This window comes from Silene latifolia, chromosome 9 (assembly GCF_048544455.1).
Source record: "Silene latifolia isolate original U9 population chromosome 9, ASM4854445v1, whole genome shotgun sequence".
Lineage (NCBI taxonomy): Eukaryota > Viridiplantae > Streptophyta > Magnoliopsida > Caryophyllales > Caryophyllaceae > Silene > Silene latifolia.
In genome coordinates, this window is record NC_133534.1 from 8,170,430 (window position 1) to 8,242,213 (window position 71,784).

The 71,784-nt window shown below is 39.2% G+C and overlaps 5 protein-coding genes, 1 long non-coding RNA gene and 1 other non-coding gene across 12 annotated transcripts; 3 read left to right on the forward strand and 4 right to left on the reverse strand.

Annotated features, from left to right (window-relative positions):
* The first annotated feature begins 5,587 nt into the window (after positions 1–5,587).
* On the forward strand, positions 5,588–15,173 carry LOC141598977 (vacuolar-sorting protein BRO1-like). Of its 6 annotated transcripts, none has more exons than XR_012523691.1 (9): positions 5,588–6,353; positions 8,375–9,325; positions 10,232–10,321; positions 11,344–11,412; positions 11,922–12,062; positions 12,473–12,542; positions 13,033–13,081; positions 13,712–13,819; positions 14,442–15,173. XR_012523691.1 is itself a non-coding variant. In XM_074418826.1 (9 exons), exons 1-8 carry the CDS (start codon positions 5,667–5,669, stop codon positions 14,375–14,377), a joined length of 2,163 nt encoding a protein of 720 aa, XP_074274927.1. In that variant the 5' UTR covers positions 5,588–5,666; the 3' UTR covers positions 14,378–14,398; positions 14,492–14,571. The 6 variants fall into 6 exon arrangements, 5 of the variants coding, with proteins under 5 accessions (XP_074274927.1, XP_074274928.1, XP_074274926.1 ...); XM_074418826.1 differs by lacking the exon at positions 12,473–12,542 and adding an exon at positions 14,310–14,398 and having other exon boundaries at positions 14,492–14,571; XM_074418828.1 differs by lacking the exon at positions 12,473–12,542 and adding an exon at positions 6,664–6,700 and having other exon boundaries at positions 5,589–6,353; positions 14,492–15,173.
* A 1,547-nt stretch (positions 15,174–16,720) lies between these two features.
* LOC141602396 (uncharacterized) lies at positions 16,721–18,672 on the reverse strand. The gene is made up of 2 exons (XR_012524427.1): positions 18,209–18,672; positions 16,721–17,117 (listed from the first exon to the last, which is right to left on the reverse strand). It is a non-coding gene; the product is annotated as an uncharacterized LOC141602396 (long non-coding RNA).
* Positions 18,673–18,839: 167 nt separating this feature from the next.
* LOC141602397 (uncharacterized) lies at positions 18,840–20,857 on the reverse strand. The gene has a single exon (XM_074422693.1). It carries the CDS (start codon positions 20,785–20,787, stop codon positions 19,252–19,254), a length of 1,536 nt encoding a protein of 511 aa, XP_074278794.1. The 5' UTR covers positions 20,788–20,857; the 3' UTR covers positions 18,840–19,251.
* A 17,728-nt stretch (positions 20,858–38,585) lies between these two features.
* LOC141598978 (uncharacterized) lies at positions 38,586–40,447 on the reverse strand. Its single transcript, XM_074418830.1, has one exon. The coding sequence runs from the start codon at positions 40,333–40,335 to the stop codon at positions 38,779–38,781; it is 1,557 nt and encodes a 518-aa protein (XP_074274931.1). The 5' UTR covers positions 40,336–40,447; the 3' UTR covers positions 38,586–38,778.
* Positions 40,448–42,739: 2,292 nt separating this feature from the next.
* LOC141602398 (beta-glucuronosyltransferase GlcAT14A-like) lies at positions 42,740–46,258 on the reverse strand. The gene is made up of 4 exons (XM_074422694.1): positions 45,612–46,258; positions 44,162–44,237; positions 43,888–44,003; positions 42,740–43,215 (listed from the first exon to the last, which is right to left on the reverse strand). Exons 1-4 carry the CDS (start codon positions 46,111–46,113, stop codon positions 42,740–42,742), a joined length of 1,170 nt encoding a protein of 389 aa, XP_074278795.1. The 5' UTR covers positions 46,114–46,258.
* Positions 46,259–51,639: 5,381 nt separating this feature from the next.
* On the forward strand, positions 51,640–53,043 carry LOC141600553 (aspartic proteinase nepenthesin-1-like). Its single transcript, XM_074420797.1, has one exon. The coding sequence runs from the start codon at positions 51,640–51,642 to the stop codon at positions 53,041–53,043; it is 1,404 nt and encodes a 467-aa protein (XP_074276898.1).
* A 9,937-nt stretch (positions 53,044–62,980) lies between these two features.
* On the forward strand, positions 62,981–63,087 carry LOC141602978 (small nucleolar RNA R71). Its single transcript, XR_012524880.1, has one exon. It is a non-coding gene; the product is annotated as a small nucleolar RNA R71 (small nucleolar RNA).
* The last annotated feature ends 8,697 nt before the right edge of the window (positions 63,088–71,784 follow it).

Sequence of the window (71,784 nt, forward strand, 5' to 3'; positions counted from 1 at the left end):
TACTTTCAATTTTAGGCTTTTTCCGGGGGTTTTTCCAATCGACGATTTGATCTTTCTCCTGCTCTCAATTGGTATCTTTTATTTTAGTTAGACGCTGCTCATTCCCTTCCTCCTTGAATACTTGCTTCAGTCTTATGCGATTTTTGTTCTTTGGTTTGTTCGGTCTTCAATCTGTTCGGAATTCCGTCTTGCTTCTTGTTTTCTCCCTGTTTTCTGTCTGAGTTGCGATGGATTTTGCGTCTTTCCTTCTCAAACTTTGTGAGTTGTTTGTTCTGGATGAGAACGATGAGGAAGATGATGCCCTTCTTCAGTGGGTTATAGATATGGGTGAACCATCAATTTGCAGTATACAGATGATGAAAGATAGAGGAAACTTGCTTTTTTTAAAATGGTAATCTATCTTTAGCTACTGCTAGCCTATATAAGCAAGCTCTTACTTTTTTCTGCTTCCTTGGCCTTCCTTCCGCTCACCGCCAGCCAGCTTCCTCTTCCCTACACTACAACAAATAAGGTAATTGGCGACCATATAAGGCGACTGAGAACAGTCGCCATTTAGAATAAAGCGACTAAGACCCGTCGCCCGCACTTCGTAGCTGGGTTTGGTCGCTTTTGGCGACAGCGTTAAATCGCCAATTTTGGCGATCGAATTTTTTAAAGCGGGCGACCGAAATTCGTCGCCAAAATTGGCGACTGTCATTAGTCGCCAATTTAGCGACTGCTATTTGTCGCCTTTTAAAAAAACACGTCATCTCCATATCCTCCAAAATGGCGACGGGTAATGGTCGCCATTTTGGCGACAGAACTTGGTCGCCATTTTGGCGACTGATATCCGTCGCCAATGGCCTTGTTTTCCGCCGCCAACGTCCTAAAATTAATTCATGATCAGAGACTTAGCGACGGAATGCCGTCGCCAAATGCCCAGTGTCCGTCGCCAAAATTACATGTTTTTTTGCCTAAAAATCGTTTTTGACCTAGCCAAATACGTAAAACCTGCAAAAAAGCAATGGTTATCTCATCCTCCATTTTATGCTAATTTCAAGATTTCAATTGGGTCCTTATCACTCCAACCTAAACCCATCAATGTACGTTTCAAGTCACTAGCAAACACACATTTGTGAATTATTAATGAGAAAAAATTTAAGCGACAATTCCCCTTAGTTCTCCAAATACACAATGTGGAAAAGATACATATTCCACATATGTATTCAGAGAACATTGGAGAAATTTGCAACCAAATTCTTTTCTCATTAATAAAATCACAACTATGTGTTTACTACCTAAGTGACTTGAACGTACAAAGACGATCCCAAAATGGGGACTATTCAAGAATTGCTCCTAATGAGTAATTCTTGAACGAGTACTAGGTCATTATATATTAAACAAGTTGTCAAAATTATAAGGCAAATTTATACAATCCCCTAATCAAATGACATTACTAATTTAGCAAATTTATACATCATGCTCATTGTATTCAAGAAAAATGCTAATTAATTAACAAAGCCACGGGTAATTAAATTATTCTAACTTAATTAATTTGGTTAATTATACAAGTTGTCAAAAATGCTAATTTCTAACCCTAACTCAAATTAATTAACAAAAATGCTAATTAAATCATTCTAACTTAATTTGGTTAATTATAAGGCAAATTTATACAATCCTAACATTATACTACCTTCATAAAACTATACTACCTTCAACAATACTACTTCAATATTACTAATTTAACTAAAACTAAGCATCACTAATCAAATCACATTACTAATTTAACAAAAACCCCAATTTCTACCTTCATAAAACTATACTACCTTATACAATCCCCTAATCAAATCACATTACTAATTTAACAAAAACCCCAATTTCTAACCCTAACTCAAATTAATTAACAAAAATGCTAATTAAATTACAACTACATACAATAATAAGCATCACTAATGTATAAATTACAACTAGATACTAAATAAGGATCACAACTTAAACAAAATATGAAGGATTGAAGTAATTAAATCGATTTGAGTCGAAAACAAACCTTTATTATAAACAAAGGGTCGGTAGGGATGTAGTGTGCGGATGGCGGCGGCGAGTGGTGGCGTCCGGTGGTCGTTGTAGTTGGTGGTGGCGTCGGAACTCTTGGCGATTTTTTTTTTGTTTTGTTGATAGATAGAATGAATGAGGGACGGGGGAGAAGAATCTGTCAAAAAAAAGAAACAGGCTTTTGGCGACCGTTTTTGGTCGCCAAAATGGCGACGGGTAATGGTCGCCAATTTGGCGACTGATTTCGGTCGCCAAATTGGATAATATTTCGTCGCCCGTGGATTTCATACGGATTTTGGATAAAAAGTTATAGTCGCCAAATTGGCGACGGATAGTGGTCGCCCGTTTTTTTTTCCCTGTCGCCAATTTGGCGACTGTAGTATGTCTGTCGCCTTTTTCGTGTTTTCTTGTAGTGCTAGCCCTATCCCTTGTGCTCAATTTAGTAGCTTGTGAGTTGAAACTCTCCCATTATAATCAAGCATGGTGTCTTTGTAATCTGGTCTTAGATTTTGAGCCCTCCAATGTGAAAGCTATATATCGTAGAGGCTTAGCCTTATAGAAATTGAATTTCTTTTTGGAGGCTCTCGACGACTTTGAACATGCCTTGAAGCTTGAACCGAATAATAAGGATGTTAGTCGTGAACTCAATTCTGTTGCTGACTGCCTTGCTCTGAAACCCAATGGAAAATGGGTTGCTTATCATTTTGACCCCTTGGGCACTGAGAGGAAAGGTAAAAAACCACTTCTTAAGGATGTTAGTTATGAACTCAATCCTGTTGCTGACTGCCTTGCTCTGAAACCCAATGGAAAACGGGTTGCTTATCATTTTGATCCCTTGGGCATTGATAGGAAAGGTAAAAAACCACTTCTTAATGTTGATGCGGATGCCAAGTTACAGAACTTTGAAGCCTCTTGCAGTAGAGTGCATATGTTAAATAATGAGATGGACTATGATAATGACACAAGTCACACAAGCCCTGCCGTGATTTTGGATTCCTGCTCCAATGCCGAAACTTACCCTCCCTTACCACGTCAGTGCGACATTAATCCTTCCGTCACCAAATCTTCCAATTACAGTTTCTCCAACAAAAACCAATCCCACAAAAAATTGTACCTCTCTTCGAAAGACTACGAGAATTTGATGTCCGGAAGTAATCTGCAATTTTATCATCAAAAGCCTGGGGCCTATATGAAGATTCGTCCCCTCACCTCTCAATCTTCTATCTTGACGGGAACTTCTCATGAAAAATTTTTATGGGAAGCAAAAGTTCCCTCCTTTTCTCCTTTGGCTGTGAAGCCTTTGCCGATTACGGACTTTAGGTCTTCTTTAGCTTTGGGAAATTCTGATGACGAGACAGTTTATCATCTTAATGTTAAGAGACAATGTTTGTCCCTAAATGAGAGTTCAAGAAACAACGATGTGGTTTGTGAAGTTGCAGCAATTGACAACCCTCTTTCTGAGGTCGCTGATTCCTATCCTTTTCCAAGTCAGACTCATTTTGCCTTTTCAGCCTTGAAGAAGTTTTCAGGTAGCAGATGCATCCGTTCTAGCCGTTCCAGCCGATCTTGCCGTTCTATCCGATCTGTAAAACATCTAGATGCCAGCCACCGTTTGGGTTGAGATCGATCTAAGGTTAAGGGTAAGTCCTTGTTGGAGAAACGATTTGATTTTTGCAGGTTTAAAAATACAAGGACTTTGGAGATGGTCGTGTACGCTATAAAAGAAAAGAAGAATGTTCATTTCACTTTGACGAACTCTACCATTCCCCGGTTAAGAAACATCGACTTTGTGTTGCTGAGTCAGTTTGTACTGTTAGTTATGTTTGTTCTAAAATAGCAGGTATCATGTAAATCGACTTTGGTTTTTAATATAATAGTACACCGTTGTCTAAAAAAAAAGACACTTTGACATTAAAGTAGGGATTATTGAATGAAAATATACCTTCTCCCTTCCAAATTAGACGTAATACTTAATTTTTGGCACTATTCATAATTATAGGGAATTTTGATATTATTTTTAATCTATAAAATAAAATATAGTCATGTGAGATCTTGTTTGATTTACGGTAATAAATGCTATAAGAATATCAATTTTTTATAATTTTTAATAATGTGTAACTAAAAATATTCACGTTGCAAAACGCGCATCGACAAGTGTGATAAAGCAATTGTTACCTTTAGTTTGAATGTAAAAGAGTATAATTTAAGAATAATGTTTCGAATTAATAAATGAGTTTTTCTATCATGTGCCCAATGGACACATGATAAGGAGTCGTTTAAGGAAAGAATTACACCATTAATCCTCTAAATGTGGTAATTATCACATCATAATTCAAAAACTCTTAATAAATTAAGAAACATTGTTTATATAAGATGGAACACAAATTCTCACTTTAGACAAAAACTATCTGTTTAAAACTGTAGACGGATATTGTCTCTCTCGCAAATGAAAGTGGGTAGTGCAAGTGGGTGGGAAATGGATACCACACTTGCCCTCCCACTAGCATTTTGTGAGAGGGTCATTATCTCATCTACACCTTTAGACAGATAGTGTCCATCTACAATTAAACGGATTGAAAATGAAAAATATTACAAATCAACCTCATAAATTTGTTACTTTAAATACAATCATACTCTTTTAACTTTTATAAGTTGAGTTTATTAGAGTGATATTCATAAACAATGTTATCGAACCGGACGGTCTAATTTAGAACTTTAGATTTGTAAACGGGTCGGTCGGCTCGAGTTCGGTCATTTTCAGGTTTAACCGAACGGGACAGGTCGAATAGGGTGGCTACAAATTATTTTCGGGTTAGTTATTTTCAAGTTAGTTAGGAATTCGATCCGTGGGCAACCATAACCATTTTGGTCATAATGTCATGCATATGATTTTAATCGGGTCAATTCAGATTACGGGTCAATATCAGACACTCAGTTCAGGTGTTGGGTGGAGTTGTCCGGGTCAGGCCAATTCTGGTAGGTTTAGTCTAGTCTATCATCAAGTACATAATAGATCACCGGGTGAAACATTGATGTGATCTCCTCCCAAAAGACAACAAGCGAATTTGGACATGTCTACTTTAGTTAGAGACATGACCTTGAGGTTGATGAGGACCGTGAGGGAAACAGTTTGGTGAGTTAGCTCAGGCAGACTGCATGAGGCGCCTAGCCGTTTGCCGACCCGTATCTAACTTTAGCCGATCCATTTTTTTCTTCGTTTTTCGGTAGGGGTACAAATCATGGACCCCGAAAGCTCCGATGAAGGAGGCGGATCGAAGCATGCTTATATATAGCACCCCAACCCAAACAAATGGACTAAAAAAGATCACTCGGGATAGCTCGTTGGACCGAGTACTTGACCCACATTCAACACGAGTCTTTATGGTGCATTTTAGGCCACTCATGTGCAAATTTCAGGGTTAAAAATATTTTCAATTAACATACTGAAGATCTGTGTGTGACTCAATGGGTCAAATTCTCTCCATTTCCTAAATAGAGTCCTATCACTCCATGAGTCCATCACAGTATAAAATATAAAAAATAAAGCCACGTCGCCTACCAGCTAAGCATCCGGTCCACATCAGTAAAACATACCTTCATGAACCTGTCTCTCTTCTCCATCCTCTCAACAACAAATGGCGTCTTCCACGTCATCAACATCGCCATTAACGCAAAACATAATGCTCGCAATTCACGAGAAAAAAACCACCGCCATCGACCTCCACCGTCCTCTCCGTCAATACATCCTCCACCATTACTCCCAACTCCACGCCGCCGACGTCGATGACGACCTCGCCGCCGTCAATAACCTACGCGCTGCCGCCACAACCACTGCCATCTCCGACGCGCCACCGTCCAAGCGCGACGCGCTCATCGCATACCTCAAAGCGCTCCGCCTCCTGGAAACGCGGTTTCCAATCTCCTCTGACAAGAATCACGTGAATTCCGTGCAATTCACATGGTTCGACGCGTTTAAGCCGAAGATTAAGTCGGCGCAGGTGAATGTGGACCTTGAGAAGGCGGCAGTGTTGTTTAATTTAGGTGCGGTGCTTAGTCAGTTAGGGTTAGGGTTTGATCGAGGGAGTGTGGAAGGGAGGAAAAGTGCGGTGCATTGTTTTGCCTTGGCGGCCGGAGTTTTTGGTTATCTGAGGAATAATGTGGCGGTTAAGGCTGCTGGTGATGCTGGTGGTACTGTTGATGTTTCAGTTGAGTGTTGTGGAATGTTGAAGAGCTTGATGCTTGCTCAGGCGCAAGAATGTTATTTCGAGACGACTATTGCTCGTGGAAGTAGTCCTGGTGTTTGTTCTAAGATTTCTCAGCAGGTAGTTTGACAGTTACTTGATAGTCTATATCATTATAATCACATTCTATGTTACTCGGACTTGGTTAGAATTATACGACATTGTGTGTGTCTCTGCTTAATTTGGGTTTAATGAGGTATCTAAGTCACCTATGTCCGAGTGTCTGAGGTTATGCGAGGAAATAAGAACAGACGGTGTAAGGTAGATTGCATATCACTTTACATTTCGGAAATTGATTTTGTAGTTGTATAGGATAAGTTGATTCTGGTTGATGTTGAATTCTAGTGTGTGTGATTAATATCTGTGCACGTTTGTATGTGTTTTGAAACAGGTGGAAAGAAAGGAATTACATGTTTGAACCACGTTTGGTTAGTTGGACTTCTTAGCATGTTATAGCTGTTTGCCTACAGTCAAGGAAAGTAAAGTGAACTCTATGAACCTTAAGGGTGTGTTTGGATAGTGAAAGTAGAGGGAAAGGGAGGGGAGGGGGAAGGAGGGAAGAGAAAGGGAGGTAAGGGAAGGGGAGGGCAAATGGGGAGTGGGTGTTTGGATACAATTTCCTTCCAAATCTTGCCTATTGTGGAGAGATTTTGATTTGCCTTGGAGAAGGGAAAATGGATCCCTCCAAATCTCTCTCCCTCCATTTCCTTCCACCCTTATTTGCTATCCAAACAAGGGATTTTAAGTCCCCTACTCCCCCTCCCTTTCTTTTCCCTCCAAATCACTCAATCCAAACACACCCTGAGTGTCGCTATGAGGGTACGCCTTTCTGATGAGATGTTTAAGACTTAAGAGGGAGTATTTTAGAGGTAAAAAATGCCGGTTGGAGTTTTGTATTAGCATCTTTTGATGCATCTAGAAGAACAAGCAAACAAACATTACAGATTCTCATTTAAGACCGCTATATGTATGAAACGGATTGAAAACAACCTACATTCCTGTTTAGCGTTGAACATTGACGATTGTTGGAAATATATGATTGGATCTGTTTCACTCATACAACAGTTTTACGTGAGACTGACTAGAGAACATTATGGCTTGTGAGAATTCTAAAGTCTCCAAGGGTAGTGATTTATGCAAGTGCATTTTTGAATGTGTGAACTGGTTGGCAGGCGTCTTTGGTTCTTCATTTGGACCCTTCATTTGCTTCTACTGCAATGCACGAATGGTGAAAATGATCCCCATTGTAACCAGTTCTCTCATTTGGGCATTAAAGTAACTTATGAGTTACGAGGAGGCGTTATGGTAGATAAATTTTTTGGGGGAGGGAGATACGTTTTCTGTCAGGAACTTGGTTTCCCTAGTATCAATTGTTGGAAGAGATTTTGCCCCTTGTTTGGCTAAATATCGATTGGGGGTAGGGCTGGGACTCTTTGGAGGGGAGAGAGTTAGGAGAAAATAATTTCCCTCCGGCATTCTTAATCAAGCCTTCTCATATTATGGATGATTTAAAGGATTCCATTTTTCTCTACATTCCAACTCTCATCTTTACACGAGCCTTCTCACCTTTTGGAGTCTTAACAAGGATTATTTTTCTGTGGCTGGTACTTGGAACAAAGACTTGATTTACTGTAGGGTTTGATTTCAGATTTTGCCTACTGTCAGTAATATTTTTACTGTTCATGGGAGTGTCTTTTTTAAATCTTTTTTTTTTACTCAAACGATCCCGGTTTATGTTTTTTCGATCATGTTTGGAGAATCTAGGCAGAATGCTGTTTTCTTGGAGACGTATAAATTTTATATCTGAAAACCTCTTAGCAGGTATCTTGAGTGTATCCGGAAGCCATTGTTTTTCCTTTATTTATTCTGTCTTCGCAATCTACCCAGCATACATGAGAATTTATACTTATTTTTACAGATCTGTGTCTTTCTAGGGCTCTAGGCATAGAGTGATTAACTTCAGATGTAAATTGCAAGTGGTTGGTTAGGAATCAGCATTGATGTATGAATAGTCTCGTAGTTTTTTTTTTTTTTTTTTTTTTTTACCTTTTTCTTTTCTATTGTGTCGGTGAAAATTTATCTTTAATTTGCTATATATGCAGGTTGGGATATACTATGAGGAGGCTTTAGCAGCATTGAATGTTGCCCCGCTTAATCAGCACTTCGACAAGACTTGGATCGCACATGTGCAGTTGAAAGCCTCTCTGTTTTCTGCTGAAGCATGCTTTAGGTACAGTTTAGAGCTTCACGAGAAAGAGGAGATAGCCCAGGAAATCGCAAGATTGAAGAGTGGGATTAGTGTTTTGTCTGGAGTAAAGAAATCAGCAAAAGGAGCTCCCGCACAGCTTTTAGATGCCGTCAATAAGCTGGAGGTGAGTCTTAATCGGAACCTAGAGAGGGCAGTGAAGGAAAATGACAGAGTTTACCTCCAAAGGGTTCCACCAGCTAGTTCGTTACCTCCTCTAGCCGCACACTCCATGGTGAAACCTTTGCCCCTGGACGAGATTTTGGATGCTAGCAAAGAGAAAATGTTTTCTTCTCTTGTTCCCGACGGCAGTACAAAATCACTGTCCAAATATACTGAGATGGTCGATGATGTTATCAGAACACAAGCTGAGAAGTTACAGCAGGGGAGCGAGCTAGCTAGAGTGAGGCTGAAGGAAATGGACTTGCCTGAATCTCTCCTTTCTCTAGAAGGAAATTTGTCAATTCCCGACAATCTTAAAGAAGACGTGGAAGCAGTTCAGATTAGTGGTGGCCCAGCTGGGTTGGAAGCTGAGCTACATCAGCTTAGGGATCTTAGGAGGGTGAATCATGAATTATTGGTGCAGACAGAGGAACTTTTGCAGAAAGAGGCTCAAGAAGACGCCCAATTTAGGAGCCAAATGGGAACTCGGTGTACTAGACCTCAATCCAGTACACTAACAGAAAATCTGCAAGATAGGCTGAACAGATTCAAAAAAAACTTAAAGCAAGCTGGAGATAGTGATGCCAGAATTGAGCGTTCTATTAGGGATCATTCTGCTTTAATGTCCATCCTTGATCGGCGTCCAGTATGTTCCTGATATCCCTGTCTTTAAAAATCTTATTTACAATGGTGGTTATCAGAATGGTTCTATGGTAATTGTGCATACTCTTACATTTGAGGCAGTCGCCAGTGGGCCTTCAGGATTCTGCAACTATGCAGTATTTATTTCTTCAAGTTCTCAAGTAGTATAGACGAATTATCTTACAATTTATCACCTTTTCAAGTGTTCTGATAATCTGGAGCAGGAAAAGTGTTACGTGTATTTAAATTCTGCTTTTTGGGGAAGCCCTTTGGTATAAATATCACTAAATTTCATCATACTCGCTAAAGCAAATCCTTCCTTTCCTTTCCCCTCTTCCCCATTTCCCTCCAATCTAACATGCTAACTCAACAAGGGAATTTATCCCCCTCCCCTTTTCCTCTAAATTCCTCTGGGTAAATGTTTGGTGGTGGGCGGTGGCCGATAATGTTTTGACTCAAAACTCAATAATCTACAATTACGTTAAAATCTGTCATCATATCCCTGTATGTGAATTATGTTGACCTTTTACGAATAGATGGTGCCAAATTGAAGCAATCGAGATTTTTTAAGGTTCAGATTAACACACACTAATGCCGCCTAAGATGAGGTAGGAGGTCAGATCTACGCAACATTTCTCCTCGGTTAACAACACACAGAGACTATTTTTGGATGATCCATAGTAAAAATTGCGTTGATAATTGCATCGACTATTGCCTTACTGCTCTTTCATAACAGAAAGAAAAGTAGTGAGTTTAATCAGTAAAATTATAATTTGCTCCATATTGTCTTTCCTCCTTGAAAAATGAAGGTATTGGAAGTTTGTAAATTGCACTTCCGAGCTGCAGTTCTCATATTATTTTGCTATGAAGTTCATTTTCTGAATACCGTGTACTTATTTTATTTTGTCAGATTGAGGCTGCCCTTCCTACCCTTGCAAAGCCAATCATGTCTTTGGATGCTAATGAAGATGCTGTAGTTGGTACTTTGAAAATGAGCCTGGTATTTTCTTGTCTACAGCTTAAGATTTCAAGTCTAGTTGTTTGCATACTATCCTTATCAAAAGACTGATTGTTTGATCTATTATATTTTTATCCAACTCTTTTCTGTTGGCCTCTTCTCAATTTTCCAGCCTGCTTTCTTCGTCAAGTTTTTATGTCATCTGGATATCCCATTTATCCAAGATTCCAGATTTTTCTCTGATTTTGGGGCTTTTTTGCTCTCTTTTCCAAAATGAATCTTTGATACATCTAGTGTCATTTTGTTTTACCAACCTTGATGTGTTGATACTTATCAGTGTCAAATCTTTCCAAACTTTCTTTTTCCAGTGTTTACATTTAAAGGGCTTTTCCATATAGCTCAGACAGACAGACACTGCTAATACAATGTAAGACGATCACAATAATACAACACCTATTCTTTTGGCAACATCCCCAAGAAAGCATAGTTTGGGAATCTGTGTTCGATGGTTGCAATCGCAAGTCTGCAGCTGCATTTTGACGTTGAGTTTGACATGCATTTAAACTTGTCTTGAGATAATGTATGTTAAAAGGTATAAGTCTGCATCTCGTAACCCGTGCTGAAATAAGAACAAAAACTGTTACTTTTCACATATGTACAATTAAAATGGATTGACATGGGCTAGCGCTCTGTGATGGCTAATGTGAATAGTGACATTCTCTATGGATTGTGATATCCAAGATATGAACCAATGCGTTTACGTTTGCCCTCTTTATTTAGCAGCTGCGCTCATAAGTGGTACTCATCATGAAACTACAGTGCTTTTGTGTCTGATATGCAAAAATAGATCTGATAAATTAATGAGTACATGATGCATGTTTCCTCTTTGAGCCTTATATATACCATGAAGTAGAAGTGTGGACCCTTTCTTTGTGTACAAAAAGTGGAGTGGATGATTGAATAGGCTTGTCTCATTAGTGTTTTTTGTTTTATTTTATATTGTGGGGTAGAAGTGGACCATAAGTTTTCAGAGTACTCACTGTAGTCATGTATTCATTGTACAGAGGCAATTGGAAACTCTGGGCATACAAAGGGCTGGTCTTGAAGACATGCTCAAAGAAATGAAAAGGAAGGTAGATTTACAAAGTTGCTTATCTGACTAATCAGTGTTGTAGGTCCTTGTATTGCTGTTCCATGGAACATTTAACCATATTTGTGATATATATGGGCTGCTGCTTGTGCATTTGCATACTCCATCCTCCCTATCCCTGCTTCCGAGAATGTTCTTACTGCTGCCACTTTTGGCACACACATTGTGTATTACTGTAGATGAGAACATTTTTAGATGGCATCCTAAGTACTGTAACTTATAGGCATATTGGTCCTGCAGTCATCCAGTATAGCCCAGGCTAAAAATTTAAGTGTAAAGATTAGTCGCCTAGCCTCATAAGTGGTCTCTAGGGAGATAATGGGTACTGCAGTCATCAGTACGAGCAGAAAATTTAGGAAAAGTCTAGCTGTTAAGTTCACTCTTTATTGCTTTACCGTTGCCAAAAAAAAGTTCACTCTAGAATAAAATATCATAGCATTATGTGATACAGTCAGTATTAATTTGCGCTAGGTGGCCATTCTTTTATCTTAGGATGACATACTTCCAAAGCTGATGACATTCACGGGATCTTATGACACAATCTTTAAGAAGGAAATATCCAAGTATGACCACATATGTACAGAGATTGCTCAAAATCTTGAGGTACAAGAGTGGCTGTTGATCGAAATCCAGGTATCCGAGCCCTTTTTTTATTTGCTCTTTTTGCATTGATTTATTCTTGAAGTTGCAAGTGTTAGTTATGAATGAAGAAAAACCTTCAGCACACAATTAAATAACAAAGCTTGCAATCTCTGAATAGAATCAATGGCATGCCAGCGTCTTAGGATTTCTTCTTGGCTTGTGATATGTGAACCATGTATGTAGGAAGTAGGAACCCAAGTGGATACTCTATTGAAAGATGTTTAAGTTTTAAACCATGTTTTGTTTTTTTGCTTTGTCTTGCATCACATTTGATATCTGCGAGATGTGTACATATAACTAAAAGTCTAAAATGTACTCTCTCCAATGGTCGTTTATCATAAGTTTCTTTTCTTAAAGTGTTTGACCTCTAATTTACTTTGGTTTCTGGTTGAATCATGAAAGAAATGCTTCTAGATATTCCCTCTATCCATGAATGACTTCCTGACTTTCATATAGGACATCATGAAAAAGGTATTCAACTTCCAATTCACAAAAAATGTCACGAACGATACCTGAACTTATGGGCTTAGCTCCATAGAACACTCATCTATGGACTGTAGACAAAGGAGTACTATTTGTTTTGGCAAATAACAGCTATTTAGAATCACTTGTGTGAAATTTTTATTTAGTAGTGTCTTTCATCTGAATACAAAATTTATGTTCTAAAGCTGATTATTAAGTAGACGTGTGTAGCCATTTCATTCAGATGCCCACTAGATGCTAAAACATTATGTAGCAGTGAAATCATGCTGTTGCAACTCCAACAAACGATTTATAATTGGCCCTTGACTGACTAAACTTTAGATTAGTTGTTCCTTATTCTATTTGTACGTATCCTTTTATTGAGGATTATTATCCTGGTGGTTTTGTATGTTGGTGAAGTAATTAGCACTTAGAAATATGTAACAACTTTTACTTTAAGATTGATGTTCTCTGAGAAGCTACTAATTTTTTTGTCCAGGCTCAGAATGATCGGTTTGCTTCTTTATTTAATCTTGAAGATTACAAAGGTCAGTTCACTTCTTTCAGTATATACCAATGTCTGCATACTCCCTTTTTGATTAAGTTAACCTGTCGTGTTTCAAATATATTGCAAGTATTTGTTCCGCCTAATTGTCCAGAAACAAAGCAATCTAGCTCATTAAACTTTCTGACCTTCTTATATTGTGAAGTAGAAGTTGGTTGATGCAATTTTCATTATGGGCAATCCGGAAACAACTTATGTGTTCTCACTGTAAAAGGAATTGGGTAATGTTATTGCTAGTGTTTGGTATTAGACAAACAACGTACTCTAACCAGTTCGGCACTCGGTTTATAAGCGGACTCCAGTTTCCAAATATAACCAACTTATCCACTTAAGGGCGGGATTCAGATGTCATTTACACACGGCTGCCCAGTTTGATATGAACCTGTAACATTGAATATGCAATACGCTCTTCATAGATTGTTTGGTATATAGATTGAAGCAAACACCAATACACCATGATATGAACACATTCGAATTTATTTGCGATTCGTGTGGGAGTTTGAGCGAAAGCGTAACTTTTTCCTTCTGATAAGGTTGTTGGCCTAAAACGTGCACTTTATATTATGAAAGCTATGTGAAATTTGACCTGTGTTTCAACCTTATTATTCTTCAGCTTCTCGAGAAAGGTGTTTTAAGCAGATAGAAGCTGCTGTAGCAAAGTATCGAGAAATTAAGGACAACATAAACGAGGGACTGAAGTTCTATGTAACCAACCCTTCAGGTATTAGAACTCTCAAACATTCTTTGTAAATTGCACATGTTCATATGTCGTATCTGTAATTCTGTATGGAACTTGTTCTGTTGTAGTTTCTGTAACCAATAATATAATATTTTGGTCAAAGTTCCCCTCCATAATAATTGGTTAATTAGTTGTCACAATAAAAAAGGTTAATTGGGCATGGAAATGATATTCTTCATCATCTTCACATATAGAACACATCAGCTACATCTTTTGAAATTTTATTTTGTTTGCTTTAGAAACGTTCAGTATGTTCAGATTCCAGAAAGTTTATACATGTATTATTCAATCAAAGTCTTTTATTATTTAGAACACGAAACCCTGGAAACAACCCACTATATTTCCACATCAAACGATAATTATTTTGAAATACTTTACGAATATACATTTCTCATATGAGAGATCTCATGAATCATGATGAGATAGTGACTAGACTAACCCATATGACGCGGTGATTTTTCCTTGATTTTAGGTTTTAGTGAGCCAATGGGTATATGTGTAAGGTCTTTAGTTACGTGGGTGATCTTGCATTATCGGTAATAAGGGACCGTCTAAAGAAAGGTGAGAGTATCTTGTTAAAGTTCGTATTTTGGTGCTAACACAGGATGCAATGACAAAAGTAAAGCAACAATGTAGTGTCTTTGTGATGAACAGAAGTATTGAATGCCGAGACAATATTGAAGGTCTACAGGGAAAAGTATCAGGTCTCAGCTTGCAGGACCGAAACAACACCAGTAACCAAAGCTACCTTCCGAGAACAATGTCGTCAGATGCAGGAAACACCACCCAAGCATCAGTGCCACCTCCGTCTTATTATCAGCCACCACAGAATCCATCCACGACTGGACATGGGGCCCCTCCTTATGGTTCCTCACATCAACCACATCAGCCACCGTACCAGCCTCCACCTGCAGGTGGTGCTCCTTACACTCCTCTGCAACCATCGCAGCACCATCAGCAGCCACCACCTGCCAGCCATAACTATGGTCAGCCTGCCCATCCCAGTTGGCAAAACAGCCAACAGCCTGGATCTTTCCCGAGACCACCGTACACTATTCCGGGCTCTTACCCTCATCAAATTGGTTACTATAGGCCGCAATAGTCATCTATCTCCTTTTTTTTTTTTTTTTTTTTTTTTTTTTTTTTTTTTTTTTTTTTCTTTTCTTTTTTAAGTTATAGTGGAAGGAGTCGTGTTGATATTATTCATTTCAGTTGGAGTAACAAGTTGTATGTAATTTCTTGTAGAGACGATAGCTCCTCACGTCTGTCCTCGATTCTTTCCGGATCTTATAAACGAATATTGACCTATTTGAAATATAATGAGGCTTCACATACTAATAATATGTTCTTCAACTGTTGCTCTCCTACCTTTTTTTTTTCAGTCAAGATTCGACAGGTCGGCCAGTTCCTACGTTGTAACTCGAAATAGAATGTTGATCTACTCTACTGGTATTCCTCTTGAACATGGGACCATGAATTTGTGTTGCTAGTCAAAATGCATTAATTAGCCAAAGCACCAGTTTTGGAAAGAGTATCAACACAATTGTGATATTCTGTATGTTGCAGTTGAAACTGATTCCTACTCTTACTATATTTCGCTAATTCGCTTCCTATGGAGTTGCAGTTTTGCAGGTGCTAATTTTGTAGTATCAACACAATAATGATATCCTAGTGTCCGTGTCCGTGTCCGTGTCCGTGTCCTAATTTTGTTCAATAGAAGAATACAAGGGACTATTAAGTAAGTCATTTAATTTGGCTGACTAGTTCAGTTGTTCTAACATCGGTCATATTGAATGTTGATCGATCACTATCAGTCATCTTTGCTCGATTGGCGTTTCTAATACTCCGTAGTAGTTTTAGCTTAACATTTTGTACTATGACTAGAGTCGCATTGCCTGGCTGAGTGTTGATTCGAGCAATGTTATTAGAATTTAGAATATGTTAGATGCGGGATTTCAATTTGGATCGATTGGATGATAAAATTCTAAAAATTAAATAGCACAAATTTCTAATTAGAAAATTCTCAACATATATTTCGACGTTTGGTTGAATTAAATTAAAATCACACCACATTCTTTGGCTAACAAAGAATGAAAAGAGTCTGAATGCATGTACCTTACACAACCTGATTGAACTCAAAAGGCGACGGGAAAAAGGTTCAATTGGAAGTGCTGAACCCGCCTTAACTCGACAAGAAATTCAATTTTTGTTAAATATTTGACGAATAATATTGAAAATTCTAGATATTTAGTTTGAAATCATGGACAGTGATCGTTTATAAGCATCCGAAACTGAAAAAGGAGGACCAGAAACTCTTCTTTTTCTTCTTTTTCATCGCGGTCTTCTTTTTTGGGTTCATCGTCTTCATATCCTGATGAAAACTCGACTCATCAGACATAGTCATAGTCTGAAACTTAGTGGTTAGCCCAGTGGCTTTGTCAGTACGTTCAGTACTCTTGGAAGAACAAGAGTTGCCCTTCAAGGAGACCTTTCCACTAACCGGGTCAAGTCGAAAGCCTCTGTTTGTTTCTGTCTTAGCATGGTTGCACCACGATTCGTTATTGTTGGACCCACAACGATTAACTTTCTCCTCGTGGTGCCAGTCTGGCACCTGGAGAAGGTGAGTTCCCTCGATGTGGCCTCCTAGGTAGGCTTTGTAAAGGCGGTCTATGTCTGTGGACCGCCTTGGGGCTGTTAGTGATATGTCCGATTGAAAGTCGAAGTTGTTGTCGTTGTTGGTGGTGGTGAAGTGAGGCATTGAGAAACTTCGGCTTTGCGAGGTGTTAGTGATTCTTGAGGAGTCGGGTTGATCTTCATAAGTGAAGTTGAATAAATCCATCAAGCTCATTTTCTTCTTGTTTTTTATGGTTGTGTGATATGAAGTGTTGTGAACTTATGATTATCAGGTCAGGTGTATATATACTAGAGCATGTCTACGGCCTACTGCCTCCGTCTCAGTCAATAGTTTACACTTATTCAGCTATTGACAAATTAGTAAAAAATCAGCATATGCTTGTGTATCAAAATTAGTAAAATTATTACATAAAGCATAAATGTCAATATAAATTAAAAAAATACTACTGCGTCCCTTCCGTTTCAGCTGTAGATCATGGATGACATTCTTTTGACTTTGTTTCGTTTACGTGGTCGCGTAGAAGTTTTAATAAGGTCGCTCATGAGCTAGCTCATCTGAGGCCATGGACTATAGGTTCTCGTAGGTGGTTGGCGTCTATTCCGTTGGACATTTCTGATGTAGTTCGTGCTGATTCTGATAATATATCTATTTAAACCCGTGTGGGTTTATTTCAAAAAAAAAAAATTAGTAAAATTATTTATTAACATCGTAATGGACAAATTCCAAATATCGATTTTTATGCAAGTTCGATAAGATCGTTTATAATTAGTAGGCTCGCAAAAATACTTGTTCAAAACCGTCTTACAGTAATACTACATTTTCTTGAAATATTGAGTTTTTTTCCAAAATGGGTTTTAATAACAAAGAATTTAACGAAATAGGGTCACTTTGAAACTAATTACCCAAAATGGGTCCACGTAGGCTCGGTTTTGGCGATCTTTAGGTTCGGGATTAAGGTCATTTGGCGGGAGAAGCGATTTCAAGTCAAAACGCTGTCCCCCACAGCGACTTGGGTGTTTGCTGAAAAAAAAAAAAAAAAAAAAAAAAAAAAAAAAAGAAGAACGCAAAGTGTGGTTCATGGGAATCGAACCCGCGATTAAAACACCTCAATCCACAATTCACACTCTAACCAAAACACCAAGCATAGTTTAATGATTTATTAGGGTGTTTAAAATTAAAAATTTAATACTACGACTATAAATGCATTTTGGGACTTGAACAATAATTACTCAATATTAAATTTAAGCACTTGATTTAAACAATTAAATTTGCTTGGAGTGGTGGTTAGGTTCTATAGACTAGATGTTAGTTTTGTGGGAGGTCCTATGTTCGAATCCATTTAACAGCTTTTTTTTTTTTTTTTTTTTCAGCAAACACCCAAGTCGCTGTGGGGGATGGCGTTTTGACCTGAAATCGCTCTCCCGCTCAGCGACCTTAATCCTGAACCTAGCATCGCCAAAACCGAGCCTACGTGGACCCATTTTGGGTAATTAGTTTCAAAGTGACCCTATTTCGTTAAATTCTTTGTTATTAAACCCCATTTTGGAAAAAAATTCTGAAATATTACTAGTTAATTAAATGATTCGACTGTAATAATAAGAAAAGCTTCAAATTATGAGACGATTGTTATGTAAGTCACATGAATCGTAAAAAAAATGTAAATAAATGACGGAAACAGAGTTAATTATGCAAATATCATTATATCAAATTATCAACAACATAGTGCCTTGACATACCGGTATCCCCACAACACGAGCAACACAATAATAGGCAAAAGAGCTCCAAATTTCTTCGCAGAATCTTGAGAAATAGAAACAAGTGCAGAACCATAGGCCATAGCTATACCAATTACGGCGACATGGAATAAGAAGCTTGTCCCTGACTTTCCAATAACCTCGAAAATATACAACGACGATGCAGTTGAAGCAATTGTATTGAAAATCACATACGGCACGAAATAATGTAATTTCAACTTAGTTTGGCCTTTGTCATTTGTCCCTCCTGGAGGTTGCAACACACCTAAGAATGTTACCCCAAACAGTATTCCTGAGACCAGTAACAATGCATTTTGTCGGTCTGGCGAGGTTTCCGCTTCGACTTCGACCTGCTCGTGGGGCGGTATCTCCGATCCTACCTCCTGATCAAAAGTTGGCATATTTAGGGATGAATTATGCAATAAGTATGTATTTGACATATTTATGCTGATTTTCGGAACGCGTAAAATTTATTGAACAGAAGAAATGCAAAGATTTATTGTTCAACCATATGATTATTAACTTTATGGTTTGGTCAAGTTTAGGTAGCTAATTATTTACTGTTTACAAATTTAGGTGAAAGTTTTAGTCATTAAGCCTAGGTCTCAAATTCGGATGAACCGGAAGAGATTTGATATAACGTAAACAATATAAATAGGATGAAGGAAGTAAACAATACGGAGTACATTATAAAATCTAAATACTACGGTACATTATCGAATGTAGACGAGCTTTTCAACGGTGCGGGCTAGCTCGGCCCAGCCTGCATCAATGGGCCAGTTTTTTCTAGCCCAGTCAGCCCGCATGCCAGCCCAGCTCGTCCCTCTACCCAGGTCGGGCCAGTGCCCCAAATTTCTAGCATAACCCGCTTTGGCCCGCTAAAAATTAAAAAAACACTAAAAACACTATATGGGCTGGGCCCGGGCCAGACATTATGGAGCCCAGCCCGACCCCTTTTTAGTGCCGGGCCTAGGCCACAAATTGACAGCCCAGCCCAGCCCAGCCCAATGTACACCCCTAAGTCCTCAACCAGTTATTGGGACTGTTCTTATAGCATCAAGCTTCTTAGCTAAAGCTGTAACTGTATCCTTCTTCCCATGATCAAGAAGGGCTTGTTTTAGACTACTAAACACGGAAGCAGGTGGCCGAATTCCCAAATCCATCATTTTCACAAAGTACTTGGTTGCGAGATCCAATTTATTTCCATGGCGGAAACTATTGATCATTGTCGCGAATAAATGCATTCCAGGAAGTACACCATTGGCCTCCATCTGATCCCAAACTTGAATTGCCATATTAAGTTGACCGCTGTTACAGAACATCCTTAATATGATCTCGTAACTGCTCTGTGTAGGATCACATCCCTGATCATTACCCATTTTCCGAAAGGTTGAGTATGCTTCCTCGTATTTCCCAGCGTTTATCAGGTGATGAAGAATAATGTCATACGTCCTAGTATTCGGACCAACACCACATCTCCTCATTTCATCAACCACCCGAAATGCCTCATCAAACCTCATCGACCAACAATACGACCCAACCACAGCATTGTAAGTCGGTATTTCAGGCATAACACCATTAGCCTTGGACATCTCAAAAAACTTGAGAGCTTCACCAAGTCGTTTCTCCGACCCTAACCCATTAATCAAAATGCAATAAATATGAGGACTAGGCTCAATACCCTTAACCTCCATCTCATCAAACTTTTCCACAGCCTTAACAACTTTCCTCGCCTTACAGTACGCGTTCATGATAATCCCATACGCGACAACATCAGGCTCGAAACCTTCAGCCTTCATTTCGTAATAAACCTCATCTAACCTCAGCAAATTCTGCTGTTGACCCCATCCTTCCAATAATATCGTATACGACTTCTTATCCGGTGTAAACCTTTTCTTCTTCATTTTATCAAACACCTTCTGTGCACTCTCAACCTGTCGCGATTTACACAATGTATCAAGAAACCGATTAAAATCCGACAAATCTAACTCCATTCCAAATTGCTCCATCTTATCAAATGTCGTAAAAGCATCATCAACCTTCCTCGCCCTCGCGTATCGTCGAATAATCAAATGAAATGTACATTTAGTTAACAACCCTTTACTTTTCATTGAATTAACAAGAACCCAAATCATTTTAAACTGTTTAATTTTACCTAAAGATTCAATCAATGCATTATAACAATCAGTATCATATTGAAATCCCTTTTGTTTTTCTGCCCATCTAAAAAACCCTAATGCTAAAACCCCAGCATTACTTAATTTCTTCAGAGCTTCTAAAACCAACAATGGCGAAACTTCAACACCACAGTTTTCTAAAACAGAATCAAAATTACCATTTTTGGGTAAATTTGAGAGTAATTTACATATTTTATGAGAATCATTGATTATTTCTTCATCTCTTTGTTCTTCTTTAGTCAACAACATTGTTGCATTAAAGTTTCTGTGAATTAACAAATTAATTCCAGAAATTGCAGTAGTTGTGATTTGATTGCTGATTGGATGAGAAATGGTGTTTGTAATTGATCTAAAATGGCGTGATAGTGTCATAGAGATCGACATTTTTTTTTTTTTGTGAAAATGATGAAATGTATTAACTGCTTCAAAATCAATTTGGCGGTTTTAGAAGATGAAGCTCACTGGCCTAGTAGCGGTTAGACCCGGTAAAATTGACCCGGCCTTAATAACTCGATCCGACACGCGAACTCAATACCTACGCTTGACACAGCCTCACATAACAGGACCTGAATGTTTATTGTCTTATACTAATTAGGATTATTTCATGGGAATAATCCCACCTATGACCCCCCTGCAAATAACACTCCAACCTATCCGTAATTCGAATTAAATCCATCCTATTCACTAGTCTTCCCATAACACACTAAGAATACCGGAAACTTGAACAACCGGTAAGCCTTGTTAATTTTAGGTTAAAATAATGAGAAGTGTGTTCAACACACTTTAAACACACAAAACTGACTCTCTCTCTCCTACGTCTTCATCTCTTTGGTTGTTCATCTTCCAAAAACCCGCCATTCTTAATCTTCATCATCAACTTGTAATTTCTCCATTAATCTTCATCCATCTCATCAATTTACATCTGGGTGTTCGTCATCTTCATCCATCTCACCAACGGAATCTTCAGCGGCAATGGGAAAAGTAAGTATCTCGTTTACTTAAAAATTTCAATTTGATTTTAGTTTTAACTGTTTAATCTTGTTATACTATGTTTATGTATGTGTTAGTGTAGTATAATTTCGCTTATATATTCTTTTATAATCAAAGATTGGTATTTTTCATCATGCAATTTCAAATGCAATTAATCTTCATAAATCAACATTGTTTATTTCTCCATTAGTAAAATCTGGTATTTCTTCAGTCCTTTGATTTTTATGTTTATATTGTTAATTTAGGCAAGTCCTTGGGACATTGTTACACTGAAACTGTGGCATGGAGGTTCCATGAGGAAAGGTCAATTACATTTGGTTTATGGCAGTAGGTGTTTTAGGATTTGTGGGTGTGGACCGATGAGGTTTGTTGGTTTACATTACTTGAAAGATTTGAAAAGTGTGACGGGTTTAGGAGAAATATAGATGGTATTTTCTATATGCACCCTGAGCTAGGCTTGCAGAAGGTTGAAGATGATAAAGATGTTGGGGTTATGACTACAGTGTCAGCTGGGAAAAGAGTTGTTGAGTGTTATCTTGTTTGTGAGAGGGATATTCCTGAGGTTATGGAGTTGATGAATGATGGGGAGTTCAAAACTATTATTCAATTACCCCAGAAATTCACACCAAGGAGGAAGGAAGAATCTAAGGGCATAAGGGTAAATGCTGTTGAAGAAAAGGGACCACAAATGAAAAGCCCTTCTTTTAAAGGAGGTGTAAATGCTCCTGAAACCCTAAAGTCATGTACCACATCTAAACAAAGTACCTCCTTTAAACAAGCAGCCATATCCAAACAAACTCTCTCATCCAAAGCATCTAAACAAAGTACCTCCTTTAAGCAAGCTAAGGTGGTTAGTAGGCATCAGATTTCCAAATAGGGAGTTTTTTAGAGATTGTGTGACAAGGTATGCTATAGCACAAGGTAGAAATCTTACTTTTGATAAGAGTGACAAAGCAAAGGGCAAAGGCTTGGGGTGAGATGTGTTGCTGGTTGTCCCTTTAAGTTGTATGCCAGTTGGGACAACACAAGTGCATGTATGTTGGTGAAATCTGTTAACCCAAATCATACCTGCCACAGAAACATGGAAAAAAATAGGCAGATGAAGTCAACTTGGTTAGCCAAACAATTCTTGGAGGTGTTCAAAGCAAGGCCTCATTGGCCTGCTGCTGATATTATTGAGACAGTAAGGAGGGCATACAAGGTCCTGATTGTAATACTCCGTATTTATATGTCTTGGGGGTACTCTATCGAGTAGCCCTTACTCTGTCGAGTAAGGGCAAGTTGCGGAATAAAACAGTTTCTGACCTGTTGGGCACTCGATCGAGTAGTGGGGCACTCGATCGAGTAGGGGTACTCGATCGAGTACCTTGGGTACTCGATCGAGTGTCCGGTTTTACGGGGGAGTTTTCTCGGGTTTTGTTAATTACGCGATTAAGGTATTTAAACATATTCGTAATTGTTTTAAATCACTTTTTACAAAACCTAAAACCTGTTTAAGAGAGAAAGCAACTAGTCTTCTTCCTAATCGCGTTCTTGACAATTCCGGAGTTGGACGGTCAGTTCGTATCGTAGTTCGCGTCGTTGGATTCCTTGCGTCGAGGGTAAGCTTTTAATATAATTTATATTATGTTTTGTTAAGATTGATGAAACCCTAATTTAGGAATTGGGGGTTTTTATGAGTAGTATTTGAATGGTAGCATCTATGTGTTGTGTGGTAGGAGGAGAATTCGTAGAGGAGCCGTTTTGATACAGCTGTAGATACCGTCTGCGTGTTGTGCTTTCCAGGTAGGATTTCCTACTCAGTATTAGTCCCATAAAGGGATATTGGTGATGTGCTGTAGTTAGTTGTTTAACATGATGATTGTGATTGTGATTGTGATTGTGATTGTGATTATGATTGTGATTGGTTGCTATGGCTCTCGAGATGCGTTCTCGGCTGAGTGGGGTCACTTGCGGGAGTGATCTCACGCCCTAGTTTCGCCCTTCGTGGAACCCGCCACAAAAGGGGATGTGCACATTAATGGACAGGGTTATCGCTCGTACGATGAGCGGGGCTTAGGTGGGAACGGCTGCGGTCCCCCGCTGGCAAGGCTGGTCCAGTGGACGGTCGTATTGAGATGATGGGAGTTGGTGGTGTGTGTGTGTGTGCGTGTGACAGTTGTCTGTTTGTCTTATTATTGTTATCCATATTGATTGTGTGATTAGTACTGACCCCGGTATTGTTTTGTAAAACCTGCGGTGATCCATTCGGGGATGGTGAGCAGATATTGAGCAGGTATAGAGATGAGTACGGGGATAGCTGGGATGGCCACGACATGACGATAGAGTCTTCCGCTGTAGTTTAGCATTTATTTAGATTTCAGTTGAGAACAGATAGTTTGGAATTATGTATTGTACTTTCAGTTTGGTTTCGAGGATTGTACTTATTCATTAAACTATTTACAATAAATGTTGTTTCTGTTTTGTCTATTTGATTATCATACCTCGGGCGACCGAGATGGTGATGTCTTCATACCTGAGTGGTCCTGGTAAGGCACTCGGAGTATGGGAGTGTTACAAATGGTATCAGAGCGACGATCCTGAAACCTGTAACCAATGAACTTAATGAACATAGGGAGTCAATTAAAATGAACCCGAGGTAGAAGTTGTAGGAGCTAGTGCAAAGGCTTGGGAGACGTCCTAAAGTCGCGGGGGTCGCCCTACAACTTTGAACCGGTCACATGGGGGAAATGTGTGTGTTGAGTTATGTGTGTGCTTAGTAACTTGCGTAACAATGTGATGGAATGTGTTGATGGTTGGATGTTCGAATTGGAAGTTGATGAGATAAAAGAAAAGTGATGTTATATATATATAGACATTGTTGATGAAATGATAGCATGATGGAATGTTTTACAATGTGGCAATTAATAGCATGATTGATATGATATAATGTGATTTATAAAGTTAGCATGTTAGTATATGACGTAATATGCGGGTAGCTCTTACGTATGGGTGGTACTTGATCGAGTGAGGCTGACTCGATCGGGTAGGTTTTTGACGATTTTGAGTCCAGAATCGTGTTTTGGGGCACTCGATCGAGTAACTAGGGGTACTCGATCGAGTATGGGGTCACTCGATCGAGTAGCCTAGATACTCGATCGAGTGGGTTAGAGATCAGAAGGTCTGTTTGGTTCTGGAGTTTGGGTACTCGATCGAGTACATGGGGGCACTCGATCGAGTAGCCCGTTACTCGATCGAGTGGGTTTGGATACTCGATCGAGTAGGTTCTGGGCGCCGCGTTTCGTGTTTTGGGGTTTAGTACGTGTGTTTATGTTTACCCTTTCTTGTATAGCTTCAAGATGCCGCCCAAGAGAAATGCTTTGTATGCGAGAGCTGAGCTTATGACTACGGACGACATCGTTAAGATGTTAGAGCACCAGGACGCTCTCACTGAGACCCTGAAGAGAGTGAATGAGGACAAGGATAAGAGTAAGGAGAAGGAGGTTGACCATGCTAAAGTCAGCTCTATATTGCGAGGTTTAACCCGAAGGAGTACAAGGGGGTTGAGGAGCCTAAATTTCTTGATAGTTGGCTGAGGGAGATGGAGAACATACTAGATTTAGTTCGCTGTCCTGATGAGATGAGAGTGGATCAGGCTGCATTCTATCTGAGGGAGGCAGCTGGCAAGTGGTGGGATTCAGTGAAAGTGAGTGCCAAGGAGATATATACCAACCAAGGGTTACCTGCTATACCTTGGGAGGAGTTTCGTAGGGCTGTGAGGAAGGAGTTCGTACCAGAACATGTGAGGAGTAAGTTGAGAGAGGAGTTCGACAAGTTTAAGATGACCGCCGAGAGATGTCGGTGGCCGAGTACTATAGGCGGTTTAATGAGAAATCTAGATATCTTTGAGGATATGGGTTTGAGTGAGGAGAATCGGCTTTGAGGTTTGAGAGAGGGCTAACCACGAAAATTATGGATAAGTTACCCGTGGGAGTCCTTGCGATGTAAAGGAAGCGTATGAGAGGGCCGGGAGAGCCGAGAGACTAGTGGAGATGGCTCGGGAGAGGTCGGGTGGAGAGAAGAGGAAGTCCGAGAGCGAGGGTGGTGGCCAATCTAATTTCAAGAAAGGCAACCACAATCAATCTAAGGGATTTTCTTCTCGGGTCGGGTTTAGTCTTTGGAACTTCCTTTGGGAGAGGCCGTGGGAGTGTGAGCAATAGCGGGGAGTGACCTGCTTTGGTTGTGGTGGTGTAGGCCACAAGAGACATGAGTGCACAAGTGCACGGGATCTTTCCGAGAGACTGCGCGAGCTTCGCGAGCAACAGACCGGCGGGATCATGGCCAAACCGGGGAGGTCAGAGCTACCAGAGTGGAGGCAACCGCAACGGCGGTAATTCTTATCAGAAGACACCGACGAACAACAACAACAACAATCAAGGGTCGGGTGCTAAGCCGACCGCATCACCCGATCTTGTCCGGGGAGGTGGGCGAAGACCGATGGCAAGTTGTTCATGATGGACAAGAAGGCGGTGAGGAGGATGCGCACGTTATCACCGGTACATTCCTTGTTAATGGTATTCCTACGTTTGTTTTGTTTGATTCGGGGGCTTCTCAGTCGTTTGTGTCTTCGAGTCATGTAAAACAGTTGGGTTTGAGAGTATATGAGTCTGTTAGGGAGCAAGTTTTCATACCTTCGGGAGAGTCTGTATCGTGTGGGAGGTTGTTTAGAGATGTATCTTTGATAGTTGGGCAAGTCGATTTCCCTGTAGACTTGCTAGAGTTTCCTTTTAACGGTTTTGAGATGATAGTTGGGATGGATTGGTTAGGAAAGTATAAAGCTTAGATAGCGTCATCAAAAGAAAGTGTCCCCTAAGAGGCCCTAAGGGTGTTAGTGTGTCTTACCGTGGGTTTCTAGTCAAACCCAAAGTTAAGTTGATTGCAGCTGTCACCTTGAAGTCGTATCTGAGGAAGGGATGTCCTCTGATTTTGTGCCATGTGAGAGATGACCGGATAGAGAGCCCGACAGTTGACGAGATACCTGTGGTGGGAGAGTTTGCGGATGTTTTTCCGGAGGAGATTCCGGGGTTGCCACCGAAGAGGGAGATAGATTTCACCGTTGAGTTGAAGCCAGGGACGGGGCCAATCTCTAAGGCCTTTGTACCGTATGGGTCCTAAGGAGATGGAGGAGCTTAGGAGGCAGTTGGATGATTTGATAGAGAAGGGATACATTAGACCAAGTGTATCGCCTTGGGGAGCACCGGTTCTTTTCGTGAAGAAGAAAGATGGGAGTTTGAGGCGTGCATCGATTCGACACGGAGCCGAACCGTGTGACGATAAAGAACAAGTATCCTTTGCCAAGGATAGATGACCTGTTTGATCGGTTGAGTGGTGCAACGGTCTTTTCCAAGATTGATTTGAGGTCGGGGTACCATCAGGTGAAGATTAGAGATGTGGACATACCGAAGACAGCTTTCACGTCGAGGTATGGCCATTATGAGTATGTGGTGATGCCGTTTGGGTTGTCTAATGCGCCGGCAGTGTTTATGGATTTGATGAATAGGATCTTCAGACAGTTCTTGGACCGATTCGTGGTGGTGTTTATCGATGATATCTTAGTCTACTCTAAGACTAAGGAGGAGCATGAGGAGCATCATCGAAGATCGTGTTGCGAGACTTTGAGGATCATGAGTTGTATGCTAATTTTGTCCAAGTGTGAGTTCGGTTGGAGAAAGTTGCTTTTCTGGGGCATGTAATCTCTAAAGATGGAGTAGTGTGGATCCGCGAAGATTGAGGCGGTGACAAAGTGGGAAGCAGAAGAATGTTCTTGAGGTTAGGAGTTTCTTGGGTTTATTTGGATATTACAGACGGTTCGTGAAAGATTTCTCCAAGATAGCTAGACCGATGACGGCGTTGATGAGGAAAGAGAACAGGTTTCGTTGGGATGAGAGTTGTGAGACGGCGTTCCAAACATTAAAGGAGCGTTTGACCACGGCTCCTGTCCTCGCATTACTGAAGGGAGCGAGAATTTCGAGGTTTATACAGATGCCTCGAAGAATGGGTTGGGATGTGTGTTGATGCAGAATGGTAAAGTAATTGCCTATGCTTCTAGGCAATTGAAGCCTTATGAGGAGAACTACCCTACTCATGATGTGGAGTTGGGTGCGGTGGTGTTTGCTCTCAAGATTTGGAGACATTACCTTTATGGAGCAATCTTTAAGGTATTTTTTCTGATCACAAGAGTCTCAAGTACATCTTCACGCAGAAGGAGTTGAACATGAGACAGAGGAGGTGGATGGAGTTGATTGGCGATTATGATATGGAAATCATCTACCATGAAGGGAAAACCAATGTTGTTCTTTGATGCTTTGAGTAGAAAGAGTGTACATTCTTCGTATGTACGGCTCTCTATCTTTGATGAGGCCGAGAGATGAGGTAGCGAGCTTTGGGATACATATGATGCGAAAGGAGATGCCATGGGTGATATGACAAAGACATATGGAGTTTTATGATGACATTCGGGATAAGCGGGCTTTGGACCCTATGATAGTGGAGTGGAGAGTGGGGGGTAGAGAAAGGGACGGTGTCCGCTTTTCCATTCATACGAGATGGTAGCTTGAGGTTTGATGGTAGATGGTGTGTTCCTAACGATGAGGAGTTGAAAAAGACAATCATGACGAGCGCATTGCACACCATATTCAGTTCATCCGGTGGAGACAAGCTTTACAAAGATTTGAAGAAAACGTTTTGGTGGCCTGGGATGAAGAAAGAGACAATTTGAGTTTGTGTCCGTTGTTTGACATGCCGAGAGAGTTAAAGGGGAACAGAGAAGACCACAAGGTAAGATTCAGTCTTTAGAGGTGCCTGAGTGGAAGTGGGAATCCATTTCCATGGATTTCATTGTGGGTTTGCCGAAGAGTCAACAAGGTAACAATATGATCTGGGTGATAGTGGATCGTCTGACCAAGTCAGCTCACTTTGTTCCAATGAAAGATACATGGACTAAGGCACAATTGGCTATGGCCTATCGAAAGAACGTCTTAAGTTACATGGAGTCCCTAAGGATATAGTGTCGACGAGAGATGCGAGGTTTATATCGAGGTTTTGGAAGGAGTTGCAGAATCGTTGGGAACGACTTTGAAGATGAGTCTGACATTTCATCCTGCGACAGATGGGCAGACCGAGAGAACAATCAAGACCCTTGAGGATATGTTGCGAGCTTGTGTGATGGATTTTGGTGGTAGCCGGGAGCGAGAGGTTGGACCGATAGAGTTTTCTTACAATAACGACTACCACACTAGTATTGGTATGGCACCGTTTGAGGCTTTGTATGGGAGGAGATGTAGGAGTCCAATCTGTTGGGACGATAATGCCGAGGCAGTGGTTTTAGGACCAGAGATGGTACATGAGATGGTGGAACAGATTAAGATGATCAGGGAACGGATGAGAGCAGCCCAGGATCGACAAAAGAGTTATGCAGATCTACATCGTCGGAACATAGAATTTCAGGTTGGGGACAAGGTTCTCCTGAAAGTGTCTCCTATGCGCGGAGTTATGAGATTTGGGAAGAAAGGCAAGCTAAGTCAGAAGTTTATAGGGCCTTATGAGATCTTAGAGCGAGTTGGGGAAGTTGCTTATCGTCTGGCTTTACCAGCTGCGTTGGAGAGAGTACATAATGTGTTTCATGTGTCGCAGCTGCGGAAGTATGTGAGTGACCCGTCACATGTGTTGGAGGCAGAGAGCTTAGAGCTGGATGAGTCTTTATCATATCTGGAGGTGCCTAAGCAGATCCTAGACCGAAAGGTTAGAAAGACCAGGAGTGGTGAGACAGTTTTGCTTAAGATCCTTTGGTCTAACCACGAGACCGAGGAAGCTACATGGGAGGCATAGGATATCATGAAAGAGCCTTACCCCTTCCTTTTTGATCAGGTATGTATGGTTACGGGGACGTAACCTTGTTTCTTTTAGGGGGGGTAGGAGATGATCGCGAGCAGTTTTAAAGAGTTTTACACACCTTTATATATGTTGCGTCGGTAGGTTGTCGGGATGAGTTGGGTAAGTAGCGTGTTTTAGGTTGAGTTTTGTTTTGGGTGTTGAGTCGGGAATGTTTTGGAGTACCTTTGTTTTAGTAGTGGTTTGAACTTCGGGGACGAAGTTCCTTTTAAGGAGGGAAGACTGTAATACTCCGTATTTATATGTCTTGGGGGTACTCTATCGAGTAGCCCTTACTCTGTCGAGTAAGGGCAAGTTGCGGAATAAAACAGTTTCTGACCTGTTGGGCACTCGATCGAGTAGCTGGGGCACTCGATCGAGTAGGGGGGGGTACTCGATCGAGTACCTTGGGTACTCGATCGAGTGTCCGGTTTTACGGGAAAGTTTTCTCGGGTTTTGTTAATTACGCGATTAAGGTATTTAAACATATTCGTAATTGTTTTAAATCACTTTTTACAAAACCTAAAACCTGTTTAAGAGAGAAAGCAACTAGTCTTCTTCCTAATCGCGTTCTTGACAATTCCCGGAGTTCAGACGGTCAGTTCGTATCGTAGTTCGCGTCGTTGGATTCCTTGCGTCGAAGGTAAGCTTTTAATATAATTTATATTATGTTTTGTTAAGATTGATGAAACCCTAATTTAGGAATTGGGGGTTTTTATGAGTAGTATTTGAATGGTAGCATCTATGTGTTGTGTGGTAGGAGGAGAATTCGTAGAGGAGCCGTTTTAATACAGCTGTAGATACCGTCTGCGTGTTGTGCTTTCCAGGTAGGATTTCCTACTCAGTATTAGTCCCATAAAGGGATATTGGTGATGTGCTGTAGTTAGTTGTTTAACATGATGATTGTGATTGTGATTGTGATTGTGATTGGTTGCTATGGCTCTCGAGATGCGTTCTCGGCTGAGTGGGGTCACTTGCGGGAATGATCTCACGCCCTAGTTTCGCCCTTCGTGGAACCCGCCACGAAAGGGGATGTGCACATTAATGGACAGGGTTATCGCTCGTACGATGAGCGGGGCTTAGGTGGGAACGGCTGCGGTCCCTGATGCGATTAAAGTCGATGGGCTCTTGCTAGTTACGAGTCATTTTATTCGTTTTTATTCAAGTTAATAAGATGAGATTTATTATCCTATTTAGTTCTAGTTTATGGCAATTTATTTAGGCTTTTATTAGCTATTATTAGAGTCCTTAATTAGCTAAATTTATTATCATTCATTAGGGGAATATGTAAGGCCAAAACGGCTGTTTTGATAGGCTATATAAGCCATGTATTGTATTCAGAAGTTTAATCAATCAAGTTAAGAATTCCAAACAAAACCATTGTTTTTATTTGAGCATTTTCAAGTAAAACATAGAAGTTGTGTCTACAATTTCGAAAGGTTGATCTCAAGCGTCGTCTTGAGAAAAACCCGATTAACTCTATTGGTGTAGAGCGTTAATCTCTTTGTTAGACTATCGGTGTAGTTTAACATTGCCTATCCCCATTGTTATTGTTATAGGTCTAACAATAGCAAATATCCCATTGGTTCGATTTATTTACATAAATCGAAACAAATATCCGTACAAATCAGATCGGGTCGTTCCTAGTACGTTCGGATCTTGTTTGTTCTTTCTTTGTTTCCGCTGCACTCATACGAGTTTTATTCTCTCGGGTAAAATTCGTATCATAAGTGGTATCAGAGCTTCGGCTCTTGATCACCCCAAAAAAATCAAGACGGTCCTAAGGAGGTCCCAATCAATTAGTAGTTGAATATCCAACGCGATTGGTATTCAAAGGTTAAACTCAGCGAGGTAGTTGAGGTTTAATCGATTGGATCTTGAAGGTACGAATTGAACCAAAAAAAAAAAAAAACTACTGTTCACGGGGTACTATTCATCCGAAAAAAAAAAAAAAAAATGTTAGGTGTGTTCTCGTTTGAAGGCATCTATGAACAAAATGTTACGTTTGATCCAAGATTACCTCCTATCTTTGACGAGTATGGTGATGGGGAAGGAGTGATTTCTGGTTTCAAAGCACCGTGTGATTCGTTTAGTTGTAGGTATGAGTTCGATCTAAATCCTAAGGTCTACAAGAGCAAAATTGGGTCTATTAAATTTCAAGATCAATCCGATTCTTATTTGGTTGATTTTGAAATAGAAAAGGATGCTGCAACTATGAAGGATTCCTCTTGTTTGCATTATTTGTTCAAGGATGAGATTTATAGTAAGCTATCAAGACTTGTGCATGGAGGGAGGAGGAGTGGAAGGCACAAAATGGTGTTTGGTATTCTTTTTGTTTGTGTGCATGAAGTGTTCATATTTGATCCCGATTAAGTTCGATTACATGAATTGAGGACAATTCCTTTCCAAGGGGGAGGGGATGATGTGATTAAAGTCGGAGGCTCGTTTCGTTTGCTTATTGTCATGCATTGGATCCGTCTAAAGGAGTAGTTATTCCAAGGCCTTCAAGATACAAATTTCTTTATCAAAATTCTTGTCTCCGTATACAAATGCCATGCAAGCTACTTATAGCTTAACACTTGACCCTTAGGCTACTAAACGCACGGTCATTATGACCTCTTAATTCCCTCCCGTAATTCCTAATTAATAGTTTTAATGACTAATTAATATAATACTAATTACCCATAAATTCTAATGAATACCTTGTTAAATGCTAATGATAATTCGAGTCCATACGTCCCAAGTTGACCCCTTTAGACCGTTATTAACTAAAATAAGAAATACGACGCTACTTAATTAAATTTAGACCCGTCTTAATTCTTCATGATGCGTGGTAGTTAATTTATCGTTTCGCCATTCGCATCATTCCCTCCCTCTTGAGACCCGTCTTAATTCTTGTTTGTTCTTTCTTTGTTTCCGCTGCACTCATACGAGTTTTATTCTCCCGAGTAAAAATTCGTATCATAAGTGGTATCAGAGCTTCGGCTCTTGATCACCCCAAAAAATTCAAGACTTAATTCTTGTTTGTTCTTTCTTTGTTTCCGCTGCACTCATACGAGTTTTATTCTCCCGAGTAAAAATTCGTATCATAAGTGGTATCAGAGCTTCGGCTCTTGATCACCCCAAAAAAATCAAGACGGTCCTAAGGAGGTCCCAATCAATTAGTAGTTGAATATCCAACGCGATTGGTATTCAAAGGTTAAACTCAGCGAGGTAGTTGAGGTTTAATCGATTGGATCTTAAGAGGGAGGGAATTAAGAGGTCATAATGACCGTGCGTTTAGTAGCCTAAGGGTCAAGTGTTAAGCTATAAGTAGCTTGCATGGCATTTGTATACGGAGACAAGAATTTTGATAAAGAAATTTGTATCTTGAAGGCCTTGGAATAACTACTCCTTTAGACGGATCCAATGCATGACAATAAGCAAACGAAACGAGCCTCCGACTTTAATCGCATCATCCCCTCCCCCTTGGAAAGGAATTGTCCTCAATTCATGTAATCGAACTTAATCGGGATCAAATATGAACACTTCATGCACACAAACAAAAAGAATACCAAACACCATTTTGTGCCTTCCACTCCTCCTCCCTCCATGCACAAGTCTTGATAGCTTACTATAAATCTCATCCTTGAACAAATAATGCAAACAAGAGGAATCCTTCATAGTTGCAGCATCCTTTTCTATTTCAAAAAAAAAAAAAACTTTACTGTTCACGGGTACTGTTCATCCGAAAAAAAAAAAAAAAAAAAAAAAAACTATTCACGGGGTACTATTCATCCGGGAAAAAAAAAAAGAATGTTAGGTGTATTCTCGTTTGAAGGCATCTATGAACAACAAGTTGATTTTGACCCAACTTTACCTCCTCTCTATGATGATTATGGAGAAGAGGATGGTTGTGTTACTTATGTTCAAACACCATATTGTTCTATCAATTCTGCATATGAGTTTGAATTGATTGATAAGTCCATCGTGAATGCGAACGGTTGTTGTGAATTTCAAGATCAATCCGATTGTTATTTGGTTGATTTTGAAATAGCAAAGGAAGTTGCATATGTGAAAGATTCATCTCGATTACATTATATTTTGGGTTCGGAATTCAAGACACCGTGCAATTCACATGATTTTGTTTATGAGTCCGTTCTAATGTTAGTAATAGTCGTATTTGATCCCGGCGGATTGAAGCGACATGAATTGAGGACAATTCCTTTCCAAGGGGGAGGGAATGATGCGATTAAAGTCGATGGGCTCTTGCTAGTTACGAGTCATTTTATTCGTTTTTATTCAAGTTAATAAGATGAGATTTATTATCCTATTTAGTTCTAGTTTATGGCAATTTATTTAGGCTTTTATTAGCTATTATTAGAGTCCTTAATTAGCTAAATTTATTATCATTCATTAGGGGAATATGTAAGGCCAAAACGGCTGTTTTGATAGGCTATATAAGCCATGTATTGTATTCAGAAGTTTAATCAATCAAGTTAAGAATTCCAAACAAAACCATTGTTTTTATTTGAGCATTTTCAAGTAAAACATAGAAGTTGTGTCTACAATTTCGAAAGGTTGATCTCAAGCGTCGTCTTGTGAAAAACCCGATTAACTCTATTGGTGTAGAGCGTTAATCTCTTTGTTAGACTATCGGTGTAGTTTAACATTGCCTATCCCCATTGTTATTGTTATAGGTCTAACAATAGCAAATATCCCATTGGTTCGATTTATTTACATAAATCGAAACAAATATCCGTACAAATCAGATCGGGTCGTTCCTAGTACGTTCGGATCTTGTTTGTTCTTTCTTTGTTTCCGCTGCACTCATACGAGTTTTATTCTCTCGGGTAAAATTCGTATCAGTCCCCCACTGGCAGGGCTGGTCCAGTGGACAGTCAGTATTGAGATGATGGGAGTTGGTGGTGTGTGTGTGTGTGTGCGTGTGACAGTTCAGCTGTCTGTTTGTCTTATTATTGTTATCCATATTGATTGTGTGATTAGTATGCGACCCGGTGTTGTTTTGTAAAACTGCGGTGATCCATTCGGGGATGGTGAGCAGATATTGAGCAGGTATAGAGATGAGTACGGGGATAGCTGGGATGGCCACGACATGACGATAGAGTCTTCCGCTGTAGTTTAGCATTTATTTAGATTTCAGTTGAGAACAGATAGTTTGGAATTATGTATTGTACTTACAGTTTGGTTTCGAGGATTGTACTTATTCATTAAACTATTTACAATAAATGTTGTTTCTGTTTTGTCTATTTGATTATCATACCTCGGGCGACCGAGATGGTGATGTCTTCATACCTGAGTGGTCCTGGTAAGGCACTCGGAGTATGGGGGTGTTACACTGATCAAGAAAAATTTTGCCTACATGGTGAAATATTTTGCTCATAGAATGCTTCATGGTTCTATGAAAGAGCACTATAGTAAGATTGGGAGTTACATCCAAGCTTTGACTAATGAAGAGCCAAACAGTGTATTCACCTTAACTACCATTCCTGGTAAAGTACCTGTATTTCAGAGGCTGTTTGTTTGTTTTGATGCTCTGAAAAAAGGGTGGGTTGAAGGATATAGGAGAGTCTTATGTGTTGACTCATGTTTTCTGAAAACATTTTTGGGAGGTCAGGCGATTCTTTTGCAATGGTAGAGATGCTAATGAGTAAATGTATCCAGTAGCATGGGCTGTGGTGGAAGGGGAAAACAATGACAGCTATGAGTGGTTTTTTAAGGAACTTAAGAAGGTCTTAGCAGAAGAAGATGGTGATGGGTGGACTATCATATCAGATCAACTCCAGGTATTAGCCATCTTGTTAGTTGTACATGTTTTTTAGTAGTTAATTAGTTCAATATCAGTTATGAGTGGTTTTTTAAGGAACTTAAGAAGGTCTTCCCTTCATCCACCACAAGGTTTCAAGTGAAACAAGGCATAGATGAGGTATCAGTTGACTTGGTTATGAGGACATGTACTTGCAGGAAATGGGACTTGACTGGGATCCCATGTAGTCACGCAGTGTCTGCTATCTTCAATGGTCATGGCTAACCTGAAGACTATGTGGATGACATGTACAAGAAAGATGCCTATCTTAGAGCATATGGTGGTTCAATTGCCCCATGTCCTGGCCAAAGGCATTGGCCAAAGGTTGCCCTTACTCTAAATCCACCACCAATAAAACTTGGTCTCGGTAGGCCAAGGAAGAAGAGGAGAAGGGATCCACATGAGGATCCAAAAAGGAGTGGAAAACTGACTAAACATGGGTTACAAATGACTTGCTCAGTTTGCAAGTCAAAGACTCATAACAAAAGAACCTGTCCGATAAAGACAAGGCTATTGAACCACCAAAGCAAAAGGGGTAGGGGAAGGCCAAGGGTGAATAATGTTGTGACTGAAGGTGTTGCTTCAACATCTACCCCTCACCATACTGCTACTGCACATCCCACCAGAACTGGGAGAGGTGGAAAGACTGTAAGGACAGGAAGAGGTTCAAGGGGTGGTTCAAGAGGTGGAGGAAGAGGGACAAGTAGAGGAAGAGGTGGCAGAGGAAGGGTAAGCATAACACATCATTTCTGTTGTGATGTTGTGATTTTTAACTGTAGTGTTGCGTACAGTTTGAATGTTAGTTGATAATTGTTCAACTGTGATGGATAATGGTTTGGTTTTTATGTCATTGAAACAGGCACCACAAGGACTTGGAGTTTTATTTGATGACAATGAGAATGCATACACCAATGTACCAGGCAATACTAGAGGACCAGTGAGCATCAGTGGAGACCAAGGGCCAAGTACTCAGCCTACCCAAGCATCAATAAATCACCCATAAGAAGCAAGAAAGGCACACAAGCAGAAGAAGAATTAGGGAGAAGCATCAGTGTTAGTTTATGTTAGCATCAGTGTTAGTTTATGTTAGTTAATGTTAGCTTGTTATTTTGGACAAAGTGGTTGAACCACAACAAGCTCTAGTTGTTTATGTTTATTTTGGATTTCATTGCCTATTTAGGATGGTGTAATCAAAAACAAAAGCTGCTGCTTACATTTTGGAATCCGTATGAATGGAATGACTATTAATGGATGGATTAACAAACATTTCAACACTGTCATTGAGAACTTCTTTTACATTGCTCAACCTTCATTGTTTCATACATCAAATAACACTCTTAAACATACAACAAAATGCAACAATAACCCAGGAAACCAACAATGCATACAACATTAATTTTTCGCTTTTCCTACACTTCCTAATTTCAGAATTTAATTCTACCACAACCCCCTTCAACTTTTTATTCTTCATCTTCAACTTCTGTATTTTGTCAAGCAATATCTTCTTATCTGAGTCTTCAGTTTCCGAGTTCACTTCCGCCAATTGAAATAAGTCACAGTGATTCCGCTACAATTCAATTTAACATACCAATTTCAATTAATTAAGATTTTCTAAAATTAAAGCCATTAACATAAGAAATAATTAAGAAATCAGTTAACATACCGGCCAAAAAGGACATCCATAAAACCATTTACCAGCGTGTTCTCCCTTCTTCGCAAACCTCAACACTGATCCAACATTGTGTTTGCATAAAACCGTGTTTTGGACGATGTTTGAACTCCATGAATTAGATGAGCTTGCATAAGAACTTTTCCCCATTAATTTGGAAAGAAAAAGGGAGTTGAGAAAAATAAAGCAGAAGAAGAATTAGGGAGAAGGAGAATCAAACAAGCAAAAAGAAGAAGAAAGAGGTTGAAGAAAGGAGGAGGAGATGTGCAAAAATGGAGGAAATCAGTGGAAAGATGTAATATAAGGAGGAGAGAGACAATAACCTAAGGTAACCGGTGATGATATTAAGTGAGTGTGTTATGGGAAGACTAGTGAATAGGATGGATTTAATTCGAATTACGGATAGGTTGGAGTGTTATTTGCAGGGGGGTCATAGGTGGGATTATTCCCATGAAATAATCCTACTAATTATTATCGATATATAACTTGATTATAGTTGCTCGAACTCTTGCAAATCCAAAATTAACAAGGCTCGACCCGTTCTGACTACTCTTGCAAGCCCGAAATTGACACGGATCGATTTATTCTGACCCGAACCCAACTCGATCAACCAGTTTGCCTGGTCAAGTTGCAGTCAAACTATCAAATCTACATTGTAGACGGTCTCTCACAAAATTATTAACCCAAATTATTAAGAAATCATTTTACTTGCACTATTTTATGTAATTTTTGTAACCCCATTTTTTTTTTCACAAATACTATTATACAACTTGTTGTACAAGAGCATGGTACAACCATAATAAATTTTGCTGAGCTTATGTGTATTTTTTTCGAGCTCTTATAATTTTTTATTTATATTTTAATTTTTTGATGTCAAAAATTAAAATTTAATTGAGCTCTTATATATTATTTTTGAGTTTCATTATAATTTTTTAAGTTCAATATTTTTATAATGAAGCTTGGATTCTTTTAAACAAAACTCATAATCTATAGGTCTAAGCTCAAGTAAATAATTCCGTAATTCGAGTTCTTTTCTATACAACCAATACAACTGGTTGTATAGTCTATTTACTGAATTTTTTTGGGGTTACGAGGAACCCTATCTATTATCTTTATATTTTGTAATATTGTTGTTGTTGATCTTGATATGAAATGATTCTTTTGTTTAATACTCCGTACATGTTTTAATGAACATACCTATTTTATCGTGAGTTTTAACTATTTTTACCGTAAAATCGTCTTGAACTAGGCTTACTCTGTTTTTTTTTTTAAATACTCAATTCATTTTTAATATCTTTTATTTTTAATATCTTTTATTGAATAAGAGCAAATGGATTTTATCATGGTCACTGGATGACTGGCTTAGAATCAAAAATCAAGAAGATGGAAGGTAAAAGCTAGTTTTGGGCAAGTGGTGCCTCCCTAAACGTAACTTCTTGAGTTCTTGAGTTAGCTGTTGGTTAAACATGTCATCAATATAAAGGATAAATTATTTAGGCATGGCATTTGTGTTGATGGTCCCTGCTGCCTACATCAAAGACATATAGGAGGACGGAGGCTCGCGGAGGTACTCGTTATCAAGAAAACAACAATAGGTTGCTTACTCAGCCTAAATGGTGCAAATTCTAAGCCTACTCGACCTCAATTCTAAGCTGACATTCTTTGAAATTATATCAACTTTAACTTTTTAAAATTATGACTCGATCAACAAAAAATCGAGATTAATTATAACAGAAAACAAGTTAGGACGACGTTTCAAATGTGTTCAAAGCGAAAAACTCATGGCTCTCTTAAATGAGAATTTGTGTAATGAGTGAAAAACTGAAAAAAATTCAATAGATTGCTTACTAAAATAAGCAAGCGAAGTCATGCTGCGAGAAAAACATCAAACATAAGAAACATTACGAGAGTTTGCTAACTAAGATATGTTGCAGGGCATCACATTATTGTTGCTTGTTATTTAGTATTGCAACGCACAGGCATTAAAACTACAAAACTACTTTTACTGGGACTGTTCTTTAGCATAAAGCTTCTTAGCTAAAGCTATGACAATATCCTTCTTACCGTGATCAAGAAGGGCTTGTTTTAAACCGTTAAACAAAGAAGCAGGTGGCTGAATTCCCAAATCTACCATTTTCACAAAGTACTTGGTTGCGAGATCCAATTCATTTCCATGGCGGAAACTATTTATCATTGTCGCAAATAAATGCATTCCTGGAGGTACACCATTGGCCTCCATTTGATCCCAAATTTGAATTGCCATGTTAAGTTGACCGATATTACAGAACATCCTTAATATAATCTCGTAACTGCTCAGTGTAGGATCACAATCCTCGTCATTACCCATTTTACAAAAGGTTGAGTATGCTTCCTCGTATTTCCTCGCTTTTACCAAGTGGTGAAGAATAATGTCATAAGTCCGCGCATTTGGACCAATACCACATCTCCTCATTTCATCTACCATCCAAAATGCCTCATCAAACCTCATCGACCAACAATACGCCCCAACAACAGCATTGCAGGTCGGTATTTCAGGAATAACACCATTAGCCTTCGACATCTCAAAGAATTTCAGAGCTTCATCAAGCCTTTTTTCCGACCCTAACCCATTAATCAAAATGCAATAGATATGAGGACTCGGCTCAATACCCTTAACTTTCATTCCCTTAAATATTTCCACGGCCTTAACAACTTTCCTCGCCTTACAGTACGCATTGATGATACTTCCATACGCAACAACATCAGGCTCGAACCCTGCATCCATCATTTCCCTACAAACCTCATCCAACCTCTGCAAATTCTTCTGCTGACCCCAACCTTCCAACAGTACAGTATACGAGTTTTTATCCGGCGTAAACCTTTTGTTTTTCATTTTATCAAACACCTTCTGTGCACTATCAACCTGTCCCGATTTACACAATGTATCGAGTAACAGATTAAAGTCAGACAAATCCGACATAAACCCAAATTGCTTCATCCTATCAAATGTCCTTACAGCATAATCAACCTGCTTCGCTCTCGCGTATCGTCGAATAATCAAATGAATTGTGCATTTAGTTAACAACCCTTTACTTTGCATTGACTTAACAAGAATCCAAATCATTCTGAACTGTTTACTTTTACCTAAAGAATCAATCAATGCATTATAACAATCAGTATTATATTGAAATCCCTTTTGTTTTTCTGCCCAATTAAAAAACCCTAATGCTAAAACCCCAGAATTACTTAATTTCTTCAAAGCTTCTAAAACCAACAATGGCGAAACTTCAACACCACAGTTTCCTAAAACAGAATCAAAATTACAATCTTTGGGTAAATTTGAGAGTAATTTACATACTTTATGAGAATCATTGATTACTTTATCATCTCTTTGTTCTTCTGTAGTAAACTTTGTTGCATGAAAGTTCCTGTAAATTAACAAGTTAATTCCAGAAATTGAAGTTTTTGTGATTTGATTGTTGATTGGATGAGAAAGGGAATGAAGGAGAGGAGAATATGATGAAGAAATGGGGTTTGTAATTAATCTAAAATGGCGTATTAGTGTCATAGAGATCGACATTGTTGTTGAGAAAATGTTGAAATGTGCTATTAGCTGCGTCAAAATCAATTTGACGGTGGTAGAAGAGGAAGCTCACGGCCTAGTCGCATAGACCTGGCAAATTTTACCCGATCCGAATAACTCGACCTAAATAATTTGACCTAATACCCGAACTCAAGATATAAGCTTGACTCAAACTTGAGTTAACTAGGGTGATACACCCCTTCGTTATAATTTACAACGGTTATAAGCAAGACTAATTGATAATAAAATTATTTACGAATAATAACGAGTATAAACAATAAACATTCATGTGCATTTCTATGTAAACAAGAATTTGTGTTTTATTATAGTTGAATTTCGAACTCTTGCAACCCTGGAATTGACCCGGTCAAAGCCGATATGACCTGAACTCTTGCAGTCCAAAACTGACCCGGCCCAAATTGACTCAATACAACCCCGACCTGGTTGACCCGTCTGCATGTCAAGTTGCAGTCAAGTATGTCTAGTTTGCACCTCCCGTAAACCAATGGTTAAAAGTTAAAACTTGGATGAAATTCCCAAGAGACCCAGGTTTAAACCTCCCAAGAGCAAAATCTTGTGGAACATTCTTGGCCTGAATCCATGCCTAATAGACTTCGAGCCTGTCACCCTGAGATGGTTTATCTGGTATATGTGGTTTGCATGCTATCACGTACACCCACGGGTTTACCCAATGCACACCGAAGATAGCGGTTACGGATTCTCTCGTTACCAAAAAAGAAAAAACATTGCTAACCTTAAGTCCTTAACATTACTTCCAACAGAATATCTCTGTAAATTAACAATTTAATTCCAGAAATTGTAGTTGTTGTGATATGATTGTTGATTGGATGATCAGAAAGGGTATGAAGGATATGGGAAAATGAAGGAGAAATGGTGTTTATAATTGATCTAAGATGGCGTGAATGCGTGATTGGTGTCATAGAGATCGACATTGTTGTTGGAAAAATGTTAAAATCCAGTTTAGTTCGAGTTTGAATCGAATAGAATCACCGAGGTAGCAAAGCTCTCACAGTCTCACTCATGAGTCATTTTGACCGAGCTTGAGAAAAACCCAACCCGTCTAATATTTAAAAGTTAAACATAAATCGGATTGTAGATTAACAGCATTAAGAGCAATTGCGATGGAAGGTTTTTCTGTCTTGGGTTTGTAAATAAAAACTTTTAGAAAAAGTTTGTCCCATTGCTAAATAAATACCTGAATAGCCCTATCACTGTCCTATAATTAGGGATGTCAATGGATCGAGTCGGGTGAAGCTTCACCCGCATCCATCCATCACATTAAAAACCTCATCCAACCCATTCATCATCCGCGAAACTTATCATCCATCTCTCGTCCATCCATCATCCGCGGATGAAACGGGTGAATCGGGTGATAAATTAGTGATGATTTAATTATATTTATAAGCCTAAAAAAGTACTGAAATTTATTTCACCCAAAAATTTGTAAGGTAAATTAGTATTAGATTAAGTGCTTTAAAAAATTTGTAACTTAATTAATTGATCATATAAAAAGTAAGTAGATTAGTATTGGCTAGCTTAAGTTTTATATAAATATGTATTTTTTTTCTAAAAAAGGAAGAATATTGGGTGGCGGATGGATGACGGGTTGAATTTAGCTTCATCCATTATCCATCCTCATCCATTTATTTCATCCATCATCCATTTATTTCGGGTTTTTCGTCCGTCCATTTAAATCGGGTGGACGGAGATTTAGCAGGTGTGGGTGAGATTGACATCCCTACCTATAATCAATCACAATCGAGAGCTACTCTCTTAGAAAAAAATATTTTTTTTAAATTACTTCAGTCATTTGTTATCTATTCATTTCGACACAAAGACCAAAAAGAAGAGAAAAATAATGATACATAAAGGAGCTATCTCACATGTCCACTTGCCCATATCACATACCCCATTTGTCCATTTGCCTAAATTTAACAAAAGTAGAAATAGATAACAAATTAGTGATACATCCAAAAAGGAAATATATTACAATTGAACGGGACGGAGGGAGTAATTTTTATGTTGAGATACGTCGACGAGCAGTCGATATACTGAGACTAGGAAAGTATATTATAGTATTTTTTGAATATTACACAAATGCTATGAACAAATTATCATTAGGAACATTTACAACAATGTGTAGTGTCCGAGCCACGATGAATGTCTCAACCTCGATCCAATATGAACAATTTTGGGAGAGATTTCAGGCCAACCATCTTTCAGTTTCGGCCAAAACAATGAATTAGACTGATAAACTCGTATTTCTCATTGTACCGGTTAGTGTAGTGAATTAGTGAAACTGTTATCATAAAAACCGTCTCATATGAGAATTTGTGGAAGCTCAACAAATGCTCCATTTTCCCATGAGGAGGTCGTCATTTCATTTGCACTGAGCTGTCTCCGAACTCAGGTCATCAAGGTACCGTGTCATATTCTCTGATAATCTTGTTGCTTGGAAACCGGGCTTTACAGAATTGACATCGCCACCACACCAAGCCCCTGGACCAACTTGACCAGACTTTCGTTTAAGTATTTTCTCATCAATCATAGTTAAGACAGGATCATCCTTTTTAAACCGTCTTGCAAAAGCGGCCCCACTTTGAATCATCTGATCATAATCAGAGACCCCTAAGTAATGGACATCCATCTTTGGAGGACTATCCCATACCATGTATCTCAAATTATTGTTGATTGTTGTGTTACTGAACTCAGGTGAATTGCAAATGACGGAATGGAAATACCATTCTTGAGCGAACATTGCATTGTTAAAATACATTAACATCGTACGAGGGAGATTATCCCAACCTATGATACAAAATTCCATAAATGATCTACTTAAGACTGCCCAAGGAGAACCTGCCAATATGAAATTGAATCACATAAGGCCGGAAAAAAAATGTGTCGCCGCTTAATATAACCATTATTGATTGAACTCGCATTTGCTATCTTTGGGGGTACATTAGGTAAACTCAGGGTATACGTACTAGTAGACTTGTACTCGGGCCGGGCTAGGCCAGGCTCTCCTGGTCAGACCCGAGCCAGGGCTCGAGGCGGGCCAAGCTAGAATTTTAGGACGTGGGCCAGGACAGAGCCAGCGGCGGGCCAAGGCCGGGTCAGACCAGGTTGCATAAAATAACGGGCTAAGGCTTGTCGGGTCCGGGCCAGGCCGGGTCAGCCCGTGCTGATGGCCAGCTCTACGTACTAGCATGAAAATCACGCGCAGCAAGTCAATCATCGTTCCTCACATTATGACAGACTAACTTAAAATAAGTCCTAATCATTGATAAGGTGTTCCCAAAACGATTTGAGCCTAAGATTCCATTAGTTATTCATTCATGTTTTAAAAAATTATGACAACCCATTCGAGTTGTCTTCATTTGACTTTGATGGTTAATAATGTCGATTTTGACCGCATATGATGACAAATTGACAACAACCTTTTATTATGAAATTATGAATACATGAGTGTTTTGATCAATTAATCATGAAAATTGGGATGGATAAATTAGTTAGAAGAATTATTATTACCTGTGAAAATTTTGAATGCATCAGGGGTAGGCCGTTTCTCTGCTGCAGTAAACAACTGACTTTTACGATCCAAGTAAATTGAAGGGTCGATAACAATAGGCTGAATTCTTGCTTCCCTGCAACGATTTACGATATACAAAACAATTAGAATCGAAGATAGGGAACAATTTCATGTGCCAAGGGCCTAGGCTATAACTATATTACCGTGAGAATATTTCAAAATTGGAACGATACAGAGAATATATACTTCAAAATAAAGGATCGAGTTGCTTACTCTTTCCAGCTAAGGTCACTGGTGTGTTCGATAAAATTGAGATCTTTCTTTACTGATGAAAATACATAAGCTAAATCTGCAAGAAATAAGTAAGAAGTTTTATCAGCAGTAAAATAAGCAACATAAGTTACCTACGAACCATAAGAAATTTTTTCCTATATTTACGGCTCTAGATTCTAGCTATGCAACTGTAGCCAATTTATTAGTCGTTATTTCTAAATTGTGGCAGATTTCTCTGAGTTCACAAGCTTAGCGGCTAAACGCAGGCTCATCAAACAGCGTCTTGCATGTGGGAATGCGAATGAATAAACCTGTCCCAACAACCGCTGATACCGGTTAGGACTTTCTTGTTAAGGTAGACTTGCGATTCTATGAATTGAGTTCAAGGGTCAGATCCTACTGAAAGCCTCCTTTTTAACATAATAATGACGGATATTTCCCAGAATGGTTTCATGTTCTTTCATCGATTGGTTATTTTTCTTCGGTTAATCTTGACTTTACTTGGCTTGTAAAAGTGCCTTTTTTTCTGGAAAGCTCGACCAGCGATAAAAAGTCTTTGGCTAAAACTAGAATCCATTTTTGAAATAATGGTCAAAAATAAAATATTTGTCGTTTTGGGTCGGTTTTGAAAATATTTGTCAAAATGGTGTCCACGTAGGCTCGGGATTTCTGGACCTAAAACACGCCACTACTAATGGCGTGTTTATAATGAGTAGGGAAAGAAACTTCATTAAAAAATGGACTAAAACAAACACGCCATTGGGAATGGCGGGTTTCGGAGGGGAAACACGCCATCCCCTATGGCGTGTCTTGTGTAAATTTTTTTTTTTTTTTTTTTTTTTTTTTTTTTAAAGTTTAGTCAGTTGAATAAAAAAATTATTGTAAAGACACGCCACTACTAATGGCGTGTTTTCTTCACAAAACACGCCATTAGTAGTGGCGTGTTTTAGGTCTAGAAATCCCGAGCCTACGTGGACACCATTTTGACAAATATTTTCAAAACCGACCCAAAACGACAAATATTTTATTTTTGACCATTATTTCAAAAATGGACTCCTAAAACTACTCCTTTTTAAAATCATGTTTTTTAAAATTTCTTCTCTATATAATATTTTTCCTAAAATTACTCTTTTAAAATACACTTTTATTAAAAATTGCTTCAAAACTCCAATTTAGGTGACTTATTACGTCTGTTTTTGAACTTATTCTTCATTGTCATACGTTTCATCGGTTTCAAAGTATAAATTGACTGAGTCGCAAACAGAATAAGTTCATAAACTGACGGAAAAAGTAACTTATGTTGAAACTTTGAAGCAATTTTTGATAAAAGTGCATTTTACGGGAGTAATTTTAGGAAATTTTTTTACAGGGAGTAATTTTAGGAAAAAAATTAAAGTGGGTAATTTTTAATTTACTCTTATTCCTACATTAGTTAGGTGTACTGACATACCGTCTTGAGTAACAAGAGGATAATCATAAGCACTCAAACAGATGAACCAATCCCACCCACCATCCAACCTCAACAAAATCGCCGCAGCACGAAGCGTCGCAGCAATATGCGTCGCCCCCATCCCCGTCAACCACGACGGCCGTCCAATAACCTCAACATTCCCAAATTCTCGTACCGCGGGGACCGCCTTAACAGCATCGGCGAGCCACTTCCTCTCTTTATCAGACGCATCAGCTGCAAGATGCAGCAAGTACCGGTTACGCGGGTGATACACTGCCAGCAACAGCCGCATGATCTGCTCTTTATCGCCGCTTCCACCATTTATATAATACCCGAAAGACGGCTGCAGCTGCGACACGGGAGATGAACCGTCGCGCACGGTAGTAGAATACGTTGACGTGGTAAACCCGGTGATTATCGAGATTAATACGAGAATTGAGGTTAATAATGTTGTGAATAACGCGAAAATTAACCATCGTTTTCTTTTAGATTGTTCTACCATAATTAAATTTTTTTAGTGATTTGTTGATTGATCATTGAAATTGAATTATGGATCTATGAAATGAGATTAAGCTAAATATATTTAATTTAATTATTAATTTAATTTAGTATATTTTAAGGTAGCGTTGACGTTGAGGAAAGTGGGAGTTGAGGAAGAGAGGAGGGAGTCACGTTTTTGGACGGTTGGATGAAATTATGTAGTGACAGTTAAGAAGCGCATCATAAGTTAGTTAATTCAGTAAATCTTCCTTAAGACGGATATTGATCGTAAATGTTAAAAAGGCAGTTACTGTTTGATACAATTAGTCGGTAATATAAAAGATGGGTCGATTAATCTATTTATTGACCGATTTTTAAAGGTTTTCATCTAAAAAAGTGGTTGTAAATTTAGTCGGTAGGCTCTAAGAGCATCTATAATGGTTAGCAAGTAGCAACAACATAACTAGCTTAACTTTCCACATCAGATTTTTGAGCTACAACATTTTAAGCTACAAACTTCCTCAATGGTTAAGCTACTAGAATTGTTGCGTAAATGGACCCACATACATATATTTTATTGGTGTATATTTCTTTTGGGTGAATTTGAGCTACTAGCTCCATGGAGCTACTAGCTCAATTTAAGCCAGTTCATGTAGGGTATTCCAATGGTTAAGCAAGTAACTTGAAATTTTTTTTATTTGCAAGCAAGTCCTTTTGGGTATATTAAAATCATGGGCCCAAAGCCCCAAAATACTCAAAATACATGTTCTATATTAAAATCCGATGTTAATTTAATCGAGCTGATTTCGAGCTTGAATATTAGGATTAAGTTTGATCAAATTCATGGCCCAAAATACTCAAAATACATGTTCTATAAATTTACATATTTCAGATAAATTTAACAAAAAGAAAACACCATAATGTCTAAGATACACATGCTCATTATCTTTTTTATACCTTATTGTTATATGGCCTCTATATCATTCATCTCCATCAATGGATTAACTTGGATTAATGATGAGAATGATTCCTATAAATTCACACCATTTACAAATTGTATCAAAAAGATCCACCATCAAATAACGAGTTCAGCTATTTAACAACATAACTATGTTACGCATACACAATCGTCGTAACCATTTATCCAACAATGGAATAAAGTCACCATTGTCTAGAGTTCAAGGCAATTTGTTTGTAACTCAACTTCCTTTGGGTGAAGGTGATACCGCCTACACTCCTTATGTACTCCTCGACACTGGTTCTGATATAACTTGGGTTCAGTGTGAAGGTTGTTATCCTTGTTTTAAGTTAAATTACAAGAATTTTGCCTATAAGAAGTCGACTTCATTTAGACGAGTCAGCGTAAATGACGAGTTGTGCTTTCCACCTAAATCTTCGTACGAGGGGTCATGTGGCCTTTCTATCAATTTCGGTAGCATGCCCCCGTACCAAGGTTTGGCACTTGGTTGCATGTGGACTCGAGAACAAAAACATCCGTTTTGGGCCAAATAACATGCATGGAAACCGTATTGCCGGTATCTTTGGGCTTAGTGCATCACCAAGATCGCTCCAAGCTAGCCCAACTTGGTGCCCAAATCCATGGTAAAATTTTTTACTGTTTACCACCCCTTAGGCAACTCACAAATTCTTGTTTGTGACGACACATATCCGTCACTCTTGAGTGACGGATACCATTTTACCTCACAAAGTACCCACTTTTTCTCTCTCTGCAACACTATTCATGTGGTCCCCTTTCTCCACTAACCCATTTTGTTACCATTTTATCTCACAAAATATCCGCCACAAATGGTAACCCGTCACAAGGGAGACCAATTGTAGACAACTAACCTTGACCGAATCAACTATTTATTTTGGGGACGATGCTCAAATCCAAGGTGACGCTACTAGACAAGTTCAAACCATCTCAATGCCAAGCCACTACCATTACTATTTACCATTAAGTGGAGTTAGTGCTAATGGAAATCGACTACCTGTTGATCTTTTAATCTTTGAATATAATGAAGATAACACAAAGGGTTTTATCATCGACTCTGAAACACCTTATGCAATATTAGCAAGAAGTGCATACAATCCTTTGTTAGAAGCGATTATCAAATTCTTTCTTTAAACTTATGGTTGCCAACCTAGTCCTGCAGGACAAGTTATGGATCTTTGTTATGCATTAAGCCCCGGTTATGCTCAAAATGTATTTCCAATTGTAACTCTACATTTCTTAAAGAATGAGCAAGTTGGAGAAATTGGCATGGTACTGAGGAAGGAACACTTGTTTGTTGACGTGAAAGAAATTTATGGTATAGATCAAGGATTTTGTATGATGGTGAAACCTATTGAGTATTGACGACCCTGACCAGTCGATTGGATCGTTTCAACAAGTTAATTTTCGGATTTTGTATGATGTTCATAATAGTCGTTTATCCTTCGTTCCACAAAATTGTTTAGAAAACGTATCATAGATTTATTTATAAGCTAGTAACTTGCAAATTGGAATGATGTGAGTATTAATCATAATAATATATATGAACGAAATTGACATTTTATTTAAGTATTCAAATGTTTTTAGTTTATTTAATTATAGAATATTAAAGTCTTGTAAGGGATAACATAATTTAACTTAAATGCAAGTATGCAACATCTTTGTTACAAATTAAATATTGCTCACATTGGTGTGTCTATAAGTTTATCCACGAACATATACGTCTTTCGTCTTTACCAATAGTTATCTTTGTTTGAAATTTTTTCAAAAAGATTTAAATAAATAACACTTCACCTCAGTACCCGTACAAAAACAAGTTTTCTGTATTTATTAGGACAAAGGGAGTAGTATAGATATGTTACCAATAGGTCTTGGTATAGACGGGTGGGGTGTATTGACGGGTAAAGACCTCTAATAAAATGGATAGGGGGGACAAGGTGGGGCACCCTCCATGTGCTTCCCACTTTATGATAAATGAGTATTTTGTGAGGAGAAATGATATCCGTCTATACGTATAGACGGATAGTGTCCGTCTATAATGAGAATTTGTGATGTTAATATACTATTCTTTTTGTCCCGGTCAATTGTTGTACTGTGATTTTGGCACAAAGATCAAGGAAATAGGAGAAGACCAATTACTAAATGACAAGTGGAACAAATGGAGTGTGAATGATTAAATTGTTCATCAAGTTCATTCTTAAAATAGAAATGACAACAATTGACTGACACCCCAAAATTGAAAAGAACAACAAATGGTCGGAACAGAGGGAGCATACGAGCAGTAGATTGCTCCATTTTTTATTTTTATTTTTTTGATAAGGTAAGAAAACTAGGTTGATCCTCTAGGGTTGGACCAACTTATCTCATCCTTTCGAATGAGCGAGGTAAGTTAAAACCAACGCCTTTCAAATCACCTCGAAAGAGGTGGACATGAATGTCCATTAGATTTCTCCATTTGAATATAATTCCTTCATTCAAAAGCTGATTTAAGTAGGGATTTGCTATATCACGCCCCGTGTTTTACTTGTTACGCCCCCTATTTTTTCATTTATTCCTATTTTGCCCTTAGACTATGTACTTAGTTAAGTAAAATATTTATAGTTTTTTTATTTTATGATTTTTGGAGACGGTTTTTTACAAAACTAAATAAAATTAAATCGTACTCATTCATTCAAGACGATTTTAAATCGTTACAAAAAATCGTCTTGAATGAATGAAAAAATTATAACGTTTCAAGAATAATGATTACAAGATTTAAAAAATAAAATAAAATTTAGCGACACACATAACACGATTAAAAAAAATACGAAAATTGGTCTCGTCATGTAGCTTACAAGACACGGCCAAGGACCCGTCATGTGGATTACAATACATGGCCAAGGACTTGTCGTGTGAATTACAAGACACGGCCATGGCACTGTCATGTGGCTTACAAGACATGGCCATGGACCTGTCATGTAAACCACATGACACACCCATGGTTCTGTCGTGTAAACCACACGACATGCCATGGCACCGTCTTGTAATTCACATGACATCACCATGGTCGCGTCTTGTAATTCACAAGACAATGCCACTTTTTATTTTATTTTTTAGTGAAATTTTAAGTAAATGCAATAGTTGGTGGAAAATACGTCTTTTTAAGACCGGGTACATATTAAATTAATTATTCTAAAAATCACCCCAAACTCAGTTACGACAAAGCGGTAATTAAATCAAAAATGAAAAGTTCAACAAAAATCATTTACTATAATACAAATATTAGTTATTGTAAAAGATATTACCAAAATCCAATAATTATAAAACAATAATTTAAAAAATGTCTCCGGTTATAATTTTGTAAAAACCGTCTCCGAAAACCATAAACTAAAAAACGAGAAATATTTTTTACTTTAATTAATTACATAGTCCAAGAATAAAATAGGAATAAATGAAAAAGTAGGGGCCATAACAAGTAAAATAGGGGACGTGATATAGCAATTTTGTTTAAGGAGTACATCTCTTTATTGGCGAACAATCTACGTAGTTTTGATTTAATTTAACTTCTCCCTATTTTAGATTTGTAATTATTTTTTTCACTTTTGATTTGACATAAAATTCAAAAAAAGGGGAAAATATTATTTGTGATTGTTGTTATTGAACGATAAATTAACTAGATGCAAGTCTATAATCAAAGTATTTATTAAACATTTTAAAAAGTAAAAAAAAATATGTTAATAAATAAGACACTCAAAAGTAAACGATAGAGACTAAATAATAAAGAGAAATAAAAAGACCACAAATTCTTGGTTTAGAGTCTTGAGACCGTTTTAAGTCAAGGTAAGATTATTGTTAGTCTTGGGACAAGACTTTGCTTCAATAGGTGGGTAGCATTACAACCTTAAGACATTTGATCATGACTTTCTAAGACAAGACTCACTCAAAATTATCAATAATTTAGCAAAATTTTAACAAAGTCTTAAATTGAATCTTTTAAATTAAAGACCCAACTTAAGATTTTGGGTGAGTCTTGACCTCACATTCAAAGAAATTTATCCATTATACAATGAGTGGATAATTTCTTCAAATTTTTTTTTTTAAAATTTGTAAGAAAAAAAAAAGTGAAATAGAAAAGTAGAGGCTGAGTTGAGTGACTTGAGTCTGACTGATAATGTATGAAGTCCGAAGTGAGTCTGAACAATAAAAGTGAATAGAAAGCTGATATGGTCGAGTCTTAAGATTTTGGGCGGTCTTACCAATAATCATATCAACGGCAACGACAGTTACAACCGATTTAAATAACGTAAAAATAAAAGGAGGGTTAAGAGTGGTCTTAACTTAAAACGTTCTTAAAGAAAACCTACCGTAAAAAGAAATCAACATGCGTATCTTTTTTATTTTGCCGATAGAATATCTTCATGATTTCATACCTTACTTGAATGATATCAATTTTAATAATATTAAGCTAATACATCGAACATATTTAAGATTTTATCTTCAAAGATAATCAATATACAATTTGTTCTATATTCACACATTTCATATAAAAAATTAAGCAAAAAAAAAACATATATAATGTCTAATGTACACAAACTCGTCCTCTTTTTGTACCTTCTTGATATAGGCATTATATTATTCATCTCTAGCAGCAATGGATTTTCAATGAGAATGATTCCTATAGACTCGCACCATTTACAAATTGTACGAGAAAGAACCACCATGGATGAACGACTTCAACTTTTTAACAACATAACAATGTCACGGATATACCCTCAGCGAAAAAAATTGTCCCCCGATAGTATCAAGTCGCGAGTGGTTAGAGTTCAAAAAACTTTGTTCGTAACTCAACTTCATTTGGGTGAAGGTAATACTGCCTACACTCCTTATGTACTTTTAGACACTGCTTCCGATATAACTTGGGTTCAGTGTGAAGGCTGTAATCCTTGTTTTGAGCTAAACGGTAAAAATTTTGATTTCAAAAGGTCCACTTTCTTTAGACGAGTCAACATAAATGATGAAATCTGTTTTCCCCCTAAATTTTACTATGACGGATCTTGTGGCCTTAATGTCAATTACGGGTCCCAACCACCATACACGAGTATCACGGGCCTTCTTGGTAGAGAAACATTTTATTTCAAGAATTCGAGAACAAACAATATGGATGCTTACAAAGGCTTACCATTTGGATGTGTACTCCAAACTAAAGACCTTAGTTTTGGTCCACTAGTTCACATACATGAGAACGTTGTCGCCGGTGTTTTTGGGCTTGTTGCGACACCAAGATCGCTCATAACCAACCTTGATGCTCAGATCCACGGTAGGTTTTATTACTGTTTACCACTACTCAAACAATTAACCTTAATGGAATCAACTATTTACTTTGGAGATGATGCCCAAATTAGTGGTGATGCTACTAGAGAAGTTCAAACCATCTTAATGAAAAGTCCTCACCTACATTTTTTGTCATTAAGTGGAATAAGTGTCAATGGAAAACGACTATCAATCGATTCATCTATCTTTGAATATGATGAGGTAGACAACACGAAGGGTTTTTACATTGATACAGGAGCACCTTTTACCGTGTTAGTAAGAAGTGCATATAATCCTTTGCGAGAAGCAATAGTCAAATTCTTTCGCGATACTTATGGTTGGCTCCCTAGGGGACCCGGACTAGTTATGGATCTTTGCTATTCAATATACCCGGGTTATGATGAAAATCTATTTCCAATTGTAGTTTTTCATTTCTTGAATAATGAGCAAGTTGGAGAAGTTGACTTGGTATTGAGCAAGGAACACTTGTTTGTTGACGTGAAAGAAATTATTGGTCTTGATCAAGGACTTTGTTTGATGTTGTTACCTACTGATGACTCTGATAAATCTTTTCTCGGTGCATTTCAACAAGCTAATTTTGGAATTTTATACGATACTCAAAATGGTCGTTTGTCTTTCATTCCAAAGAATTGTTTAGAAAACATATAATATATTATTATGTATATGTTACTCCGTACTAATTTTTATATTTTGATGAACATTGCAATAATAGAATTTTTTTTTTAAATATATTTTACCAATTTGCCAGAATCTCTTACTTTTTCTCCATAACATTTTCTTTTATCAATTCTCCCCTAATGATTTGTTTTCCAATTTAACAATATTTGCTACTCTTTTTAGTTTTTACCCGTTTAATAGTTTGGCTCCTGAAATCACTTTGCTGAAAGCCCTAAATGAGCCTTTTGGGAAGAACTAAGCTCGGACTCGAAATATGCATCTCATTGTAAGTGCCTCACATAGGCCACGCTGAAGACAGATGAGAAATTAATCTATTATATAAGCTAATGATCTATTGTTAATTGATTTTGGGATAAAATTTTGGAAAATTTACAAATAACCACCACGTATTTACGCTTTTTTACAAATTACCACCTTGTATTTGCGTTTTTACAAATAACCCCCAGACTTTCACGTATACTCCCCAATCACCACCGTATTTTAATCCCGAGCATAGTTTTTCTTATTTTTCGCCTCGTTAAATTACGACTTGCTCATATTGCCCAAATTACCCTCCAATACTACAACACTAATTACACACATATACATTTTGTTTGTTTCCTCCAAATTCAAGAACCCTAATTAAATCCCCAAATTCCTTATCTCTTCCCCAATTCTTTCGATTATTGACAATTCATTCTCTCTCCCTAATCATTCAATCCCTCAATTCTTAACCCTAATTCATTATCTCTCCTTAAATTATATTCATAAATAGAATAAATGCAAGTGCCTCCAAATATACAAGCTACAGAAATCTAAGAGGTCGGAACATCATACCGTGAACGATGTGAAACAATAGATTCCCAATATATACTCCAGAATTCACAATGCCACTGATTTAATTGATTTCCCCTCTCAAAAAAAAAGTTGTTGATAAAATGGGAAAATGTAAGGTGTGTTCATTCATTTCAACAAATACAGTCAAAACAAATTATACTCTAAATAATTCAAAAGTGTTTTGCAGGCTTGTATGCTTTAGGGAAAAAGAGAATTAATTACGGTTAGGGGTTGAGAGAGTGAATGATTTAAGGAGAGATAATGAGCTTTCAATAATTGATTGAATTGAGGAAGATTTAAGGAATTTGGGATTTAATTAGGGTTCTTGAATTTAGAGGAAACAAAACAAAATGTATATGTGTGTAATTAGTGTTGTAGTACTCGAGGGTAATTTGGGCAATATGAGCAAGTCGTCATTTAACGAGACGGAAAATAAGAAAAGAAATGCTCGAGTTTAAAATACGGTGGGAATTGGGGAGTATACGTGAAAATCTGGGGGTTATTTGTAAAAACGCAAATACAAGGTGGTAATTTGTAAAAAGGCGCAAATACGTGGTGGTTATTTGTAATTTTTCCTAAAATGTTCTTATCATGATTTTTTTTTTTAGACAACAGTGTACTATTTTTATAGATATCATAATATCCGAGAACATTGATCGATGCCATTTGGTGTTCACAATTAAACATATGTGGTCGTTGGTCAATGGTCGATACAAAACACAATTTATACTTCACAAACAACTCTACAATTAGTAAAGAGGCAAGTAAAGGTCGGATCCCAAGGGACGGGTATTGAAATGAAGATTCTATTGCAACTAGTGGTGTCTAGGGGTGTCACAAATTGGGTTGATGTAGAAGGTCACTAAACTAAAGTGATAATGAAAATAAACTAGCAAGGTAAATAGAATAAGGGATGTAAACAATTGATTAAAAGCACTAGGGTGTCATGGGTTCATAGGGGATTCATGGGATATGATCATACAAACATGTTTTCAAATTATAAGCAAGCAATTATTGTTGTGATGGATCGAGTTGGGTTATGTCTTACAATCCTAGGAAAGTTTGGGTCCTTGAGCGAATCTCTTGGATTGTACAACACCTACAAGTCGACTTAATCTTTCCTACTCAACACATGCATGGTCTAACAAGACTCGAGTTGGGTTATATCTTACAAGTCAAGTTGAAAGGATAGAAGATGATAGTAAATGCAAGGATTCATAGGCTTAGCATTTCATCAAATATAACATGTGCATGTATTAAGATCAAAACAAGCAAGCAAATAAGATATGAAAGCATATTAATTTAAGCATGAATCATTCCCCATGTTGGTTTCCCCTAATCACCCATTAAACCCTAGCTAAGAGACTACTCACTCATTATCATATTGATCATGCTAGAAAGGTTGTCAATCATACTAACATAATAAAACATGATGAATAAATGAAAGTAATTAGCAATAATTAAAAAAGGGATTAAGAGATTATACCTACTAATGATTCCAATAATAAAGATGCAAAGAATAATAGAAGAACTTGATGATTGATGGAAGGTTGTCAATCTCCCAATAAACCCAATAATCTTCTAATTACCCAAAATAAATGAAGAACAAGAGAGAGATTCAAGAACTAAAACTTGGATTAAAACTAGATTAATATTTGATTACAATATTGAAGAGAGATTTGATTGATATTAACTACTCTAAATATTGATAAGAAGAACATGCTCCTCTAATTAGACTAATGGGGTATTTATAGTGAAAATTAGGGAGGATGCATTAGGGTTAACTAAGGGCTAAACTAGTAATTACACTTTTTAAGTTGAGCAAGGAGCCTCCGGGATTATCCGAGAGAAGGGCTTCTCCATTTCGTAGTTAGAAGAACGAAACTATCTTTGTCTTTGTGATCCGTGCGGCCGGGAGTCGGGACGGCCGGATCGGGTGGACGATCCGAGCGGATCAGGGAACAAGACGCTCGGACTGGGCATGGGGAATCCGAGCGGATTCCTGGTGAGGACGCTCGGACTGGCAAGGACGGACGGATTCTCTACAATCCGTTCGGATTGTAGTTCAGCAGCTTTCTTCTTCTTTTTTCTTCCCTTTTCTTCACGAATTCCTTGGGGATTTCCTTGGGGACTCAAGGATCCTTTTCTCAACAATGCTCTTCTACTATGCTATGTACAAAGGCCTTCTAGTCTTGTCTCTCCTTGATGCTTGGTCATTGAATACGATCAATTTAGCCTTGTTTTGCCATGAAAATGCAAGATTCTTACTCCTTTCCTACCAAGGGATCAAAATCTCAAAGAATATGCAAAACAAAGAACTAAAGATAAGAAATGACCCAAATAGGCACTAAAAAGCATGGAAACAATGGTAATTTGGGGGCTAAATATGCGCTAATTATGGTCACATCAAATATCCCCAAACCGAACCTTTGCTCGTCCCGAGTAAAGAGGTGACAAAGACTAGGGCCAATACTATCCTAACCTAATAATAATAGCCGATATGAGACAATTAGCGGGTCTCACTCCGCCCCTTCAACTCACAACAAGACAACCATGAGGTAGGATGCCTTCTTGCAAGGCAAGGTGGGTCTTGCCAAAATGGCGACACATCCAAACATTAAGCACTCAAAAACACATAATGGATGCATCTACAAAAAGAATAGCCACTTTCCTCATCTAAGTGGCGGAAATTATCTATAAGGGAAGCAATTCAAGGGTACACAATCCTTCATAGATGCAATTTGTTCAAACTACTAAGCCTAGAAGGATACCAATAAATCACCTCCAAAATGTGTCAAGCTAGGGTACCTTTGTCCTCAATCGTTAAATGCTTTTGTCAAGAGTAGACTCCCTATGGTGTTAGAAACACTGGAGGATCGCGGAATTCCCCCTCTTGCCTAGACAAGAAGAAGGGTCGTCCCCTCTCTACCATGCACAAAAATGGATACGATGGATAAAGGGATTAATAGATATTTGAGTTTCATTTTGGGAGTTTGCTTTTGTTTTTTTTTTTGTTTTCCCCCCAATTTCTTGGCATTTGACATTTGAGAATACTTTCTTTGCCATTTCTTTTTGATTTTTGGCATTTCAATACTTGACAACTTTTTGCATTTCTTTTTGAACATTTTCAAAGTCACCCCAATTAGTAACGAGGGTGCCTTGTATTTGAAGCTTAGGAGTCTATTTTTGCTCCTCTTTTCATTTGATGCATTTTTGCAAACTTTTTCTTTCACTTTTCATTTCATTGAACTCAAATTGATTTCTTTTTGTGCCCATTCCCTTTTGTTGACAAAAATGTGGTAGAACATGGATGAATGATAGAGATATGCATGGTTTCAAGGGTCACCTTGGAATAAACGGTAGCCAAGGAGTTATCACACCACAAGGTACTCTTGACTCGGCCTTAAACCATGGGTCAAAGGATACTAGCATGACACATCCTAGGGTGTTTTACAAGCATTCTAACAAGCAAAGTCTTAAGAATAAAAAGCATCTACTAGGGCCTATATACACTTGTCAAGCTTCCCAAATAGACGGTTTCGCAAAATTTTTCTAACATGCAACTACATGCCATGATGCAACTAACATATAAACATCCTAATGCATATGATTCTACCAACTAATATGCCATATATTCTAAATGCAATCCTAAGTTCACATTGTTTTACCGCATCAATCAAAATAAAGCCACATAGTCATTAACATAGAGAGGAGAAAGGAGATTGGAAAGATCATACCATGCGGTCTTCAATATCCTCATGTCTCGGATGTGGCGTAGTCGATCAAAGTGAACAAGGATGAAACAAACACAATATATACAAGACAATATATACAAAGGAAATGAACTTGTTTTTGGTTTTTCAATTTTTTTATGATTTTTTTGAAATTTTTCAATTTTTATGGTTTTTGAATAAAAGTTAAGTGTTAGAATTCCCATCCCCACACTAATATGGGCATTGTCCTCAATGGCCAAAATGATGGAAATTATGCAAAGTGATGCATGATTTTCTATACTAAATGCAATTCTACACTAAGCTATACTACATGATGCATGGTTTTTGTTATGACGGAGAGGATAATTTAGATTACCTCCCGTTGTGTATGCATTAACTTCCCCAAACCAAGTAAGACACTATTGCTAATGTCAAAGCATGGGTATAGTTTATGCACACACTATGCTATGCATGAGACTAGATTGTCATTTTGGATTTTCAAAAATGGGAACAATAAAGAACACCTCAATGGAACCGAGGTGTGAGTCCTTTGATGTTGCTAGGACTAAACCAATCAATGATCAAAATGAAATAAAATGCAAAGAGATATAGACAAACCATGGGAGAGTAGGAGTCTCCAAGGCTAGTCTTCCATCATGCTATCATCATCACCACTTCCCTCATGAGAAGTGGTCACATTGCCACTTTCCTTGGCACTTTCTTCATTGCTTTCTTCATCATCATCTTCACCATCTTCTTCATCTCCACTCGCTTCTTCCTCAATGCTATCATCAAATTCTTCACCATTTCCAACAACCTCATTGTCTTCCACCACTTCCCTTGATGCACCCGGAAATAAGGCTTCTTTATCCGCCCAACTAGGCAAAGGACAAGATGGATCAAGGAGTCCTTGCCTAGCTAGATGTAAGAGGGGCGGATATTGAGCCAAATAAGCATTCTTCCGATCTTCATAAGCTTGCTTGTGCATGGCTTGCATAAGAAGAGTGACATAATCTTTTCCAATTTCAACTCCTTGAGGTTTGAACTCTTCATATTCATAGGGGTAAGGTGGTATAACAATGGAAGAGGAGGGAGTTTCATGATCACCCTTTTGTTGTTGAATGATGTACTCGGCGTCCTTGGATAGGGGAAGTAAATAGTTGGTCCGGTGGACACTAAGACGGCAAATCTTTGCGGGTAAAGTGAATGATCGAGCCCCACTAGTAAGCCACCCGAACTTGGTATCAAGGGGATTGTGAGCAACCCACTTAAACTTGTTAATCAAGGTAGACATATCAATAAGATGGCCACCATCCTTAGCCTTGTACTTGCTATCCTTATTGAAATTAGGATCAAAGTGCTTGGCTAGGACCGTGACAAGGCCGCCATTAACAATTACGGTTTGACCCTTCTTCCCACTATCTACATGGAGCCATCTATCAACCAATAGCCTCAAAGAATTGTAAGGCTTGGTATGAATTCTTACAATATTCAAAGTTGATTCAAGGAGAATAAAATCGAGTCCCGTAAAATGATTGGTGTCTTTCCTAGCAATTATGGTATTTCCCACAACTTTGTGCCATACTCTTATGCCCGGATGATGGACCAAAAGAGCACGACAAGCTTTAAAATCTTCAAATTTCTTCCCGGAGATTGCCTCCCAAAGAGGCTCGGGATCATACTTCCCATATTGCTTATAAAATTTATATTCATCGCTAAGACCCAAAATTTTACCCAATTAGGAAAGGTAATGCGTCTACTAGTGTTAGCTAGACGAAACTCAATATTTTCCCTATTCTCAACTTTTGTCACTTTTAAAGAACTTAAGAATTCCAAAACAAGGGAGGGGTATGTTACTTCCTTCATTTCAAACAATTTCTTCAAACCCATGGCATTGAAAAAGACTCTTGTTTGTTCAAGAACACCTAACTTCTCTAAAGCATCTTGACATATGAATTTGGTGGATTGGATTTGTTTCATAGCAAACTTGACAAATGTATTTCTATGGGCATCGGAAATGAAAGTTACCTCCGGATAATGCAAGAGTTGGTTAATTACCGGAGTAGAAGGTGATGCTTCCATGGAAATTTGTTGAGGTGGTTGCACTTCCAAGCTTGGTGTTGCTACCACCATTGCCATAGCTTTCTTCATTTGTAGAGCTTTTTGCCTTTGAGAGAGAGATGTAGTCTTTGGTGCCTTTGCTTTTGCTTTTGTTGCTCCCTTTGTTCTTGCCATTTGATGAGCTAACCAAGTAAAGAGTCAAAAATCTTCAAATTGTAGAATGCCCAAATCGATTTTGAAGGTGAAAGGCTTTGCCTTTATAAGAACAAAAATCAATTCAAAGGTGAAGATTTTGTGCTTGGTTTTGGTTTTTGATGAAGATGGAGTGATTAATTTGTTGTTTGAGGGATGGTTTGATTTGATTTTGGTGAGTTTTGATGAGGGTTTTTGTTTTTGAGATGGAGAGGATGAGGGTTTTGATGTTATGGGTAGTGTTTATGAGTGAATGAATGAATGAATGAAGGTGGGGGTGGGTATTTAAAGAACTCGACATTATTAGGACGCAGGCGCAATCCGAGCGGATTAGGCGCAATCCGCTCGGATTCTTCAGCTTCAAATTTTCAAAAATCCCGCCTAAAGACGGGCGGATTCTGGGGAATCCGCTCGGATTCTTTGACATGAGACGGACGGATTCTTTTCAGGTCGGACGGATTCTTTTCCAGAGATTTTTCTTTGTTTTTCTTCAGCTTCAAGACGGGCGGATTGTCCATAAGACGGACGGATTCTGTGAGACGGGCGTCTTTCCAGAAATCCGCTCGGATTCTTCAACAGACAAGAATTTTGCATTTTCAGCACAGCCCAAGACGGGCGTCTTCTCAGCAGGACGCTCGGATTTCTTCAGACGGGCGGATTATCCGTAATCCGCTCGGATCCTTGTCCTTTGCTCCCGGATTTCCCTTATCATTCTTTCTTTCATTCTTTCAAATCTTGTGTTCTTCATTGTGGGGGCACTACTAAGGCATGAATCGCCTAGGCAATTGCCATCCCCACACTAAGGTAGAGCACTACAAATCAATTTAAAATCATTAGTCCCTCCCTCACTTCTCTCTTTTCATGACAATTATTTTGATCAAAGTAAATAAAATCCAAAAATGACAAAGATGCAATACAAAAATTAAAAAGTAAGTTAGGGAGTTAGAAATATTTACAAGTGGTGGTTTAGGGAGGACTCCACCAAACTCTCATTCTTGATGAGATGTCAAGGAGGCATGTTCAAGGTGTTGTTGATGTTGCTCAACACCTCGAAGAAATAATTAAAAGCTTGTTCATTGTTGTGGTAGAGGTCCTCAATAGACCGTGACCCTTGTTGTTGATCGTGATCGATGGCATGCCCAATGTAGGGATTAAAGATCCCTTCAAATTCGTCGTCCCAAAGACCACAAACTTCATTGAGTTGATCATTGAAAATCTCTTGCTTGGATGGAGACAACTCTCCCAATTTCTTCTTTTGGCCAATGAGGCCATCATCTTCTTCCTTGGTTGATTTTGATGAGCTTTGTAAGCTCTCCTTGCCACGATTCACTTGCTCTTTGAATGGAGCATCTTCAATTTTCTTCCTCCATTGGAGTTCCGATTTCTTCCTTTCATCTTTTCGGCTATAGTGATCAATCATGAAACATGGCTCATGCAAACGAGGAGCTCTCATGGTCTTGTCAAGATTAAAAGTTATGCTTTCATCTCCCACTTCTAGAGTGAGCTCTCCATGTTTCACATCAATTACCGCACCCGCGGTGTGTAGGAAAGGTCTTCCTAAGATAATCGGAATGTTGGAATCTTCCTCCATATCAACAATGACAAAGTCCACCGGGATGAAAAACTTCCCAATTCGCACCGGGACATCTTCCCATATCCCTAATGGTGTCTTCGTCGATCTATCGGCCATTTGAAGAGTGATATTGGTACATTTAAGCTCTCCCATTCCCAACCTTTTACTTACCGAGTACGGCATGACACTCACACTAGCCCCTAGATCACATAAGGCTTTGTTGATCGTTGTGTCGCCAATGGTACACGGTATTGAGAAGCTTCCCGGATCCTTTAACTTTGGAGGTGAACTCCCTTGAAGTATTGCACTACTCACCTTAGTGAAGGCGATAGTCTCAAGTTTCCGGATTGACTTCTTCTTTGTGAGGATATCTTTCATGTACTTTGCATAGGCCGGAACGTGATTGATTAATTCCGTGAAAGGAATTGAGACTTCTAGATTCTTCACAATTTCCATGAATTTTCCAAGTTGATCATCAAATTTGGGCTTGGCTTGACGACTTGGAAAAGGAAGTCTAACCACAATGGGCTCCTTCTCTTTGGCTTTGTCTTCATTTTTCTTTGAACTTTCTTCTTTCGATGATTCCCCTTCTTTGGGACCTTGCACCACAACTTCATTCTCACTAGCTCTCACAACTTCATTCTCAACTTGCTCCTTTGGTGCTTCATATGTTGTACCACTTCTCAAGTGAATGGCACTAACCGTTTCATGTCTAGGGGGATTACCTTGAGGCGGTAATTGCCCCTTTTGCCTTTGTGAGTTTGAGGATGCTAGTTGGGTCAATTGTGTTTCCAACATCTTGGTGTGAGCTAGAATGTTGTTGATGGTGGTATTCTTTGCTTGGCTATCCTTTTGCATTTGGGTGAAAAACTCTTGTTGATTTTTTTGCATTTGAAGGACCGCTTTTTGGACATCAAAACTTTGGTCATTGTGGTGATTGTATGGATTTTGATTTTGGTAACTTTGGTTTTGATTGAAAAAGGGTCTTTGATTTTGATTCCTCATGGGTGGTGGAGTGTATGTTGGTTGAGGATTTTGGACATTTTGGCTCTTGTATGAGAGATTTGGATGGAACTTGGTATTTTCATTGTAAAAATTTGAATAAGGGGTGCCACTTTTGTAAGCTTGGAAAGCATTAACTTGTTCGGTTGTTCCCCTACATTCACTTGAGTCATGACCCAAGGTTCCACAATTCTCACATATCCCGCTTGGGATTGATGAGGATGCCGTCATGGCATTGACATGATGCTTTGTTGATTTTGAGTTTTCCTCAAGCCTAGCCATAGCTTGTTCAAACTTCAAGTTGATTGTGTCAATGTGAGCACTAAGTTGAGCACCCAATTGAGTAACGGTGTCCACTTCATACTTCCCTCCTCTAGTAGCCTTGCGAGGCCTACTATATTGCGAATTATGGACCGCCATTTCCTCAATCTTGTTCCATGTTTGATTGTCATCAACTTCGGTGAACATTCCATTTGATCCCATATTGAGAATGTTCCTTGAATCTTCATATAAACCATTCCAAAATTGTTGTACTAAAAACCATTCGCTAAGTCCATGGTGAGGACATGAGCGACAAATACCTTTGAACCGCTCCCAAGCTTCATACAAAGACTCTTCATCCCTTTGCTTAAAACCCGTAATTTGAGCTCTTAGCATATTAGTCTTTTCCGGTGGGTAGAATTTTTTGTAGAAAGCTAGAGCTAACTTCTTCCAAGAATCTATTCCAAGAGTGGCCTTATCAAGGCCCTTCAACCATTGCTTTGCGGTGCCGATTAACGAAAAAGGAAATAAGACCCATCTTATTTGGTCTTGAGTCACGCCCGTTTGAGAGATAGCTTCACAATAATCACAAAATGTTTCCATATGAGAATGAGGGTCCTCACTAGGCATTCCCCCGAATTGGCTCCTCTCAACTAGTTGGATGAAGGCGGACTTGGCAATAAAATTACCGGTGAGATGTTGTGGGGTAGGAGTACCATTTGGTAAATCCTCCTCGGTGGGTATAGAGTGTGACGAGAATTTAGGCATTGTAGGTGGATTTTGTGGGATATTGTTAAATGGGTTCTCTTCTCCTTCTATTGCGAAAGGATTGACAAACTCACTAGTGGGTTGAACAACTTCACCAACACCTCCCAAATTCCTCCTAACAAGTCTCCTATTATTCGTCAAGGTTCTTTCGATTTCACGGTCAAAAGGTAACAAATCTCTTTGTAACCTTCTAGACATGCAAAATATCAAACAACTAGAAAACAATTAGAACAATCCTTGAGGAGTTTTACTTCCCCAAGGTGAAAAAGACACAACTAATAACAATAAAAGAAATCTTAAATCAATTAAACACCGTCCCCGGCAACGGCGCCATTTTTGATCGATGCCATTTGGTGTTCACAATTAAACATATGTGGTCGTTGGTCAATGGTCGATACAAAACACAATTTATACTTCACAAACAACTCTACAATTAGTAAAGAGGCAAGTAAAGGTCGGATCCCAAGGGACGGGTATTGAAATGAAGATTCTATTGCAACTAGTGGTGTCTAGGGGTGTCACAAATTGGGTTGATGTAGAAGGTCACTAAACTAAAGTGATAATGAAAATAAACTAGCAAGGTAAATAGAATAAGGGATGTAAACAATTGATTAAAAGCACTAGGGTGTCATGGGTTCATAGGGGATTCATGGGATATGATCATACAAACATGTTTTCAAATTATAAGCAAGCAATTATTGTTGTGATGGATCGAGTTGGGTTATGTCTTACAATCCTAGGAAAGTTTGGGTCCCGGAGCCGAATCTCTTGGATTGTACAACACCTACAAGTCGACTTAATCTTTCCTACTCAACACATGCATGGTCTAACAAGACTCGAGTTGGGTTATATCTTACAAGTCAAGTTGAAAGGATAGAAGATGATAGTAAATGCAAGGATTCATAGGCTTAGCATTTCATCAAATATAACATGTGCATGTATTAAGATCAAAACAAGCAAGCAAATAAGATATGAAAGCATATTAATTTAAGCATGAATCATTCCCCATGTTGGTTTCCCCTAATCACCCATTAAACCCTAGCTAAGAGACTACTCACTCATTATCATATTGATCATGCTAGAAAGGTTGTCAATCATACTAACATAATAAAACATGATGAATAAATGAAAGTAATTAGCAATAATTAAAAAAAGGGATTAAGAGATTATACCTACTAATGATTCCAATAATAAAGATGCAAAGAATAATAGAAGAACTTGATGATTGATGGAAGGTTGTCAATCTCCCAATAAACCCAATAATCTTCTAATTACCCAAAATAAATGAAGAACAAGAGAGAGATTCAAGAACTAAAACTTGGATTAAAACTAGATTAATATTTGATTACAATATTGAAGAGAGATTTGATTGATATTAACTACTCTAAATATTGATAAGAAGAACATGCTCCTCTAATTAGACTAATGGGGTATTTATAGTGAAAATTAGGGAGGATGCATTAGGGTTAACTAAGGGCTAAACTAGTAATTACACTTTTTAAGTTGAGCAAGGAGCCTCCGGGATTATCCGAGAGAAGGGCTTCTCCATTTCGTAGTTAGAAGAACGAAACTATCTTTGTCTTTGTGATCCGCGGGCCGGGAGTCGGGACGGCCGGATCAGGGTGGACGATCCGAGCGGATCGGGAACAAGACGCTCGGATCTGGGCATGGGGAATCCGAGCGGATTCCTGGTGAGGACGCTCGGACTGGCAAGGACGGACGGATTCTCTACAATCCGTTCGAATTGTAGTTCAGCAGCTTTCTTCTTCTTTTTTCTTCCCTTTTCTTCACGAATTCCTTGGGGATTTCCTTGGGGACTCAAGGATCCTTTTCTCAACAATGCTCTTCTACTATGCTATGTACAAAGGCCTTCTAGTCTTGTCTCTCCTTGATGCTTGGTCATTGAATACGATCAATTTAGCCTTGTTTTGCCATGAAAATGCAAGATTCTTACTCCTTTCCTACCAAGGGATCAAAATCTCAAAGAATATGCAAAACAAAGAACTAAAGATAAGAAATGACCCAAATAGGCACTAAAAAGCATGGAAACAATGGTAATTTGGGGGCTAAATATGCGCTAATTATGGTCACATCAAACATACAAACACGTTAGACAACAAAGCGGGGGCCAGTAGAGACCCCCGAAGTAGAGGAAACATAACTAACGTAACTACTATTACAAACAGAATTTAACATAACACAAAGACGACGCTTTTTAAACGGTGGGTGGAAAAGGCAATCAAATTGGATTGAGTCTTCGTCTTTCCTCTTAGAACACACAACCTTCTCTGTAGCGGCAAACCTGCAAAAAACAGATGAAGCTCTAAACGTCAACATTGACTTACCCTTTATCTTAGGTCGAACCAAGCTCGAACATTGTCGGTTAAAAGACTTAGCCTGAAATCGGCTACGGCTACAAGCACTCCTTGAATGCGTCTTCATGGCCGTGAAAACAAACATGTTATGACATGGCAAGGGGGTAGAAATGACATTCTCGCGGGTCCAAAATAGCTCCTTCAACTGTGAAACTTCGCTAACCATACAAATTCGATCTAAACTTCCCACGGTAGACAATCGAGGTCTCTTAACCTCATGATGATCAGAATCTTCATCATCAAAATGAATCAGATTGTTGTTGCTTGCTAGACCAACATCCATATTTGTATAAGGATTTATGGGCAAAGGAGAAAAAGAGGGAACTACTGCTTCCCGTGAAGGGTCTTCATGGGGAGTTCCCATCAAGATAGAATTTTTTGTGATGAGGGGTCGAACAGTTATGGAAGCCCCAGATTTGGGATGGAAATATTGTAGATTCCTCCCAAGCTTCAAGGTCTCGTAATCCTTGGCTGATAGAGACAATTTTTTGTGGGTTTTTTTTTGTTGGTGAAACTGTATTTGGAAGTTCCCTGATCAAGGGAGACAGAGGCGTTACTATCATACCCAACTGACTTGGAGGGGTAAGGCTCAGTAATGGTGGTGGAATCCATAATCACGTCTGAACTCTCGCAACCAACATTTTGCGCACAGCTAATTTCATTTTCCAACAACTCCAAATTACTACAAGAGGCGTCAGTCACAACATTATCATGCTCAATCTTGTTGTCCATTTCGACAACATGTAAAGGTTTCTTAACTTTCATGTCTTTGCCAATAGGATCAAAAGGAGAAGCAACTCGTTTCCCATTGGGATTCACAAGTAGGCAATCAGTCACAGAGCTGAGTTCACGAGCAACATCCTTATTTTTCGGGTCAAGTTTCAAGGCATGCTCTAAATCATGTATGGCCTCCTCAAGGAGATTCAATTTCTTTAAGGCAAAGCCTCTACGATACAAAGCTTTTACATTGGAGGGATCATAGTTTAAGACAAAATTACAGATACCTCGTGCCTCATTATAGCGAGTGAGTTTCAACTCGGAAGCCGCTAAATTAAGGACAAGGGATAAGGCAAGCGAAGCTGCCACAGGTTCATCGTCTGTGGGTGGAATGGCTAGAAAGCAGCACAATTCAAGAGCTAATTTATAGAGACTACCAGCAAGGGAAAATTTACCGTCTTTGAAAAGAGAATTACCGCGATCTTTTATAATATGGATAGTGTAAAACGAAGGCTCCCCCAAACTCATAATCCAGTTAACCAAGTCACCATCATCAACAGCGTTATCATCACAACCCAAAATTTCACCAAGATTAAGAAGGAGAGACATATATTCCATTGTAAAAGAGCTTAACCGATAAAGGGATGAAATTGGAATAGGAAGAACTCGGAAAAACAGATCAAAATCTAGATAATAAGAAGCCGGAAACCTTAATTGAATTAAAAGATCTTACAGATAAGATGCGATCCCTCTATTCCAGCACCGACTTCCTGCAACTTATGCAAATATAAGGAGACTCGTCGCAGCATAAACACCCAATTGCCCCCCTGGAAAGCATAGAAATCCAAAAGGAGAGGGGGAAAACTGCAAATAAGAGCATAGAAAACTGCAAATAAAGAGGATGCCGGAGAAGGAGACTCTCGCCGGCGACCAAAAGTAGTAGGGTGAGGCCGCCGGCGAGATACGAGGAGATGTGATAGAAAGACGGTGGGTATTTTTGGGGGTTATTTTTTTGATCGGTGGGATAAGGATATTGAATTATTGATCCTTATCATGAATTAATATGAAGCGGACTATTGCTTTTCATAATGTGAGGCCAACTAACTTATGCCTATGTGTAAAGTTTAGCACTTTGGGTTTGAGGATGAGGGGTAGTATATTAATAAGTGTTTTATTACAGTAATTCAGAAATTACTCCAGGGATAATGTTGGTCATATTTATTATCTTATATTACCGTGGTTTTCGAATTGATATTTGTTCGTGACAATTATGTTATACTAGTACTATTTTTATAGTGGAATTTATTCATATAGACTTATGGGTTTTACTTCTGGATTAAAAGGATTTTGCCATAATTTTTAATTTTGATCTTATATCTTGTTTCATTTAAGTTAGCTTATACTCCCTCATATTTCGAATAACTGTCCCATTTGTCATTTCCGTCTATTCACATAACTGTCCCATTTACCATATTTGGACATGTTTTTTGACATTCCTACCCTTGCTCTTTTCTTTATTTACCACCCCAACCACCCATAAACCATCATATTCAATACTTTTCATTATTTAACTCTTATATTCTTACCCTTATACAATACTTTTCATTATTTTAACTCCATTTCTTAATTTTCGTGCCATTGTCCAAATGAGACAGTTATTCGGAATAGGAGGGAGTATTTATTTATAATTTTATACAAATAGATGTCAGTTTATTGTTTTCTTTGCGTTTGGAAGATTGACCTTGATGGAGCATATTCTGCACCGTTGACCAAGTCAACATATTGAGTAAGGTCAAAGATATCCACAGCAAGTCAACGACTTAGACAGCCTAGCCGATGAAGCCCATCGGCCTGTCTCTCGGTCCTCGGCCAGACAACTAGCCAGCCGGGACACATATCCGCGTACTCATATCCAAGACCCCTCGGCCGGCCTGCCATAGGTCCATCGGCCGAGGGTAGACTGGTCTTTCCACCTGCTAGCCACTTGGCCACTTGGCCACTACGTGACAAAAGGTGAAAGTCTATAAATACTCCTCAACCTTCATTGAGGAAAGGATCCAAAAATCTAACCTAAATACACTATTCATCTGGTAACAACTTCCTTATCTCTCTACGATATATTTAGCCAAGTAACATACAACTTACCCCTCTAAGTTTACTGACTTGGGCGTCGGAGTGAGTACGCTCGGCCAAAGCCGAGCCCTCAGTTTGTTCATCGTTTCAGGAGACCACAAGGAGGAGTCGAGCAAAGACGTCATTCTACAAGCCACGGGTGGTAACTATACTTGCTCTGGAATTACACCCGGAACAATTGGCGCCGTCTGTGGGGAAGACACTAGAAGCTAGTCATAATCATTCCCAAACAAAAAATAAATAAAACACAAAAAACCCACCCAAAGAGCCAAGAAGATGTCAAAACAACAAGAGGTATTCGTAACTGACGAAACCGAACCACACCAAGATGAGACCTTCCAAAATTCTGGAGTTGCGCCACCCTCCACCGGCGGGGTAATCCAACCAGAATTTGGGATGCCAAATATGCCGGATACACCGCCGCCCGCCGACCAGGTTACCATCATGGGACATGTGGTTGATGCGGCAAAACTGAGGATGCTCCTGGACCTAATTGGGAGTACGTCGGCTCACACTGTCACGCCGACAAGAGCGGCGGAAACCGTCCAGGAGACCAGGGCCCAGAATGTGACTCCAAGAAACTTGAACGGAGCATTAGGAGAAGCTGACCATCTCAAGACACCGGAGGAGCCCAAAGTGGCCGTGGTAGACCTAAGTCCTTCTCGCACTCGTGAGAGGACCGCGTCGTCGCGGCACAGACGAGGCACGCCCCGGAGGAGCGAAAGAAGCCCAACTCGCCAGAGTTGGAGAAGAAGCCCGACTCACCAGAGTCGGAGGAGAAGTCCCTCTCGCTACGAGGAGAGAAGCCGGACTAGGAGTGCGAGGAGCCGATCGCCGCGTGTCGTTCGACATGTGGTCAGACAGCCCCTCAGTGCCTATGTCCTTGAAACCGCCGTGCCAACCAAGCTGAAATTGCCGGCGCTCGCATACAAAGGGGATAGCGATCCCACCGACCATGCTGAAGCCTTCGAGTCGTACATGTCGGTGTGGGAACGGCCCGACGAGTGCAGTGCGAGTCTTCCCAACGACCTTGCATGGGATGGCTCAGAGTTGGTACAAGGGGCTGCCCGATGGCTCGGTATACTGTTACGCCGATCTAAGGGACGCCTTCTTAGCCCAGTACTCTTGCAATAAGAGGAGAGCCGTAGAGACGTCGGACCTCCTGACTATCAGACAGGAGGGCGATGAGTCTATGCGAAGCTATGTAAAGAGGTTCGACGCCAAGGTTCAACAGATTCGGGAGATTAATTTCGAATTAGCAGCCTTCGCGCTGATGAAAGGCCTCCCAAGGGGAGCCTTAAAAAATGAGCTCATCAAGTGCGGCGGCCTGACCTTAGATGCCGCCCGAAAGTTGGCTGACCAAGCCATTAAGGTGGAGGATTATCACAAAACCTGGGTAGGCCCAAGCGAGGCTGAACCCTCAGAAAAGGATAGCCGCCAGGAGCACAACCCGGATGGAGGACGCCGTGACAATAATGGGTCACGGTCCGATGAAAGACGCCGTGATAACAATAGGTCACGGTCTGACAAGTCCACCAGGAAACAGAACTCGGCTGGTGCCGGGGGGAGTTCGGGAACGTACTACCAGCAGCGATACAAAGACCGCACCCCCCTGGTCGTATCGGCCGCCGAAGTTTTCGCCCTGAGCAAAAACGAGGGCCAGAAATGGGAAAGGCCACCCAAGCCAAAGGGAGACGGTGACACGAGCCAGTACTGTGAGTATCACGGCCACATCGGTCATCTTACTGACAACTGCCGGCATCTGAAGAACGCCATTGAAGAGATGATCCGAAAGGGGAGCCTCGGCAAGTACGTTGCCAAAGGCCAAAAAACCGACGCCGGCGGTTCAGACAAGAAATCCGTCTTTGAACGGATAGGAGTGATCCACGTTGTCATCGGGGGCAATGAGAACGGTGGGTCCGCTCATGGGCATAAACGGCACCTGAACGACCTATATCAGGCCATCAACTTTGTTCCCAACACAGCGGTCCCCGCCTCCAACATCCCCGACATGACTATTGGGAAGAAGGACTACGCGGGAGTCATCGCCCCTCACAGCGACCCACTTGTAGTCCATTTGGACATATCCAACCACCTGGTCATGAGGTGCCTAATTGACACAGGCGCCTACACGAACATCATGTTCAGGGAATGCTTTCTCAATCTCGGTCTGAAGGTCGAAGACTTAAGCCCCAGCACCAGCCCACTGTACAGTTTTTCTGGGGCCGGCCTGGTACCCCTGGGGTCAATCAGACTGCCGGTGATGTTCGGCAAGGGATATGCGGCCAAGAATGTCCTAGCCGAGTTCATGGTCATTGACGGCTCGTCCGCCTACAACGTTCTCATAGGCCGAGTCACGCTAAGCGAGGCTGACGCGGTGATGTCCATCCGGGCCCTGACACTCATGTATGTCTCGGACCGGGGGGAAGCTCATAAGCTCGTCTCCAAAGACGAGAAGGACGAAGTGGTCAATATCCAGATATCTGCCAGAGGGTGCAACATGCAATCCTTCAAAGTGGCGAAGAAGTCAGAGAAGGGAAAAAGCCCATCCTTACAAGAGGAGGGAAACTTCATGGAGGCGACCGACGGCTGACTAGGGAGGATGCGTCTTTGGTACGGCATGAGGACACTGACAACCTCGGGAAAACTCTGTATAGCGGCGGAGGTGTCCAAGACAGCTGTGGACACCCCGACGCATGTTTAAAACTAATGTAGAATAAATCCAAGTTTTTCATCAAAGTGTTCATTTTTCCATAGTCTATATCAAGAAACGGACGCCGGATCACACTGTCACATCGACAAGAGCGGCAGTCTATATAAAGAAACGGACGCCGGCTCACACTGTCACATCGACAAGAGCGGCAGTCTATATCAAGAAACAGACGCCAGCTCACACTGTCACATCGACAAGAGCGGCATCGTCAAGAAGAAGTAGGCGCGTCGCATCACCCCAAGTAGTAGACGCTACTAGAATCACCCCAAGAGGTAGACGCCGCAGCAATCACTCCAAGTGGTAGACGCCACGTTAGACGCTATCAAGAAACGAACGCCAGCTCACACTGTCACATCGACAAGAGCGGCAGTCTATATCAAGAAACGG

Bases quoted from the DNA above. Each gene is read 5' to 3' on its own strand.
- LOC141598977 (XM_074418829.1), top strand. From the start codon at position 5,667: ATGGCGTCTTCCACGTCATCAACATCGCCATTAACGCAAAACATAATG. The intron at 11,413-11,921 runs GTAGATTTACAA...CTTTTATCTTAG, and splicing joins TCAAAGAAATGAAAAGGAAG to GATGACATACTTCCAAAGCT. The intron at 13,082-13,711 runs GTCAGTTCACTT...ATTATTCTTCAG, and splicing joins TAATCTTGAAGATTACAAAG to CTTCTCGAGAAAGGTGTTTT.
- LOC141602397 (XM_074422693.1), bottom strand. From the start codon at position 20,787: ATGTCGATCTCTATGACACTATCACGCCATTTTAGATCAATTACAAAC.
- LOC141598978 (XM_074418830.1), bottom strand. From the start codon at position 40,335: ATGTCGATCTCTATGACACTAATACGCCATTTTAGATTAATTACAAAC.
- LOC141602398 (XM_074422694.1), bottom strand. From the start codon at position 46,113: ATGGTAGAACAATCTAAAAGAAAACGATGGTTAATTTTCGCGTTATTC. The intron at 44,004-44,161 runs GTAAGCAACTCG...AAATCGTTGCAG, and splicing joins AGTGACCTTAGCTGGAAAGA to GGAAGCAAGAATTCAGCCTA. The intron at 43,216-43,887 runs GTAATAATAATT...TCATATTGGCAG, and splicing joins TGCATTCAAAATTTTCACAG to GTTCTCCTTGGGCAGTCTTA.
- LOC141600553 (XM_074420797.1), top strand. From the start codon at position 51,640: ATGTCTAATGTACACAAACTCGTCCTCTTTTTGTACCTTCTTGATATA.